Source organism: Orcinus orca, chromosome 18 (genome assembly GCF_937001465.1).
Source record: "Orcinus orca chromosome 18, mOrcOrc1.1, whole genome shotgun sequence".
In the NCBI taxonomy this organism is placed as follows: domain Eukaryota; kingdom Metazoa; phylum Chordata; class Mammalia; order Artiodactyla; family Delphinidae; genus Orcinus; species Orcinus orca.
Genome location: NC_064576.1, coordinates 50,530,085 through 50,602,173, shown reverse-complemented (window position 1 = coordinate 50,602,173; position 72,089 = coordinate 50,530,085).

Genomic DNA, 72,089 nt, shown 5'->3' with positions numbered 1-72,089 from the left:
AAGCTCCCACCGATTTAAAATATATATATATATATATATATATATATATATATATATATATATATGAGCCAATTAGAGCAGAGGGAAAACAAGTAAGACTATAGTTGTGATAACTTTAATCTTCATATACTTAAATCACTCAATTTTAATATTTCATTAATGTGGGTCTCTTTTGCTTTATACTTCAAAAGAGAAAAGATTCTCAATGTAGTTTGTATCTGAAACATTATACAAAAGATACACAGACTTCTTGTATAAATTTAGCGGATGATAAGGAACTCCACACTATGTTCACTCAGTATTCCACACACGTATTATGAAATTATCGATTCACTTGAACTAATGACTAATCCTAGTAGTCATGAGCAAATATTAGTGTCTCTTATTCTTATACATTTTGATTTGTAGATAACAGCGTGTATCATGGCAATATTGACTAATGGTGCTTTCCACATACTTTTCACCACAACTATTCTTCCTAAAAAATCAAGGTACAAGATATACTTTTTTGTGTAAAAAAAATAAAAATATAGAAGTTTATTTATAATCCACTGATTTTCAGTTGGTTTCATAATCTCCTAAGCAAGATCCTGGGCTTTCTCTCCCTTGTATGCTCATGAGGGTAGAGTAAGGGGGATGGACTATCCACAGTTATTGCCTCTTACTGATGTTACTCTAAAACGGCCCACATCTACAAGCATATTGTACTTCTGGATGCATAGAAGCACTAGGAGGATAATAATCAGCAAAGGAAAAAAAATAATAATAGCAGAAAAATCTTTCTTAATGTGCTATTTTACTGCCACTTGGACATCAATTTGCCCACACAAAGTTTAGCTTCAAATTTTAATGTCCTCTATTCAAATTCAAAGTCAGCAGCAATGTTTTTTTTTTTTCTTTTTTAGTCCTGAGGCTTGTAGTGAAGGTTAAAGAACTATTATTAATAGGAAATAGAGTTGAATGTTTATTAATGCTGGACTTTGAAATCACTACTGATAACATAGTACACAGTAGGTCTCAAGCAAAACTCCACTAACTCACAGCTCCCATTTACACTCCTGCATGGGTCAGGGGAAAAAGAGAAAAACACATTCAGAGCTTTTGTTAAGTCAGCAGGCAGAAAAACAAATATTTTAAAGCTGTCAGCTTTACCAGTGCCCTTTAAGGTATACATTATGAAAATTCTATTCTACTGCACTTGTAGGAAAGTTCAAAATTTTTCCAGCAATAACTAGCCTGGGTAATTCCTGTGGAGTTCTGCTCATTCTTCTGAAAAAACACAGAATGCTGACTTTAAAAAAAAAATTTTGCAGCTTTCAATTGGAACATATTTGACAAATAAGAACAGATGTAATGGAATTCTACTGTTTACACTAATGACAGAGTTTATGATGAGTTCTAATCTCTTCTAAGAGGTCATTCACTGGGAAAGCTGTGAGGTAGTTAAGATTATCCATCAATCCACACTTAATAGTGGATTCTTTTTGTTCAAAGTATGTACTGATATACTGTTGCTAAATGAGAATGATGGTAATGATAATGGCTACTTGATTTTTGTTCTGTGGGCTATTCACCTATATTAAATGCCAAGGATGCAATAAATGATAAGCATTTTTAAACTTTCTTCTGAGAAAAAATGAAGCCTTCTCCCTGGAAAAACACTTTTTATCTCCAGCTCACCCACAGTGTAAATCCATTACTTTTACTGGTTTTTTTTTTGGTTTTTGTTTGGTCCACCTTTATGTATATATATACATACAGTATACAGAGTTCATGGGAAATTATATTACAGCCTGTATTTTCCACCAGGATATGATATTTTAGACCCTAGATTATCTAAATTTTCTAGTCTTTTTATCACACAGCTCTAGGGCAAGTGGCTCACATTTCTGTTTTCTGAAACTTTCCTCTAGCCATAATTTCACTATCTTTTCACTATTCACTAGGAAATAGGGAGTTATTGAAAGAAATGAATAAAGAGTAAAGATCTTCTATGTCTTTAAACTATGGGTATGTGTTATTTTCATTCATGCTTTATCATTACTCTCTCAAACCTTTAGCTATAAACTGTGTCCCCAGTTATGCAGATGGAGATTTTGCTGGCAGAAAACCAGGTAAACTATGATAATTTATATTGCTACCCCACAAAAAATATTTCAATCAAATCATTCCATATAGAATTTACTTTTATCAGCTGTATTCCTGCCCACTGGCCAGACACAATTAGTGATCAATTACTATTAAAAATACACACAGAATACATACCTGTGAAGTTTTACCTATGTTGAAATATAAATATTTGATTTGCCACTCTTTATAAGTAGCCAGGAATCACCTGGTAAAGTGAAAATTTAATTTATTTTATTCTCCTTATCCTTAACATTAAAAATACATCATTGATACAATTGTTGACAAAAATTAACTTGTACTTCAATATATTTTGAAAAAATGGTGTTGTGTTTGATTGTACTTTATTTTATTGCATAACTGGCCATTCCTATAGTAAGTTTCTCCTCATGAGTTCTGGAATTCCTCAGTTTCTTGGTATTTTTTTGAACCACTTCATGTTATTAGATGCTAAAGATTTTAGTTTCCAAATATGACCATGTTAATTTATATTGTGCAACCTCACACACACTTATATTATTATATAGACACAACTCTACTGAAAGGTGAGGTTGCGCTCCTTATCCTACTTGAAACTGGACAAAGCATCATAACTGTCTCAGCCAGTATTATGTGACAGAAGTAATACTGCATGACTTCTGAAGCTATAAGGTTATAAAAGGTAATATTACTTCTGCCTATCTCTCTCTCTTTCTTTCTCTCTGTACACTTTTTGTGGACCCAGCCATTATGTTGCAGGAAGCAGAAGCTACATGAACTGTCCATGTGTTTTACTTCAGCTAAACTAACAATGCCTTCAGCTACCAAATATCTAAATAATAAGCCTTCAGATAATTTCAGTCTGCAGTGTTCAAGTCTCCCAGATGAGATATTAGGCACTGTGGAGCAGAAAAAAGCAACGTGCCCAGTGCTCTGTCTGAAATCCATAGAAATTATTAGATTATTGCTGTTAAATCACTACATTTAAGGTTAATGTGTTATACAGTGATAAATAAATAACATAGATTATTTTTTGCTATGCAACTATGAGTGTAGTTCTTCCACAAAAATAAACAATCAAACCCTAAAACTTGGGTCAGTGACTTTGAGACCAAGTGGTAGTTGGAAATTGAAATGACCTTGAAGAGAATATTAGCAGAAGTCTCATGACCCTTTAAGATGCTGTGTTATTATGTAAAAAATTAAAACAGCAGTAGCAACAACAACATATCACCTGCAGTATTAAAAAAAAGAAGAAATTGTATCAAATGAAGTAGATAGTGAAGTTAAGGAGATTTCTGTTGAAGCTATTCATTTGTTTCTTCTAAGTGCATGTAGTAAAATGAGACCACAGATAAGCTAAAGAATGAGTGAATAAACATAAAGCAGCTATGGCTTTCTGGGTCTGAAGATGAATTTTTTTTTCTGATTCCTGGTATCTCCAGATGATAAATGATGCTAAAATTATTAAATGGATACTGAGCTAATCTTACATCAAAGGCATTGTTAAGATCCATAATATAATGATGAAGCTGATGTTGTGACTATAAAACTTTGATTACGAACTCAAAGTTTTAACTTGGTGTCTCAAACAGAAAATAAATGTCTCTAAGAATCTTACTGGTATTATCCTACAGCATCCTTATAAGAAATCCCCGGTAGAGAAGAGTATGTTCCACCCAAATTTTTATGTGTAGTTTTTTTCTAGCAGAAAAATATCCCTGTAAGTTCCATAGAAAATACACAAAGTTTTTAAGAGAATTATATTGACAGAAATACAACCAGATAGGAATCAAAAGGTAGAGATAGAACAACATACAAATGTGCCTTTGGAGTCCAAATAACAAACAGAAACAGGCTGAGAAAAATACTCAGATGCACACACTGGGCATATTTTTGTGGAGATGTAATAATAACTCATAAGGTAGCTAAAAGCCTAGAATGTGTATCAAACAGCTGTGTCAAACCATTTCCAGGAAATAGAACTGAATCTTATTCAAGTAGTCAGCAAGCATCATGTGCTCAGCTAAATTTCATAATTTCTACCAACTGGTGACATCTGTGTGTGCCTTCAGTTTTCTCCCTTATTGAATAGGGGTATCCGTGGAAATTATACCATATCGGCATAACCACTGCATATTGGATATGAGGGGCATATGCACTTTCCCCTTAATTTTGTGGGTCTTTAGAATGCAAAGAACTGTACTTGAAGAGCTGTGCCCAGGAACGACAGCACAGGAGATTCAGCTGCCTTTGAACCTCATGTATATAAGATCCTGGACAGTTAGTGGATATCATAATGGGAAGAAATCTTGGGGTTTTGTGGGAGGGAATGAGTTGGAATTATTTATATTTTGTTGGCCTGGAAAGCAAACCATGGTAACACGATATATCCCATCTTAGAGTGTAAAGTTGACAGGCTTCTCTACAGAGGTGAGGAGTCTTTGTTTCTTCCCACGGTGCCTAGACAGATCTGTGCAACTGCCTATGGAATAGAATGTGGTGGAAGTGATGCTGTTCAGCTTCAAAACATTGAAGAGAAAATAAAATATTGTTTCTACCCTGCCGTTTCTCACCAGGGACACTCCTACTTGGAACCTGGTCAACATGCTGTTAGGAAGTCCAGGCTAAATAGAGAGACGTGTAATTATTTCTGACCAGCTAGGGTCCCAGCCTACATCCAATATCAACCCCTGGATGTGTGAGTGAATGAACCTCCATTTGAGGCCTCATATATTGAGAATATCTCTGCTCTTCTCTGATTGAGTTTTTTACCCACAAAAAGAATAAGTGCTAATAAATTAATATTTCTATTTTAGGCTAATAATTTTAGGTATGATTTGTTACACAGAAATATATGACTAATCTAGTGCAGCAGATTTTATCACTAATGGAACTTGAGGAATGCACAGGTATCAAGTGATTTCCTTTTACACATTTTTAGACATTGTGTTTAGATTATATTGCAAAATAAAAATTAGAATGATTTTAGAAGGAATAGTAGATTTCTAACAAAATATATGACTGAAATATATGATTTTTTTTTTCCCTCAGAAAAGTTTCACATTTTCTATAAGAGTAGTGCTTTAGGTGATTTTTAAGATCATTTTTATTTAAATATGCTCTTTTTTTTTACAAGTATAGCTTAATTTTTTCTTATTTTAATTGAAGTAGAGTTGCTGTATAATATTATATGTTACAGGTGTACAAATTTTATGATTCACAAATTTTAAAGGTTATACTCAATTTATAGTCGCTGTGAAGTATTGGTTATACTCCCCATGTTGTAACAGTATATCCTCGTATCTAATTTTATACCTATCTGTACCTCTTACTCCCCTACAATTATATGGATATTTCCCCTTCCCTCTCCCTACTAGTAACCACTAGTTTGTTCTCTCCATCTGTGAGCCTGCTTATCTTTTTTGTTATGGTAATTAGTTTCCTATATTTTTTTAGGTTCCACATATAAGTGATATTATACAGTATTTGTCTTTCTCTGAATTATTTCACTTAGCATAATGCCCTCCAAGTCCATCCATATTGCTGCAAATGGTAAAATATCATTATTTTTTATGGCTGAGTAGTATTCCATTATATATACATTTATATACACACAATGGAATTATATAAATATGTATGTAATTTATTCTTTATCCATTCATCTGTTGATAGATACTTAGGATGTTTCTGTATCATGGCAATTTCAAATAATGCTGCTATGAACATTGGAGTACATGTATCTTTTTGAATTAGTGCTTCTTTTTTTTTGTTTTATTGTGTTTTGTTTGTTTGTTTGTTTGTTTGTTTTCTGATATATACCCAGGAATGGAATTGCTGGATTGTGTGGTAGTTCTATTTTTAGTTTTTTGAGAAATCTCAATACTGTCTTTTAGAGTGGCTGCCCCAATTTAGATTCCTCACAACAATGTTGGGAGGTTCCAATTTCTCCACATCCTTGCCAACATTGTTATTTGTGTTCTTTTTGATGATAGCCTTTCTGACAAGTGTGAGGTGATATCTCATTGTGGTTTTGATTTCATTTCCCTGATTATTAGCAATGTGGAGCATCTTTTCATGTGCCGATTGGCCATCTGCCTGTCCTCTATGAAAAAAGGTGTAATCAGTCCTTCTGCCCATTTTTTAATCTGTTTTTTTTTTTTTTGATGTTGAGTTGTATGAGCTGTTTGCATATGTTGGATATTAACCCCTTATTAGTAATATCATTTGAAAATATTTTCTGCCATTTTGTAGGTTGTCTTTTTCTTTTGTCAATGATTTCCTTTGTTGTGCAAAAGCTTTTAACCTTAATTAGGTTCATTTGTTTATTTTTGTTTTTTTTTTCCTTTTTTTCCTGTCCAGTTTTCACAGCACAACTTATTGAAAACACTTGTCATAGATTAATTAACCATAAGTGCATGGGTTTATTTCTGGACTTTCTATACCATTCCATTGATCTATATGTCTATTTTTGCACCATAGTGTTTTGATGACTGTAGCTTTGTAGTGTAGTCTGAAGTCAGGGAGCATGATTCCCCCAGCTCTGTTCTTCTTTCCCAAGATTGTTTTGGCTGTTCAGGGCCTTTTGTGTTTCCACAAAAATTTTAAAATTATTTGTTCTAGTTCTGTGAAAAATGTCATTTGTATTTTGATAGGGATTGCATTGAATCTGTAGATTGCCTTGTGTAGTATGGTCATTTTAACAATATTTATTCTTTCAATCCAAGAACATGGTACATCTCCATCTGTTCATGTCAATTAAACTTTCTTTCATCAGTGTCTTTTAGTTTTCCAAGGTTCTTTTGCCTCCTCAGGTAGGTTTATTCCTAAGTATTTTATTCTTTTTGATGCAATGGTAAATGGGATTGTTCCCTTAATTTCTCTTTCTGACAGTTAATTGTTAGTTTATAGAAATGCAACAGATTTCTGTATATTAATTTTGTATCCTGCAACTTTACCAAATTCACTGATGAGCTCTAATAGTTTTCGGGTGACATGTCAAGGATTTTCTATGCATAATATCATGTCTTCTACGAACAATAGCAGTTTTAATCCTTTCTTTCTAAGTTGGATTCATTTTATTTATTTTTCTTCTCTGATTTCTGTGGCTAGGACTTCCAAAACTATGTTGAATAAAAATGGTGAGAGTGGATATATTTGTTTTGTTCTTGATCTTAAAGGAAATGCTTTCAACTTTTCACTGTTGAATATGATGTTAGCTGTGGGTTTGTAATATATGGCCTTTATTATTTTCAGGTATGTTCCCTCTATGCCTGCTTTCTGGAGAGTTTTTATCATACATGGATGTTGAATTTTATCAAACATTTTTTCTGTATGTATTGAGATGATCATATAATCAAAAACATTAAATTTATGATAGCAAATTGATCCCAAAAATATACAATGGTGTAAAAATTGTAGAGAAGGAATTTTTCAAAGATAAGATATAGAGGGAGAAGTTAAAAAATAACTAAATAAATAAGTTCAAAACTCTTCTCCCAAAATATTTACTGTTGACATGAAATGTACAGTCTTATAAATTTGTATTTTATAGCAAAGTCTATACTGTAATATCAATGCCTTCTTATATTAAAGACCAACTAGAAGGCCATAAAAATAAGATGATTTAGTCATTGTCTCTCCCAAAATATTGGCTACTATTTTTCAGTATAGCGTTTGTGTCTCAAGATATTTTTTAAAGAAAATATGGTAATTTGTTAACAAAAATTTCTCTCTATGATTTAGATATGCAATATGATAATTTTTTGTGCATATACATCTAGTTTCTCCAAAAGGAGAAAACCACAAGATTAGTTTGATTATAGAACAATGAGAATCATGGTTTAAGAATGGACAGACAATGCACTTTCAACACTGTTTCAAATAATTGCTTTGTATTTATTATTAATAAGACTTTAGAATAATTATGTAACATGTTTAAGCCTCAATTTCTTTATCTGCATAAGAAAATCATTGCAAAATAATACCAGATTCCTAATTTTTGATAATTAAATGCATGCATGTGTAATGCATCTCATATTAAACATGCAATCATTTATGGCTATTACTTTTGATAGGAGCCCATTGGCTTCTTCAGAACGGTAGTGCTCAGGGATGAAGAAGCCTAGGATTCTGTAGCTGCTGACTGGTCAATATCAACCCTAATAATTTAGGCTTCTAAGACCTAAAAAATTATGTCAAACATCTTCAATTAAGCACATTAGCTCAAGAACTACTTGCTAATTGGATTTTTGCTATGTGAGGATAAAATGTGTAATGATTAAGAATTTTCTAAGAAAGAGGAATCCATCTTCCAGGAATAGTAAGACAGTTCAATCCATTTGTTTGATTAGTGTGATAATTCGATATATCTCACTGGATTACTTTCTAAGCTATTCTCTATTTATCCACCCTTCCCTGCAACTCACTCTACTAAGTTTATTTATGAAAAACGGTCACCAAATTCCAGAGTCCTACAATGCATGCTCTTTTTAGCTACTTTTACTCAAGCAACTCAATGCATACATTGTAGTCTAAAGAATGCTCAGTCTACTACTTAAAATTAAAGACAATGCTGTCATGAAGATGATTTGTATTTTCAAATTCACAGTTCTGTTTTACAAGGCATTTTGGAGTTTCAGACTCATTCAGAAGAAAGGTAAATTCAGTACAAGTCCTCATCAGGGATTCCTAAACACATAACTGGGTTGTTCTGACCTTGGGCAAATGAAGTTACCATAAGCAATTGGGACATTTGCTTCTATTTATCATTTTGGGGTCACTGGCTGCTATTGTAAGGGTGATGTGCTCTGGGAACTCAAACTACAAAATTTAGAGGGGCTATTGGGCAATCCGGGGATGAGCATGAGCTTCTGCCTCAGAGGAGTCATTCTTGTGTGCTGCTTTTGCCAGCGGCTGAAATCTGTAATAGAAGTTGAATAAGAGAGATAATTGGAATGGGAAAAGGGGAAGCAGAAATAGGGTAAAATAAATTACACAAAGTGTTTTATTCTGAAAGTCAGAGTTATATCCTGTGTGTAGTCCCTTTCCTCCTACCTTACCATGCTCACTTTTCCTTATTACAAACGATATCTCATCTCCCATTCTCTCAAACAGATCAAGTGCCTTAGATCTCAGGGGCCTGCTAGATTCCATTGTTAATAGACAAAAAATCAGAGAACAAGCTTTAAAAGAAAAAATGTTGTCATTTAACTACAGCAAGAACACATATAACATGAACACATGTGAAAGGCATTTTAAATTATTTATTGCATGTAGGACATGGTTAATGTGATTTTATTGAATTTTACAATTAAAGAAAATTATGTATATTTTTAAACAATAGAAAGATAGCAGGTTTAGTTTTAGAATTATAAATTTTCTGTAAAGATATACGTATATGTGCATAGATATGATATGTGATGATAAACTGGTATAAATAATGTCAAGGTACTTAAACTTTGACTATTACAGTACTTACTGTATTCTATTTAAATTTTATGTTTATAATTGTCCATAAAATATTATTTTAATTTAATATGGCAACACTTTAATATTCTACAGTAGTAGAACATAGTAGTAACTTTCAAAAATGGTTGTTGAATGAACAATATAAACTAGCATTTATCTTTCCCACTCCTGAAAGGAAATTTGCATATAAAAATGTTTTAAAATGTAACAGTGGTAATCTCTTAATAGACTGAAGTTTTCTAAAACTATACAGATCTCACTCTCTCTCCCTCTCCCTGTCTCTCTCTCTCTCTCACACATATACACACCACATGCAAACATGCATGACAAGGCTTCCCATGTTAACTTAGTCTTCACATAATGCAAATATAAGACTTGTAATGCAATTTCATTAAAAATAAAGCTACCTACTAGTTACTGAGATAAAAGTTAACTTTATTTTAGAGTTTCCAAATTTCTATATTTATTAGAGTTCTTAATAATTCTAATTAGATATTGTAACTTTTACTATGTGATTCTACACAAGTACCTAATCTATTTTTCTATGATGTTGTAGGTGGGGATAAAAATGATTTTCCCTCCTTAGTTTGTTGAATGTTTTTGGTATTCTCTTTTTCCATTTTTTTTCTTTTTTTTTAACTCATTCCTTTACAAAACACTATCAAAGTAAACATTGATAGTATTTCAAATATTAGCTTCATAAAAATATAAGAAAAATATCTCACCATCATTTATAGTTTTGCATTTGTAATTTTAATTCACTTTTTAAAGTCTTGCTCTTGTCTATTTTTGTTGAATGATAATTAAGCATGCTTAAATGATAATTAAGCATGCAGCATGCTGTGCTGCAGCATGTGGGATCTTAGTTTCCCAGCCAGGGATCAAACCCATGCCCCCTGCAGTGGAAGCTTGGAGTTTTAACCACTGGATGGCCAGAGAAGTACCATCAGTTTGAATTTAAACACAAAATTATCATTATGACCAATACTATAAATCTGACCATTCAGAACTATAATATTCATAATTTTAGCAATGTTAATTTTATGAAGTGATTTACCCTACTTCCATTACGATACAGCTGTTCTATATAAGGCAATCATTATATATTTTAGTACAACCAATAAGTGATTCTGTTAAAATAATCAAAAACACATAGGAGAAATTTTGTTTGTTTGTTTTATTTGTTATCAGTAGTTCCTAATAATGAGAGTAAATGTTGCTTACCCAATATTAGTTTTTGAGCTAAGAATTATCTTTCATTTTCACTTAAATCCTTAAAATGTGTATTACTTTACAGATAAAGAAATTTAGAGAGAGTTAATAATCTGACAAAATCTAAGTAACCAAGTCAGGATTCAAATGTAGGTTTGTCACCTGAATTGTGTGTGAAAATTTAATGTTTATTTCTAGGGGGGATAAAAATAGTGGACAATCCATTAGCCAATATAATCAGGAAAAAATACAGAAAACCAAAAACATGACAAAGGGGAAATAATCATCAAACCTGAGTAAGTTAAAAGAACACTCAGAGATTTTTGTACAACTCTGTATAAATACATTTGAAAAGCTTCGGTAAATGGATACTTTTCTACGAAAAGACAACTTACAGACAATGGTTCTAGTCTATAAATCTAAAAGTATCAATAAACATAGGGGAAATAAAAAAGCAGCTAAAGAGATCACTCACAAAAGCCATCAGGCCCAGATAATTTCAAAGAGGTATTTTGTCACAGCTTTAAAAATTACATAATAATATGCTACTCTAACTTCTTTAAAGCATAGATACAAAATTCCAAATTTCCAAATTATTTTAAACAAATAAATACAGCATTAATCCTCAAACATAAAAATACTGGGAATTCCCTGGCAGTCCAGTGGTTAGGACTCAGTGCTTTCACTGCCAGGACCTGGGTTTGATCCCTGATGGGGGAACTAAGATCCCACAAGCCACGCAGTGCAGCCAAAGGAAAATAAATAAAATAAATAAATTAATTAATTAAACTACTCTACCACAAAAGACCAATTTTACTTAAGAAAATAGAGGTAAAATATTAAACAAAATGTTAGCAAATAGCATCCAGTAACATATTTAAAAATACACACATGCACACACAAGGATGGCTCTTGGGCATTATGTGTATTTAACATTACAACCATATACCTATTTTACATATCAATATAAGAAAATTTTCTTTAAAAATCCTTCATAATCTTTGAAATCCAAATTACACAAGTGACTTTAATTGTATATCCAGTGGTTAGGATAACTAATAGAAAAATTATTTCAAGTGTCTTCAAACACTCAAAGTTACCAAAAGGACAACACAAACAAACAAATAAAGCAAAATAAAAATCTTTGTCTGATATTAGTCATGAAGTTGGAAATAGTGTTAGTATTGTTATTTTAAGATTGTTGTAAGTTTGGAGGTAGTGTTAGCATTATAATTGTAATACAGTTGCATTTGTATTGTCTAATAAAGGAAATTAATAATTATGTTGATTTGTTGAGAACCAGATTTTTAGAATGGGACAAATGAGAAGTAGCTATAAATGTTTAAGTAAAGTCTTTGTTGCTCTGATTTGAATTGGAAGTTTTAGTATAATTCATGATGACTTTATCTTATAAGAAATATTAATTTATTGATTTTTCCTTTCTAATGGAAAGGACTAGATACCAGGGTCAATCTAGTAAATATGAACATCACTAGTGCATAGATTGTAATCTCTGAGAAACATTTCCCCAAGCAGGACTTCAGGGCTGCTTGTATCAAGTGCTGGTTACAGATCCCGGGCAGGACATATGAAAGATCTGTCGTGCCAGAAATTATGGTAGTTTCAATAAAATAACAAACAGTATTCCAAAAGGATGTGGGGACCAACTTGAAGAGGCTGTCACTGACCAAAGAAAAAAATGTGAACCTTGTAAGAATAACAATTGTTAAGTATTAAAACATATCAAATGTATTTATATCATAGGTTCATAAAGATAAAAAGCAACAGTGACAACAATTTATTGGACAAAGTTGTAGAACATTAAGTAAATAATTTATTAATTTGTAAGTTGTCAAGTAAAGGGACAACTCAAGCATTTATCCTGCCTTTCCATGTGAACTCCTATTTGATGAGGGACATACACTCTGATGGTGACTGAATATGCTACCCCCAAATATGCCACTTTGGCATGAATATTATTTTGAGCTAAAAGCACTTGAAAAATAGCAGGTGCAAGACAGGACTCAGACCTCCCTTTTTCTCCCTGAAAGCAAGAGTTAAAACTTCCATGTGAAAACTGACCTCCTTAAAATGAGAAGATATAGATATACATCAATATATTTTTGGATTAAGATTATAAAATGTGTGGAATTTGCTTTAAAATAATAAATGGAAAATAGTAGTTGTATAGATAAAACAAAACTGCACATAAGTTGATAATTAAGCTGAGAGAAGAGTACATAGGGGTTCATTAATGTATTCTCTCTACTTCTTTAGACTTAGAATATTCCATAATAAAAAATAAAATATCCAGTATGAACAAGTTTTAATCCTCACAATTTTTGATGTGCACATTATTATCTCAAATATATAATTATTCTAATTCAAAGTTACTATAGAAGTCATCTAATGCAGTCCTCTTTTTACAGATAAGAAAACAGGCTTAGAACTTATAAACCTTCCTTACATGATATGTGTGTACTTAGAGAAGGTTAAATAAGAATCCAGTTTTTCTGGCTCCTAGGATATAATATTTTTTATATACTAGGGTACTTAGTATTTAGTTGTGCTGATATAAAAATATGTATTACTATAAAAGTAAATTAAAAAAATGATATGCATTTTGCTATATAACCAGTTTGTTATTTTATAGAGGATGCTCTAAATGTAGATTCTTTTAGTTGATATCCTTTTAGTTTCTAGAGCAAAATAAATGGAATGGAATAAAGCAATCTGGACTAAACACAGTGTAAAGTAAATTTTTGTTTATCAAGACAGCATGCATTAGGACTAGCAGGTGCCATCTTGAGACAAAAGACTCATTAAGACTTATACAGCTATTATTTGCCCACAAACTATTTATCAACATAGAATTTAATGTGTCTCAATTAAAATATATACATAAGAAGAGTCTTTTAAACTTATATAGATTTCAGTGCTTAATAAATCTTCCCTATAAATCATTTTAACCCTCACAATCTCTATAGTTTCTTCAGTTGAATCATTGAACATGCAGCTTAAGGAAAATAATCTAGATTCACCAATACAGACTTTATCTGCCCATGTCAGAACTGGACCAATGAGACTAATAAAAATCTTGTACTCATCCTTGGTGGTCAATGTTGTGCACTCAAAAACTGTCTTTTATTCACAGGTGGAACAACTACCAACTTGCAGAAGTAGTAAACATGGGCATTAAAGCAGATAATTATCATTGTGACATGAAATATATATGTTAAAAAACCATAGTCAAACTTCTAGAGATGAAAATTATGATACTTACAATGGAAAATACTTTGAATAGAATTAGTGGCATATTATCACAGAAAAATAGATTAGTGAGTTTGAAGACAGCGTTAAAAACTATTGGAACTTAAACCCAGAGAGAAAAAAATTAAAAATGAAAACAGATTCAGTGGGCTGAAGGAAAGTTATGTGACCTAATATATGTGCAAATAGAATCCTCAGATGAGAGGACAGACAGGGAGAAACAGAAAAGAGTACAAAGAAATAATGTCTAAAATGTCTCAAACCTGAATAAAACTATAAATCCACAGATCCAAGAAGCTCAATGAACCTGCAGCACAGGATACATGAAAGAAATTCAGCCAAGTTACATCATATCAAACTGCTCAAAGCAAGTGGTAAAGAGAAAATACTTAAACATAGTTAAAGAAAAATGACATGTTACATGCAGAGGAAAAAAATAAAATTGAAAGCAGATTATCTGATAGAAAACACATGGGGGGGAGGTATTGGAGCAACATCTTTACAGTACTGAAAGATATAGTGCATCTGGCATTCTATACCCAGCATAAATAACTTCTTTAACAAAGACAAAAGAAAGACACTTTTATACATAGAAAATTTAATAAACTCATCACCAGCAAACAGACATGCATGATCAAACAAATTAAAAGACGTACTTTGGGCAGAAGGAAAAAACAAACAAAAACAGAAAAAAATGGAAGGAAAAATGAATCCACAAAAATCAGTGAAGAGTATCAGAAATGCTAAATATAGGGGCATATTATTTGATAAATTATCTTGTGTTTCAAAGTTCCTTAAAGACAACTATTTAAACAAAACTATAACAATGTAGTATGTGTTTGACAGACCAATGTGATTTATCTGCCAAGAAGATTCTGACTAATTAGGCTGGGAATCTGTCCCTGGGCAGAGTTTTTAGCCTTGACCAAGGTATAGCAGGTAGGACAAATTTTTCATGCTGTTTTGGCATCTTCTGTAGGCAGTGGTCCAGTTTAGCATGGTGCCTTTTATGTTCTGCTCTTTCATCATTTTAAACATATCATTGCTACTCCCTCTGGACTGCAGAGTTTCTGCTGATATCCTTATAGGTGCTCCCTTGTGCATAACTAGTTGCTTTTATCTAACTGCTTTTAACATTCTCTCTTTATCTTTAATTTTGCCATTTTAATTAAAAGTGTCTTGGTGTGGTCCTTTGTGATTTGGTCTTGTTTGTGATTCTTTGTGAATTCTGGACCTAGGTAGCTCTTTCCTTTCCCAGGTAAGGAAACTTCTCACCTATTGTCTTGTCGAATATGGCTTCTGCCCTTTTCTTTCTTCTTCTCCTAGGATCCCTGTAATATGAAATGTTAATGTGCTTAATGTTGTCTCGGTGGTCTCTTAAACTGTCCTCATGTTTTTTAATCATTTTTTTTCTTTTTTCTTTTCAGCAAGGGTGATTTCCACTACTTTGTCTTCCAGTTTACTGATCTATTCTTCTGTATCTATAATCCTTTTATTTCTTCTAGTGCATATTTTATTTCAATTATTGTATTCTTCATCTCTGTTTGATTATTCTTTATATTTTCTCTTTGTGAAACTTCTTATTGGATTCATCCATTCTTCTCCCAAGTTCATTGAACATCTTTGAGATCATTAACTAAAATCTTTTATTGGATAAATTGCCTATCTCCACTATGTTTAGTTCTTCTGGGGTTTTATTTTGTTATTTAGTTTGGAACATACTCCTTTGTCACCTGGTTTTGTCTTATTCTCTGTGTTTATTTGCATGTATTTCATATGTTGGTTATGTTTATGATCTTGGGGAAGTGACCCTATGTTGGAGATGTCATATGGGGCCCACCCTCCTCTGGTCATCAAAGCTATCTGATCTAGGGACACCTTCTGTGAGGGCTACGTTGGCACTTCTATTGTGACTGAGCCTAGTACTGTAGATGTGCCTGTAGGCAGGGTTGGTCTCCAACCAGATTGGCTCCCAGGGCCTGCCTTAGGCAGAGACCACTGGTTACTTGTGGGCAAGGACAGGTTCTGGCATGGCTGGTTGCATGACCTGGGTAGTCCCAAAGGAAGGGCCATCCCACTGGTGGGCAGTGCTGTGTCCCAAGCTGGCTGTCTACGAGTGTCTGGAGGTCTCAGTGCTGGAGCCAACCCACTAGCAAGCGGGGCTGGAGACATGAAAATTCAAGGGTTGGTGCTGACCTGCTGGTGGGTTAGGCTGGGTCCTAGAATGGCTGATTGCTTTGTTCTGGAGTCTTGGAAATGATGTTAACAGGCTACTGTGAGTCTATAGGGAGGACTCCAAAATGGTTCTTGTCAGAATTATTGTCCTCCTTGTAGTACAAGTTCCCTTAAATGGTTACCACTAGTGTCTATGTCCCCATGGGGAGTCCCAGTAGCCTCTTGCCTCTCTAGGAGGCTTCTCCAAAATCAGCAAGTGAGTCTGTCACTGGCTCCTTTCAAACTGCTGCTTCTGAGCTGGGTCTGGATCAAGTGAGATTTTGCATGTGCCCTTTAAGAGGGGAGTCTCAGTTTCTTACTGCGGTCCAACACCCCTGTATGCAAGCCCTACTGACTTTCAAAGACAGACATTCTGGGGCCTCATTTTCCTGATGCAGGACCCCAAGGTTGGGGACCATGTTGTAGGGCTCAGAGCTCTTGCTCCTTGTGGAGAACCTTTGCAATTGTGGCCATCCTTTCATTTGTGGGTTGCCTACCTGAAGTTGTGGGTTGGATCTTGACTGTACCCAGTCTCTACTCCTCCTACCCATCTTATTGTGGTTCCTTCTTTATATCTTTAGTTGTGGACATTTTTTCTGCTGGTCTTCAGGTTGTTCTCATTGATAGTTGCTCTGTAAATAGTTGCAATTTTGGTATGCCTGTGGAAGGAGGTAAGGTCAGAGTCTTCCTACTCCACCATCTTGCTAACTTCTCTCAGTATGGTTATTAAATTAAATTCGATACTGTATTTCATATTTACCAAATAATTTTCTGAAATTATATATTTTTCTTAAGACACCACTCTGTTTTCATAAATTTGAAGATTACATAATTTAGTTTATTTTAAAAACTACTGGTAATTAAGAATTAACTTTATTACCTTTTTAATGTTTCTATCTAAAAACCTCTTTAGAGCTTTATCAGTTATCTTCATCTCCATTCTAAGACAATGTTTAGATGCCTAGCTGTCCTGCAGTGTAAAGCAAATTGGTTTTAAGTTAATAAATCTGAGTGTAACTTCAAATTTACCAATTAATAATGGTGAAGATTATTTCAGTTTGTGTCTCCCAAACTTGTTTTTTAATCTTTACATAGTTATTGAAAATTAGACATAATAAATATTTTTTCCAAATATGAGTAGATTGCTACAAATGTGCCTTACCTTAAGTGAAAATGACCACAACACAATGATTTTGACCAGATCTAAATGCACTTTTGAAAGCAAGTGTATTTCACTTTTTCAAATTTCCTAAATAAAAACCAGTGTTTATGATAAAACATCAGAATAAAGGCAAAATGATTTGGAATTGGAGCAATAGAAATGTTTTGTGCTTTTATCTTTCTTGTCTTTTTTTTTAACATCTTTATTGGAGTATAATTCCTTTACAATGGTGTGTTAATTTCTGCTGTATAACAAAGTGAATCAACTATACATATACATACATCCCTATATCTCCTCCCTCTTGCGTCTCCCTCCCACCCTCCCTATCCCACCCCTCTAGGTGGTCACAAAGCACCGAGCTGATCTCCCTGTGCTATGCGGCTGCGTCCCACTAGCTATCTATTTTACATTTGGTAGTGTATATAAATCCATGCCACTCTCTCATTTCATCCCAGCTTGTCCTTCCCCCTCCCTGTGTCCTCAAGTCTTTCTTGTCTTCTTGCTTTAAGAATATAGGAATCAGAAATTAAATCACAATACCTCCTTGTGCTAAAGATAAGCTTATTCCAGATTCCATACACACTCCTTATGTTGAAGTCCTTATTTGACAGATGTCTGGTGTCTTTATATAAAAATGACATGTTTCAGAGAATTAATGAATGTTCTGCAAAACCATTGGAGGCCAGTATGTCCCTATTTGCTTTCATGGTCTACTACGGACTGGTTATGAGTCCTGAGATGTACCTTTAAACATTCTGAGCCCATTTTCATGCCTGTACAATAGGAATAAAACTCCCTAACCAGAGGAGCTACTGTGAAAATACAAGGCTAGTGATATATTTTTATAAGACATATTTTTTAAGTTTTTACATTTACTATAAATATATCTTGACTCTATCCCTTTCTCAGAACCAGTTTTAATTTGTGAGTGGAATTTCTGACTGTGTGGCCTGGATTGTTAGTTCTTATAAGGGTACTTGCAGTAACTCCCACATGTTTCACAAACTACAGTGTAGTCAGTGACAAAAAGGTCTCTGGGACGCTGCTCAGTTAGCCTCACAACACCCCTGACCTCTGATTGTCAAGATACCATGTTCCACAATAAAATTTCTAAGATCATTCAGTTTTAAGCTTTTTCTTCATATGGAGAGAATAGGGTAATACCTGGTATTGTTGTCCATTCTTTATGCGTAGATAATGGGAAGAGATGATCCCAAGACCACATACTTAAATTCTCCCAAGTATTGCTTTCTGAAGCCTCCTGTGTGCCTTGGATGTAAGTCAATACATATTTCTTTTTTTTTAAGTATATATACACTTCCTTCTAATATATAAGTCAATTGATACTTCCTTTCCCATAGAAATTCCTTACTATTTCCTCATGTTTACCCTGTTTAGGTTCCAAATTGGAAGATTCTAAACTCTAACTTTATTAAACTTTGAGTGTTCTCACATTTCTGTTGGCTACTGTTTCCTAATAAGGAATGAAAAAATGTGTGCTTTGCTTTTCCTTTGGCAAGAAGGTCATCTCTACTTATACATGTCAGCAAGAGCTAGCCAACTGGGTCCCATTGCCTGGATATGGTTGCTGGACACAGATCTTTAGAGCCAGGATGCAATATCACAGAGCAGAGAAGTCCAGAGCTTTGAGATTGAGGAGAAGCCTGAATGACCCTGGATCTTAAAAGCATGTAGGTTCTATCACTTGTTCCACTGAGTTTGTCTCTTAATGGCTGTTTATGGTTAAATAATAGCAAAAAAATATGTTTGAGGCTTTCCTACAACTTGATTATCTGTCTTCTGAGATAAGGTATTCAAGGGTGAGACTGACTGTGAAACATATTGTAGAAATTAACTCCGTTAAGAAAGAAATTCATCTCAACTGATCTGGGCTGAGTTTCTATGTTTGTCTTATTTGTTTTAAGCTCCAAATGTGTGTCTGTCATGTAAAAGGGAAGGTGGAGGGAGAACTGACCTAGATTCAGGATTAAAGCAGAAGTGAGTGTCTGAACAGAGCTGGTATTCTGTGGTTTAACGTTTCCTTCTTCATTTAAACTTTGCTTTCTGTAATACTAAAGACGTTGTTTTCTCTCCCGTTGCGGAGCACAGGCCCCGGACGCACAGGCTCAGCGGCCATGGTTCACTAGCCCAGTCGCTCCGCGGCATGTGGGATCCTCGCGGACCGGGCTACGAACCCACATCCCCTGCATTAGCAGGCAGACTCTCAACCACTGCGCCACCAGGGAAGCCCTAAATGCGGTCTTTATCTAATGCCCTTGATCGTTCATTAGGATGCATACCAAATGCAAAAAAAAAATTTGTCTTTTTAAAAATATTAAATTTGGTTTAAAACAATCCTTATTTTATTAAAATATATGAATAAATAGGGGCAGTTTAACAAAACAATTTAAACCAAGAAGGTAATTTTTAAGTGATTATAATACTGCAGTCTTTAAAATATTCATAAAATAGTGTTTTAAAATGGATTTAATTGGGCTTCCCTGGTGGTGCAGTGGTTGAGAGTCGGCCTGCCAATGCAGAGGACATGGGTTCATGCTGTGGAGCGGCTGGGCCCGTGAGCCATGGCCACTGAGCCTGCGCGTCCAGAGCCTGTGCTCCACAATGGGAGAGGCCACAACAGTGAGAGGCCCACGTACCGCAAAAAAAAAAAAAAAGGATTTCATTATTTTAAAATATTTGATTAAATTTATATCTGGCTTGTATAAATATCAGCTTGAGAATATGCAGGTATATTTGACTTCTTATAATGGGTAGATAGTGCATATAATCTTAAGACAGAATGGAAATAATTTATTTTGTTTTTCTTGTTACAATTATGAGTAATAAAGAAAACTTTTATATTATTATGGAATTAAACCCCTTTGTCTTTGGACAAGACACCAAACCTTTTAGATGTTAGGGTGCCATGAAACAGGTGAGTGCTCCAGAGCACTAAATAATGCAAGACAAATTGCACAAATCATTTTCTTTTTTCTTTTTTAATTTTAAATAATTCCAATGAAAGTTCTTTAAAAAAATCTTCCAGTGGAATACACCATACATATTTTGTGTTGTTAAAAATGTGTATCTGCATATGAAATTCTTATAAGTAAAATTTCTGTAAATAAAATCCCTATGAGTGAAACACTTTGTATATATGATTAGTTTTATCTTTGTCTATTTTGATCCTTGATTGCTAATGACCATTCATCCTTTATCCACTGGACAAGTAGTTAATATTACATAAAACAATTAAGTGTAATCATGTATGCCTCTATTTATATGCACTCAGTGGTAAATCATTTGGTGATGTGTGAAGATAAGAATATCTTTTAAATTCTGTAGAAGTAATCACTTAAACTAGTTTGCAATTTCATCTTTTCATGTATATTGAGCTACATTTACATAGCTATAAATATAGATACACATCTTTTAGAAAGACACATCTGTATATTAAGCAAAGTCATTATGATCATACGAATATTTCTTTGTGTGTATGTGTGTGTGCATGTGTGTAATTTCAGTAAGTCAAAATCTACCATAGGGTGATCAACTCCATTTTCTGAAATTATATAGATATAACTAAATTTTAGCCATCATTATTATAATCAGATGATATAATCTCCATAATTGTATTTAGTGTGGACCTGCACCTGTTTTCTACTCCAATGATTTTCCTCATCCGTGAGTTGACTGTTATCAGAATTTCCCTACCATGCAAAACATTTATTAAATGTCTGCTTATTTCAGCATTCCTTTCAAGGTGTGATGATGGATAAGGAGGAATTTAAGTCATGTTCCCTGTTTTCAAGGAGCTTTAGATATAATAGGTAATGTTTAACTATTATAATCTGCAGAGTACTCTGGAGGCAGCCACTACAATTTATCAATAAAATATTTACAGAGACAGAAAAATCATAAAATATTGTTCCATTCTCTTCAATCTATATCCATTGTATATAAAAGGAATTTCAGTTGGACTCGATGAAATCTACATATGTTTTTAATTCATGGTCTTCTAGGCTTAGCCTCATAATGTCAAAGAGAAATTGCATTGGATGGAGTTAAATAACATGGAAAACTTTATTCAAGACCATTGCAAAAGGGAAAATATACTGAACTCCCTTCAAAGGCAGGAAAGTTTAAAAGCACTGGGGAGAAAAGGGAACCCTCCTGCACTGTTGGTGGGAATGAAAATTGATACAGCCCACTATAGAGAACAGTATGATGGTTTCTTAAAAAACTAAAAATAGAATTACTATATGACCCGCAATCACACTACTGGGCATATACCCTGAGAAAACCATAATTCTAAAAGATACATGTAACAAAATGTTCATTGCAGCGCTATTTACAATTGCCAGGACATGGAAGTAACCTAAATGTCCATTGACAGAGGAATGGATAAATGTTGTACAACAGAAACCAACACAACATTGTAAAGCAATTATACTCCAATAAAGATATTTAAAAAATAAAAAATAAATAAATAAATGAAATAAAAGCACTGGGGTGAACTAATAGAAAGTATGAAGGACTTTAAGCGGGAGGCCGGTCCATTTGTTAAGGTGATCTGTGTTTACCATTTGGCACTTATTGAAGTAAGGCCTCTATCCTTCCACAGAGAAAGGGAGATAGACACCTTATCTTTCCTGATGATTATATTTCAAAGGAGTGGCTCCCAGGTTTTCATGAAAGACTATCCTGGGTTGTAGAAAACTTTTATCTCAATGGAGCAGAGAAAGAATTTACAATTGCAAGGTCTCTAAGGTTGATGCTCTAAGAAGAGTAGAGAGTGGCCTAAGTCAGGAAGAAAACTGTCTATACTTTAATCTAGCTGTGTGAATGATTAGGCTGTCTTGGGTAATGATGTACAGAAGGAGTCTATCAATCTGTCTATCTATCTATGCATCTCCCTATCTATCTATCTGTCTAACGATCTATCATCTATCTATATCTATCTATCTACTTCCCCACCTACCTATAGGAGTCAAAGGATACAACTTTAAAAAATCAAGCAAAGAATTTATAAAAAGTATATAGACTATAATGGACATTCAAAATAATCTTCATGTAGTATCTTTAATTCATTCAGAAAACCAATCTTTTCTCCAAAGATTACAGAAAATTGGAAGCAAAACAAACTACTCAAAAGTCTGATTATTTTCCCACCCTTATGGCTCAGAACCCCAGAAGTGATTGCTAGATATAAGAAACTGTCAACTGCTTCAAGAATAAACTTCAGCTTATTAGCATGGTACATATGTTCTTGGGAAATAGCACCACTCCTCCCACAGTAGGACAATGCAGTCTGCAATTCCTTGCAACTTTGTGGATCCCCCATGTCTTAGAATGTGTTGGTCCATTTTTTTTTTTACCTCTTTTTGGCATATATGGTAAAAGTTTACCCCTATTTCATAACCTCACTTTAATATCAATTATTTCTCAAAAATATTGCTGAGATATACTGCTATCTATACAGACTATCATTATTTTTTCTGTGTTAACACTGTACCCTTTGTATATAATTCTCTTATTACACTGATTATCTTATGCATTTAGAGAGCTTCCTCTTTGAGGGTAATGGTGATCTATTATTTATCTTCCAATCCACAGCAATGAGTAGAGTTGCAAACATATAACATTTAATAAATACTTGTGGAATGGATGAATGAACATATAAATCATTAATGGTTAATATGAAGAACAAATAGAATAAAATATATGAAAATATTTGAAAATTAAATTTATACCTTCATGTGGTAATGAATTTATAAAAACATAAGCAGTGGTACAATTTCAGCCACTATTGTGATTTGTCTGTATATATTTCCTTATAGATTGGATCTGGAAACATAATTATAGAAAGCAAGTAGTACAGGGCTCTTTCTGATGAATGAGGGAATGAAAGTCAAAATAGGAATCTCTCTAAAGAAACATTACTTTGAACAAAGCACCAGGAATAAAAATCCTGGGAGATTTCTATTTGGGAAGAAAACTGTTAGGACATTACTCAGTGTAACATTTTATAAATAAATCTGGTCAATTCCACAAAATATATAATTCATATATACCAAGGCAGTATCATTGCAATGCAGAGGAGAAAGAAATCAAGACCTGAGACTGTCCTGCAATGACTATGAAGTTATCAAGTAGAGTACTTCCTACCACCGCAGAGGATACTGAGATAAAATCTTGTCATTACTGAAGGAATGAACCAGACATGCATATTTTTGGGCTCTACCAACACTGGCATCAGCCCCCAAACTCAGTATGAAGGATGATATGACTCATCCTTGCTTTCTTACTGCTTTCTGACAATGCTATCCTTATCACACATGCCAACACTAGCAGAACATGAAGAAAATTAATGCCAACCCCAAAAGTCTGTATCATGTTTACTAGATTTCATTTCAAAGTCACAGCTACAGCCTGCAAAATGCCCATGCAGCACCTTCTAAAAGACTTTTAAGGTTAATTTCATCATGCCTAACATTATTTGCTGCTGTTTGTTGTTTTCCAGTTAGCATGAAAGTTGCTTTTTTAATCCATCATGTACTCGATTGTGACATACTTGCTCATTTCAACTTTTCTCCTTTTACTCTACATTTCATGACTTCTTTCCTTCTCCAACCTTCCACTAATCTCTTGAAATGCCCATTCTATGATCAATCAGCACTATATCCACAACCCCATTCTCTGAACACTTCCTTTTCCTTGTTGCTTTAAATAAACTCTGACCAGGGAGTTTCCTGGTTGTCTAGTTGTTAGGATTCTGTGCTTTCACTGCCATGGTCTGGGTTCATCCCTGGTTGGGGAACTGAGATTCCTCAAGCTGCAAGGCATGGCCAAAAAAAAAAAAAAAAAGCAAAAGACTTACCATTTCCAAATGACACTGCTTCTTCCATAATAATCACCAAGTGAAAATATTAACTTATTCACATCCTTCATAATTCAGAGCAAGAGTAAAGATGGTGTCTTTTACACTCACTACTGCTTCCATATCACTTCTCCTCTACCCAGAATATAAAGAAAAAAGTATTTTTTAGCACCTTATCATCAATACTGGATTATCAACTTCCCATCCTATAAATCATTGATGACTTGGGTATGGATGACACATTAGATCCTGACAATATTGCTGTTGTATGTGATGTTCATTGATAATCCTTGAATACCCTGGCCTGTGGATTCGGCAGCTAGGATTTTTCACATCATATTTTCCAGTGACTTTCTCCTCACCATCCTCACTAACTGATTACAGTAATGATAATTTATATTTTTCTTAAAAAATAGAGTCACCAATCTATAATTTAAACACCACACTATGCAGTACAACTCTTTTTCTGCATTCCCATTGGCTTACTCAAGTACTCCAAATCAGTTTTTCTTCTTCCTTATTACACTGGAAAACATTGACTTCTCCCATCTAATCTTTCTATAGTGTTTATTCCCAACCCCATTTAGCAAACATTGCATGATTTATCTTGTCAATTGCTCCTGTGGATGATTTCATTTTATTGTATCTCTGATGTCACATCACATGCAACTGCCAAAATTCTGACCCTATAAAAAACAGTGAAGGGTGTAAGAGTCTTGATTATGAGGAAGTTAGACTACATGTATTTCTACCTTAGACTAATTATAATTTGAGAACTATGAATAGTTCTGAAGACCTTTGTAAGCCTCAGTTTGCTCAGCCACCAAATGAGAATAATAACAGTAGATACTTCGTAGAACTACTATAAAAAGAAATAATTCAGTAAAAGGTTTTATCAAGTGCCTACAAAGTATTTCATAGTTTCCACTATCATCATCATTGCAGTTATTGTTTTTATTTTTGTCCCCTTACTCTGTCATTTCATATGATAGAATAGAGTCAGAGTTTAAATATATGATCATTTTTAATTTATGGTCATCAACTTAACTGTTTTTTCAGTGATGAATCACAATGTTACTATATTTCTTTTTTTATCCTTGCCCTCTCAAGGAAACTAATTTTCCAATTCTCTCTACTGTCCTCCAAGCCCTTATTACTTCTAACTCTGCCCATTTTCATCCTCATAACCTTACATTTTATTTAAAAATACAAATATAAACTAATATGTGAGAACATCCTTTTCTCTCACCCTGAAATCTCCAAACCTATAAGAATAAACATGGATCTAATGGTATCACTAGATTTGGTCAAAAATCTTTCCTACTAGGCTATTAGCTGCGAGATGTCAGTGAATGTTTCTGTTCTGCTCTTTACTCCATCCTGACAGAGTAGCATAGTATCTAACAAATAGGATTATGACATTTTAAATCAATAAGTAGGAATTTTACTTATCTTATTTTATGAATTATCACAATCTTAGGAAACAGCAAAATTTTATATAGCTCTTGTGGACTGAATTATGTCCCTCTAAAATGCGTATGTTGAAGCTCTAATTCCCAATTTGACTATATTTAGAAATAGGGCCTATAAAGGGATAATCAAGGTTAAATGAAGTCATAAGGGTGGGTTCATAATCTGTTAGCAATGGTGTCCTTAATAAGAAGAGAAAGAGGCACCAAAGAGCTCTCTCTACTTACATGTGTATAGAAAAAAAGGTGATATGAGGACATACCAATAAGGTGGCCATCTACAAACCAGGAAAAGACATTTCATCAGACACCAACACTGCTGGCACACTGATCTTGGTTTTCCAGCATCCAGAACTATTTAAAAAATATCCAGCTTGTGGTATTTGATTTTGGCAGACCTAGCAGACTAATACAGTAGCTTTTTAAAAAAAAATAAAAAACTATTCTAACTTCCTTTGGAAATTTAAAGTTTATTTAAACATTTACAGTTTTCATCACTTTATTTGATGTTTGATGGCAACTAAAAGTATTATTGAAAACCATGGGAAATTTGTGTCACATTATATTTGTTCTGAATTAGTTTCCTGGTAAAGACATTATATGGAGAATGTGTGGATTGTATGGTGTCCAAATGATACTCAGTTTTAAAAACAACTGATTCCTGATTTGTATGGGAAAGAAAGAACATGGACACAGAAAAGTAACTCTTTTTCCCTTATCATTACATAAGAAAATCTGTATGAGTGTTGAGTTAGGAAATAAGATTTTTTTTTAAATGATTGCAGTATGTATGTGTTTAAAGAAGGCTGACAACTAAAAAAGTAAACCAGAACCTCCCCAAACAACCAAAACTTAAAGAGACCATTTGAGTACTAGAATGCTCCAGGGACATTTGTGAATCTGCCTACTGGCAAGCTGATACATTATTACAGCATTACCATTACAAGTAGTGGAAGGAAAAGAAGACTATCAGCTGAATGGCTAATGGCAAATGCTCATTAACGATTTCCTAGACTGTTTATATTTGTGGAAATATATGCCTTCTTAGATAAAGTACACCCTGCCATCCTCTCCCCACTGTGAAAAACTCATTTCTACTAACTTTGTCCTCTGTTATATGTTCATGTGTACTACAAGTATAGTGCTCCCAAAATTTTACATTGTCTATACTTTAGCAGTGTTCAATTCCTCTGTTCCATGCTTACTTTAAATTCTTTCAATATTAACCAAAGATTCTTTTAAAAAATACAAACCAAACTTGCTAGCAAACAGTATGATCTTTTTTATATGTTAAGTCAGGGATTTGCAACCTCAGAGTCCCTGAAATTTGGGGCAGGATTATTCTTTATTGTGCACGATGTTCCTGTGCTTTGTAGGATGCTTAGCAGCATCCCTGGCCTCTACCCACTAATTTCCAGTAAAACATTTCCCCACATTTTGTTGAAAACTAAAAATGTCTCCAGGCATTTCCTGATACCTGCTAGAAGACCGACTTATTCTTGTGTGAGCACGACTGTGTTTACTCCTTACTTGCTTTTAATATAAATTAATAATGAGTAAACTTCACTTACACAAGAGGTGTCTATTCAACTTCAGGTACTGTTCATTTTATTATCAAAATATAACTAGGTAAAATAGTCAAGTTTTTTTCTTTACGGGCACATGGTAAAATAACACAAGTTAATGACAGACTGGTGAGATCCAAGCACATAAACTTTAATTTTCTCCAAAGGTCAACTTCCATTCTTGATAAATGCTAGTCTTTATTTTAAACACTGTGTTTTATGATGCTAGTTCACATCATTTGAAGTTATATCCCATGTGTAGTAGGCTATATCCAAATGTCAAGATTAAATTTTCCAATTTGTTGCGTATTTAGGTATTTCTGTTGCATATGTAGCAATAGCAAATAGACAGGTAAAAAAACACATTGGTTTATTGTCAAACCTATCTGATCAGTTGGACAGCAGAAATCACTGGTCCAGGACATGATTGATATATTATTTTTCAGTTGCATCCGACCAACGTTTCAGGGATTCAATTGATTGAGGGGGAGCTGTAAAGAAAGCTGAATGAATCAGAGAACACTTTATTCAGTCTCAGAATGAAGAAACCTTAAAATTGAAAGAGATCTTAGTAATTATTCAACCCAAATTTGGCAGTTGTTTTTCCTCACATATATTTACTCAGGAATAACTTGAGTATACCCAGACATGCTTAAAGAATCCAAAGTCTTAGTGAAACCAATTTCATAAAATTAGAAATATTACTATGTTTTCCATAGGTTGCAAATTCAGGAAACTTCTTTTCTTTTTTCTTGTAGTATAGTTGATTCACAAAGTTATGTTAGTTTCAAGTGTACAGTAAAGTGATTCAGTTATACATATATATATATATATATTTGTGTATGTATTCTTTTTCAGATTATTTTCCATTATACATTATTACAAGGTACTGAATATAGTTTCCAGTTCTATACAGTAGGTCCTTGTTGTTCATCTATTTTGTATATGGTAGTGTGTATATGTTAATACCAAACTCCCAGTTCATCTTTCCCCCCCTTCCCCTTTGGTAACTATATGTTTGTTTTCTGTGTCTATAAGTCTATTTATGTTTTGTAAATCAGTTCATTTATATCAGTTTTTTAGATTCCGTAGATGTGATATCATATGATATTTGTCTTTCTCTGTCTGACTTATTTCACTTAGTATGATATAATCTCTAAGTCCATCTATGTTGTGGCAAATGGCACTATTTAATTATTTTTTATGGTTAGTATTCCATTGTTTGTATATATGCCACATCTTCTTTATCCATTCATCTGTCCATGGACATTTAGGTTACTCCCATGTCTTGGCTATTGTAACTAATGCTGCAATGAATATTGGGATGAATGTATCCTTTGGAACCATGGCTTTCTCCAGATATATGCCTAGGAGTAAGATTGCTGGATCATATGGTTACTCTGTTTTTAGTTTTTTAAAGGAATCTTCTTAATCACCTTTAACACTAAAGCATTATCAATCATTCTAAATATTTTTGCTTGAAGACAGCAATGTTTAAGAAGTGACTTAGCAATGTTTAAGAAGTGACTTATTATCTTTCCATTGTAAAAATGTACCAGAATATTTTAAATAAAATATTTGAAAAGACTAGTATATAATCCATGGATTTGTTTTACCCTGAACATTCTCTGCAAAACAAACCTAAACAAGACAAATAAATATCTCCTCTTGAAGCATTTTTTTTTAACATCTTTATTGGAGTATAAGTGCTTTACAATGGTGTGTTAGTTTCTGCTTTATAACAAAGTGAATCAGTTATACATATACATATGTTCCCATATCTCTTCCCTCTTGCATCTCCCTCCCTCCCACCCTCCCTATCCCAACCCTCTAGGTGGTCACAAAGCACTGAACTGATCTCCCTGTGCCATGCGGTTGCTTCCCACTAGCTAGCTATTTTACGTTTGGTAGTGTATATATGTCTATGCCACTCTCTCACTTTGTCACAGCTTACCCTTCCTCCTCACCATATCCTCAAGTCCATTCTCTAGTAGGTCTGTGTCTTTATTCCCATCTTACCCCTAAGCTCTTCATGACATTTTTTTTTCCCTTAGATTCCACATATATGTGTTAGCATACGGTATTTGTTTTTCTCTTTCTCACTTCACTCTGTATGACAGACTCTAGGTCCATCCACCTCATTACAAATAACTCAATTTCGTTTCTTTTTATGGCTGAGTAATATTCCATTGTATATATGTGCCACATCTTCTTTGTCCACTCATCTGATGATGGACACTTAAGTTGCTTCCATCTCCTGGCTATTGTAAATAGAGCTGCAATTTTTAAGTCTGCCTGTAGTATTGTCAAGTTAAAAGAAAAAGTTTATAAATATATCCTGAGAATGTTCAAACATTTTTATATCTTGTAAAAGAAGTACACATTTGAAGTTAAAGTCTTGTCATTGAAAACATCTACTAATCAACTACTGATATTTTTTACAGTTTATTTTAAATACACTTACTTTCAAAAAAATCATTCAAAATATTTCAGTAAAGAGTTCCTACTTGTAGATATGTTTAGTGAATAAAATGAGGTTTAAACATTATTAATATCTGTGGATATCATGGTGAAATTACCATGATTTGCTCCCAAAACAAAGAATGACTTTGGAGAAGTGTGCCCATGAATGTCTATGTAAGACCTCAAATGCTAAAAAATATTTTTAGAAAAATCAGGACAAAATTGTTTCATACTTTTTTTAATCCTTTATGACTTTCACCTCTTATTTTCTTGCTTTACTGCAATTTCTAGGATCTCTGTCATCATATATTCTTTCAATAGAAGTGTTAATAGTGACCATCCTTGGTCTCAGAGAGAAAGTTAACAATACCTCATTGTTACATATGTTTTTCCATGTACTTTCCCTTTTATGGCTAAGTTTTTTCTCCCAGTGGTAATAGGAGCTGGCTTATTTGTGAAGTTTTTCTGTCTTGTTGATCACATGAGTTTCCATTTTTCTGTTAATGTTACAAATTATAACATATTTTAAAAGAATATATTTCTCTTTTACTTATGAAATAAGCTTTTCTTTATCATCATATTTTATTCTTGTTATATACTATTGAATTTGATTTGTTAATATTTTGTTAAAAGTTTTTGCATCCATGTTTATAAGAGCTACTGATCAGATGTTTTCTTCCTGAGTTTTGTAAAGGGCTTGTCACCTTTTGGTATGAAGGTTGTGTTGGCTACATAAAATTAGTTTTTCTTAGCTAAAATTTGGAAAACATTTACAAAAGTAATTCTTAATTCTTTCTTAAAAATGTAGAAAAATCTATGGGAAATCATCAGGACTTTAGATTTTCTTTTTAATTTTTTAAATAATGGATTCATTTTTATAAGATATATAACAATTTAGACTTTCTATTCTTTTTGAGTGAGTTTTAAGGTTTTTGAGTAATTTGTCTATATGGACAAGTTTATTGGCAAAACACTATAAGTAATTTTATTATTTTCATGTCTAGGATCTCTGGTGATGATCATTTGGGTTCTTTCTTTTTTTAATCATATTTTAAAAGAGTTTATCAATTTGATTAATATGTTAACATTGTCATTTTTCTTAATTGCATTTTACTTTTCAATTTAATTGATTTCTTCTTTCACCATTATTGTTTATTTTCTTTATGTTTTTTGGTTTGGTTGATGTTCTTTTTAGAGTTTTTTTGAGATGGAAGCTTAAAGAGTGTACATTTATTCAAAATCATAATAATTAAAGACAGTAGTGTGTTGATTACTCCAATTTTCCAGTCCACTAAGGGATAGGTAATTCATGCAAAATGCACATTTTACTTCACAGAAGTTCTACAAACTACAATTAGCCTAGCTGCTACAAGAAGTAATATAAAAATATTACATTTTTTTACATTTCATTTAAGCAAACATGAAATGAAAGCTTTTTCTCATTCCATATGAAAAATATTAAGAGATCACTGCAGATATAACTTATCCAAGTGTCCCATGGATTGTATACTACAGATCCAAAGTATAAAACAGATGCCATGCTGAAGAACCTGTATGAAAAAATATCAGACATCTGGATTTGAGTTTGATAAATCAAGGCCTACATTACAAAAGTGTGAGTCATGGTTCAATTTAGAAAAAAAGAATGCAACATGTAAAAAAGGAACTATAGCTCTGTAGAGAATTATTTATTGACTGGTTGATGAGATAGTGTGAAAATGACAAGAAAGCTCTGAGTGACAATAACTAAGTATCTTTAAATAGAAAGAAACCATCATACAAGTGGAAACTTCCATTTCCTTGAAGTTTGAACACTTTCCTATTTGAAGGAAAAAAAGGAAGAACGAGATGTCCAAGAGTACAGCTCTCTTAAAGCAAGGTTAACCTCTTAATTCTTACCTTTAGTTCTTTTCAAAAGATATATATACATATATATCTTATACGTATTATACACAACACATATGTACTTTTTAAAAGTTACATAACACAACATAGCACACACTTTAAGTAGAATAGAGATTGGGAGTAATTTCTCTGAATATTACTATAGGAAAAATTATAATTCTCATATGATGAGAGTTAATGTAATATATTGTGAACTATAAAACTGATTAAAGCACAATGAGAAATTTACATAGGTTAGAACTAGTGTAAATTATTTGTGATGTACTTTTAAAATATGTTGTATAATACTATATGAGATATACTGAAAGACTCACATTTATTTAGAGTAAACCATATCATGAGAGTAATATTTGAGGAAGTGTTTGATTAGGAGCAACATCATGCCTTTGAAAGAAATTTGCAGATTTTTAAAGGAAGTCAAAGCAACCAGCTGCTAGTCCTGTATTATCCAGTAATATTTTCATTTGCTCACTGGTTCTGACAAAGCAAACATTTTCCCCTTACCTTAGTGTTTTGCCTTATTTCAATGGGTACAACCATTAAAATACAGATAAGAATCTGCATTGTTTATCAATTCATTAATATTAGTTTGAAATAATATATTTATTGTTCATACCACATACAGTCTTCAGCTTGTTTCCGTAGAACAATATCCATATTGCTGCCTTACATGGTTATTGAGTTACAATGTGTCACTCTGCTATGGCAACTCTCTTGGTTATACATTACAGTAACAAGCCATAGGAACATGTTTTCCAAAGTTCCAGTTATAAAATAAATAAGACACAACATGGTGACTATAGCTAAGAATACTGCATTGCATATTTGAAAATGGATAAGAGAGTAGATTTTAAAGATGTTTATCACGGGCTTCCCTGGTGGCGCAGTGGTTGAGAGTCTGCCTACTGATGCAGGGGACACGGGTTCGTGCCCCGGTCTGGGAAGATCCCACATGCCGCGGAGCGGCTGGACCCGTGAGCCATGGCCACTGAGCCTGCGCGTCCGGATCCTGTGCTCTGCAACGGGAGAAGCCACAACAGTGAGAGGCCCACGTATTGCAAAAAAAAAAAAAAAAAAAAAAAAAATGGTTATCACATGAAGAAGATTTTTTTTTTTATGTATGGTGACGATGTTAATTAGATTATACACCTGAAACAACAACACCTGACCCAGATAACACAGTGTCAGAAATCATAGAAAGAATGAATGTTAGAGTTGGATAGGTGCTAGAAATCATTTATTCAAACTCATTATTTTCTATGAGGAATGCTTTCTTTGTGCAGTAACTGACAAAGATAAAGTTTCAAAGTCTGTGATATGCCTGAAGGTTTATTGTATGTGATGGAAAAACAGATAACTTCCAACCAACCTGCCCCCCCCACACCCCCAGTGGGAATAAAATAGGGTTCCTAAGGTTGTAAAAAAAAAATGTGTTTTAGAGTCCAAGGCCAAGTTTGTCTTTTACTAGCTTTTTGATCTTGGGCAAGTTCCTAACACTCTGGGAAAGTTATTTACTGTCTCTATCTTTTGTTTTACTTATCTGTAAAGATGAAACTAATTATGGAATCTGTTTTATAGGGCTGTTATAAGGATCAAACTACAGAGTGCAAGACAATTATTTTAAGAACTCAACAAACTGTTAAATTTTCTTTATGGTCTACCTTAAAAGACTGTATATTAAAAAAAAGCCTATATCATGTAACTCATAATAATTACAGATTATTTAATAGAATTTAGTGATTAAAACCGGAAGTTATTGAATAAATCTGTCTGACTTGAAATCCTGTTTCTTTCAGTTTCTAGCTGGTTTCCTTGGTGAAATTACATAACTTCTTATGTTATTGTGATGACTACATTACTTGATTATGTATAAAAACCTTTACAATGCCTTGAATACATATATCAGTACACAACAAATATTAATATTTATTAATAATATTGTAATATCAGAATATTGATATTGATAATAATTATAATAGATTCAGCTTGGATACTAATTCACTGCTTAAACTTGGGAAGACATTTTTCTGGATTTTAATTCTCCATCCTTGTGCTAAATGAGAGATGGGGGAAAAAAATTCCTGGTACATTAATGCTCAAAAATTCTATGGTATACTGTATCAGCTTTATTGCACAACAATGTCTATTAAGGCAACTTGACAGTGAAGCCATGGCCCATTAACATATCTCAACAAATTATGACTTATGCTATATCAAATATCTTACTAAAACAAGTTAAAATAGAATCTCGTGAATATTTATGTATAAAAATAAATCAAAGGAAAGGATTTCCTCATCATAAAGTCAGTCTTACTCATTTGACTTCACATATGCTTCCTTGAGTGAGAGATAGAAATATAGTTAAAAACAGTAAGATTAAAGCAGTATCTATCCCCGTTATTAACACAAGCCCAAGGAAAAAAGTATATTTCTTAGTGACTAAAATAGAAAAAAAAAATACATAAGTTGCTCCTGTAGACTTTTATCCTATCCAAATGCATGGAAATGTCCATGAGCCTGTTCAGGGTACCGGAGGACTGTTATTTGACTTTCAGCAATCTGGTGCACGCTAATTGGAAGCCAAAACTTGAGGCAGCAATTGGGAAAGTCAGGACATTGCATATGCAGTCCACCCACAATGAAGGAGAAATCAAAAGTTAAGTGTTTTTGCTCACCCACTCCATGCTGAGCCAAAGGGAATAGTTGCTAGGAGTATTTTGCATCCAAATAGAACCACCTCTTTGTTTTTGTGTGGTCGGGGTGGGGTGGGGGGGCGACGATGGCAGGATTCATGAAAGCTGAACTCTGGCAGTTCCCAGAGCTAGATGACTCAGGAGCCAGTCCTACAAGTGGTAACCATAACAGTTGGGGTACCAGATGTGTGGACACACTTTCCAGGGAGAAGCTAGAGACATGGTTTTGCTTTTGGTGCCACCTGCGGGGAGACAGCAGGGATCCAGCTCACCAGCTCTATAAGGCTACTGGGAGGATCCTAGTCAGCTCCCATATGCAGGCTGATTAGAGGTCAGAAGCTTATGTAGCAGCTAAGAAAGCATGTAGTCAAATCTCTTCCAGGGAGAAACTGGGAGATTGGTGTTTTTGCCTGTTGCCCTTGCACTGAGCCCAGGCGTATAGCCTTGAAGTGTGCTCTCATGCCCATTTAAACTTGCTTCTTTTTTTGCTATAGCAGTGCTGTAAGTCTCCTGAATGCAAACTCTGTTAGCTGTCAGTGCTAGGTGATTTGGGAGGCCTATCCTTCAGTTAGTTTTCCGTAGCTAGTAAAACATGAGCAGGTCCACCACATCCTGGAGGTGGTCATCTTTCCCTCCCCCGCTTGGACACTGTTAATCAGAGCACATCCAGATATCCTCCTTCTTCTAGTCAAGGACCACCAATAATTTTCCAACCTTATATCAGGACCAAGCAACATAAAACCACCAGCACAACTTGGTGCAGGCACACCAAGACCTAAAAGGTGACTCAAAGTAACCTGGGGTTCATTAGGTCATAATTATAATAAATTAGCATTGCAGTTTTTGCCCCCCGCCCCCACCATGGATGATTACAGGTAAATGCCTGCACAGTAAGGGAAAAGTTATACAACCTAAAACTGTCAATCAACTTGTCAGTCAAATAACCTAGGATGTGGGGAGGGACTGCAACCACTCCAAAAAACTCAACCCTACCCTCACTGCAGGACTGCTTCTGGTTTCCAGACAGCCCACTCTCTTCCTTTCTTGAGAGTGTACTCTTGCTTTGCTTGATAAAACTCCTGCTGCTTGAAACTGCTCTATGTCTCTCATCTGAATTCTTTCCCTTAAGAGGACAAGAACCAAGGAAATCACCATTCTGTCGGTAACAGTAGCAGCCATAAGGGTTGGGGCACTAGATGTGTGGACAAGCTCCTTTAAAGGAGAAGCTAGCAACTTGGTTTTAAATATTATTGTAGTGAGTGGGATGGAGAGGGTGGAGAAATGTCTCCCTAGCTCTTTTGTGCTCTGGAAATAATTCCAGTCAACCCCTAGATGCAGGCTAATTAGAAGCCAGAAAACTTCTAGTCATTCAGAACCTGGGAAAGAATGCCATCAAACTCCATCAAACTCCTTCTGGGGCAGAACTGGGAGACTGGTATTTTTGTCTGTTCCCTTGGCACTGAGCCAGGAGCAGTAGCTATGCTGAGCACTCATACACCTGTTTAAGAAATTGTCTTTTTTGACTATAGCCCGTTGGGACTCGTGAATGTAAGCCCTGTTGGCTATCAGAGCTGGGTGATTTGGGGGTCTGTCCCTTGGGTGGAAGTCTTAAAAGATGGGATGCTAGTTTACCCAAAATCTTTCCTCTTCAGAGAGAAGCTGGAAGTTGAGGATTCCCTTCCAACTGTAAGTGAAACGGAGTCCCACTAAAACTGAATTCCCTTGTCAAGTTTATGATTAATCTCTGTATCTAAAGCTTTATTTCCTTTCTTGTTCTGCCCCTGTTCCCTTCAGGACTGAGGAGTATCAAAGAAAAGGGGGGATTGAAACCAAGCAGGACTTTACAAGACCTTCCTAGGTACAAGAGCCCCTCCATGCCCCCTCTTTCTTATTTGTAGAAAAAAGCAGTTTAGTCTCAGGGCTTCCTAGAGTTCAAAAGAGAAGATTCAAGCAGTTAATGATTATAACAATAGAGTCACAAGACTCCTAGTTTCTACTGAAGGCACATAGATAACAATCTGATGCATATCTTTGAGTTGTTCAGCAGAAACTAAAACCATCCACTATGGAGGATGGTGACTACATCCTGACCACAAGCATGTAGATCCCAGACTGACTAGAACCAGGAGATGAATGATTGAGGTTCCTGAAATATGACCCTGTTACCTCACTACCAACCAATCAGAAGAATGTCCACAAGCTGATCAGGTATCCTATGACCCTCTTCCCTAACAGTGTACTTAAAAACCTTTGCCTAAAAACCACTAGGGAGTTTGTGTCTTTTGCGAATGAGCTTCCTGTTCTCTTTGCTTGGTTCATTGCAAATAAATGCTGTACTTTCCTTCACCTAGTGTCAGTAGATTGGCTTTGATGCACATCAGGAAGCAGACTCAAGTTCAGTTCAGTACATAAGTCTCTGAGATGGGATTGGGGTTTATGGCAAGAGTGTGTCTCAGCCTTTCATCTCCATTTTAATGTATTTTCTCAGTTGCCCAATGAGTAGGAGTCATTCAACTAGTTTCTGGATTTCTCGCAGAGGAAATTTACCCATTGTAGCTGTATATTTGGTACAACTGTAGGAGGAGGAAGATTCAGGGGCCTCCTATTGGGCCATGTTGGTGACATCTATCCTTAATTCTTGTAAGATATTCAGTTTGATGATGATTGTTTTTGCCAGTAGAAATAGAAATGAGATCACCATTCATACATAAATGTGTATTTTACAACTCTTATAAGAATTATTCAAGATCGGTATGAAAATAATTTTTAAACTAGAGAACATGTCTCTAAACAGACATACCTTCTTCCTTGCCTTTCATTTCAAAATGAAGTTAGATGAAAAAAAAAATCTCATGTCCATAATTTCAATTGTTGTGAAAAAGGATATAATGTACATTTAAATTGGGCAAAAGAAAATTGAAAACTTAAAACATCAAAAGACAATTATAAACCTTTATTGAAGTTTAATTATATAAGAGATTCATGTTAGATGTTTTTTATCAACTCATTAAATATGTTTTAATTCTGTACTTACAAATTTAAGGAATAGATTTCCTTTCTAACATAGGGTGCTTGGGAAATAACAAAGTAATAAGACAGTGTTTGAAGGAAAGTTCATTTAAGAAATTAAATTACCCAATATAATAAATTTCACACTGAGTGACATTTGAGCAATACACCATAATACTTAAGGTGGCATGTAGTTATTGTAAATTAATTTCCACTCTGGTTATTTTGCTAATTTATCTTGTTTAGCAAAATAACAGCAATATACCAGAGAACTGCTAAAAATTTGTCATTGATTGATTGATATTTTAGCTAAGTTGCAGTTGTAACACCATCATATACCTGTTGTAAGTATTTTTATTAGATTTTGTATGTGTGAGGGTGTTTCATAATAATTTGGTAAATAAACAGTAGCTTCAAATCTAAAAAGAGTTTATCACTATGCCCAGGATATATTCATTTCCATTCATATCTCTTCTTTCTTTTTATCCCAGACAAGTTGCTGGAGAAACTCACAGTTCCTTGTTTCATATATATGATTCTGTGTATCAGCATGCAGTAGTATCTTAAATCAATGCATTTTCTAAATCAATGTAAACCTAGGAAACTAAATAAAGTAATATTAAACCTTGCAAAATGACGGATCTTGGTGAAAATAATAAAATCACATTTTTACTGTTTATGAACAAATTTTTTACCTCTAACATATCAATTTTACCCCCTGTATATTCAGGTTTGCTTTTCTCTGTCACTTACAATTATTATTTAAATAAATAAACATTTAGAGAAAAGTGTGTGAAATCATGATATTTCACATATAAAGAGAAGAAGTAGGAATAAGATGGTGGCATAAGTTTGAATATTCCATTTTCCTCCTGGATATCATACAGTAAAAGAAAAACTCCTCAAACTACATCTTCAGAAAAACTAGGAGACTTGGATGATTAAAAAATTTAAATTACTTGAGACTAGAGTCAAATTTACTGATAGCAGCAAAACTGATGGATGGTAAGCCACAAAGGTATAAAGGAACAGAGAATGCAGAGGCATCTAGCTGTGTTAGATCCGGAAGTCAATATCAGGCAAATGTTCCTACCAAGAAAAGATACCCCACCCTACACAGTGAACAGCTCTGAACAGGCTGAGTCTTAAGAGGACATCATGGCTGGTGGAGTTGGAAAATCAAGGTTTGGTGAGGGACTGGGGGTAGGGTGGGGGGGCGAGAATTGAAGTGGCAGACCTTAGAAATGGAGTGGTCATTTTGGAAGTCTTAGGTAGAACCAGCCAATAAATGAATGCGGGAATTCAGCACTGAATCTAGAGTATTCCTGAAACAAGTATGTTTTGGGAACAGAAGAGGTGTAACTACATAAAGAAGCTATATTTCAGTGAAACAATCCATGTCTGTGGGTACAGAAAAAGAAGCCCTTAAGCTGATTAAACTAACAAACAAGACTTCATTTCACCCTCTGTCATGGGAATCTCCTGCTAACAACTGATATAGCAAAATACAACTCATTTAAATAACAGTAAAACAAATATAAACATAGTATGCATACAAAGATACCACAAAAAAAAAGCAATATGAAAGAATGCAACAAATTCTTGAACATATCCTTGTGATTCTGAAAAAATGTTATAAAACAGGGAAAACTTATAACCTCATATTTAAACTTGAATTTAAAACCATCAGAAAATGTCAACAATGAAAGACAACTGGAAACAATAAAAATAAAAAATCAATGATATATCTAGACAATAAGATGTATTGACCAGATATCATGAAGGAAAGACATAGAAGAAAAATATACATCTTTAACAGAAAGGCCACAGGTACCCCAGTGAACATAAGGTGAAAATATACCATAAAACTTTTAATATGACATATTTTTCACTGGTCAAAAGGAAAAAAAAAATGTAAGAGACAAAAATGATTGAAAAAGTAGTAGAAACTATAGAAGACAGGCAAAGGGAAACCAACAGATGGATAAGTATAATTCCTGGAAAGAAAAGCTAAAACAATGGAACAAAACTTTAGAAACATTCCTGGCTTTAAAAAAAAAAAAAAAGAGAGAAAAACCTCTGAATTCAGATTGTCAAGGATATATAATTTCATGTAATAGTTACCTAAATGTGTCAATAGTTTGATATATCTTTCTAAATTTATTGGCATTTCAGACAATAAATTATTTGGGCAAACTACAACAAAAAACAACTCTCTTATAAAGGAAAGAAAATCAAGTAAGCATTAGAATTCTCCAAGTAATAGTCAGTGAAAAAAAATTACAAAATTCTCAAAGAGAGAAAGGATGAAAAAAACATTCTCTATCCAACAAATTTCTCCTTCAAATACAAAATTTCCAAAGAATTTAGGACATTGAAGAACTCAGGAAATATTGATTTTAGCCTTACTAATGAAGTTAGGACAATAGTACAAAATCCAGCCAATCAAGGGGTTACAGGAAATATTAGGGAAAATCTAAAAAAAGCAAAAAAAAATGTGTAAACATAATATACTTAATCACTGTATTGGTCAAAGTTCTCCAGAGAAATGGAAGAATAGGAGATAGATAGATAGATAGATAGATAGATAGATAGATAGATAGATAGATAGATAGATTTATTACAAGAATTGGCTTATCTAATTATGGCAGCCCAGAAGTCATCTGCAAGCTAGAGAACCAAGAAAGCTGCTGGTGAAATTCAGTTCAAGTCCAAAGGCCTGAGACCCAGGACTGCTCATGTCTCATGGCAGGAGAAGATGGATATCTTAGCTCAAGCAAGAGAGTAAATTTATCCTTCCTCCATTTTGTTCTATTCAGAACCTCAGTGGGTTGGGTGATGCCCATCCACATTAGTTAGGGTGATCTTCTTTACTCATTCTGCCAATTCAACTACTAATGTCTTTCCAAAACACTTTCACAGACACACCCAGAAATAATATTTTACCAGATAATTTAGGTCTGTCAAGTTGAGACATAAATTTAACCATTACAATCACAGAGCTACACAGAAATTATTCAACTGGCAAAAGGAAAATGAGTAAAGAGAAAAATGCAGAAAGTTGGATAAAATCTATATAAGTTGTAATGGGTTGATAAGACAGGAAAGTTACCTTAGTGGTGAGAATCAGAATTCTCATTAAATACTATACACAAACACACACACATGTGTCTTGGTGAAAGAGTATGTCAAATTAGGAAAAGCAGTTAAGGGATTAACTTTGCAGAGGCTTTAGAAGTAGAAAAAACAAGAAAAAGAGAGAGAAAGGAAAAGAAGAGGCAAGGGAGAGAAAGGAAGGAAGGGAGGGAGGGAGGAAGGGAGGGAGGGAGGGAGGGAGGAAGAAAAGAAGGAAGGATAAAGAAATCACTTCAGTCCATGAAACTAATTTCTATATGAAAAGAATATCCAAATATATGGGGTCTACAAATAGTGAAATATGTTAATTTTGCTATGTTGAAATGTATTTTAATTCAAATAATAGATTAATTAAAAGAAAACACTAGGGCTTCCCTGGTGGCGCAGTGGTTGAGAGTCCACCTGCCGATGCAGGGGATGCGGGTTTGTGCCCCAGTCCAAGAAGATCCCACATGCCTCGGAGCGGCGGGGCCCGTGAGCCATGGCCGCTGAGCCTGCGCGTCCGGAGCCTGTGTTCCGCAACGGGAGAGTCCACAACAGTGAGAGGTCCGCGTACCGCAAAAAAAAAATATATAATAATAAATAAATAAATAAAAAAGATAACACTAACTCAAACTTTGCTATCTTGTCATAAAGCAGACTACTAATCTCTGAGAATTGCAACATATATGTAGGAAATAGCTTTACATACTTAATGTAGTTCAATACACATTTCTTGATAACAACTACATGCCAAGCAATGTTTTAAACATTGGAGATACAAAACTTAATGAACCATATTCTTCCCACTGTTGAAAGCCAACATCTATTAAAAGGAAAAAAAAAAAAAAAAGCATTTAAAAAGAGAATTTTAACATAGCATATACTAAGACAGAGTTTTCCAGAATAATTCAAAGTACTCAGATGGTGAACAGTGAGAGCTGTTAAGCCTGAAATTAGAGGTTAGAAATATTATGAGTGCAGAGTATGGTGAATACTAGAGTCAGAAGATAAACAAAGCAGAGTAGGTAAGTTGGTTGATGGAAGATATTTTTCAGGTGATGAAAACTTCTGAAAAGTAGATGATGGTACTATTAACATATCAGCTTTACATGAGAAATCATACTGTAGGTGAATACAGAGACTTCTACTTTAGAAAAGTTATTTCATTAATATATCTGTGGAATAACCAAGTAGTAAAATTCAACTGGAATTTGACTCTAGGCAATTGATGCTACGGAGATTAATTTGGCCTAAAGAAATAGAGATGGGGCCATCAACATATAGAGCAGTTTCATACTTTTTTCTACTTAATTCTCAAGATATGCCTATAAATTAGGCACTAGCATCTTTGACAGATGAGAGCCAGTCTTTGAAATATGAAGTGATACATGTAAAGTCACACAGCTAATAAGTAGAGCACTGGGATTTTTCCCTCCAGGTTCCTGATTCCAATCTCATATTCTTCTCCTTACCAAGACGTCCTCTCCAGATAGATAGGACAAGACATTGTTTCGTAAAGTTAATGTGGGAATTAAACTATATTTATTCATCATCAGAAAAACATTCTATGATTCTGTTTTAGTTAAATAGATTTAGAGAGAGACTCAGTTCTATTGCATCTCCACTTTCTGGTTGAAAGGATGCTGAAAGATTACTACACACCCAACTGATAATAGGTTATGGCATTATATTATCTACAAAACTGAGTAAAATGTTTTCTTACTTTTGAGCACAAAATTATTGGTGATGTATGTCAACACTTAGGTATAAAAGTAGGCTTATTTTCCCCTCAGTTTAAGCCCTGTATATAATCAAGCATTTTGAAAACAAAGTAAAATCAATCCACCTGGACCTATACACAATCTGTTTTTCCCTAGGGCCACACAGTTTCAGTGTCCTTTACACCTGCTTTCATTTGTGTTTCCAGTCTATGGTGGGTTGTAAAAATACAGGGCCTGGAGAATATGTAACCTGATAGATGTAGAAAGGTTGAATTGGGAATAGGAAATAAGTGGTCACCATTTAATAACATAGTCATTCAAATGAATTACCACTGTAATCTGAATGGCATTTCTTATATAAATGCTATGCTACAAGTATTATTTATTATCTCAGTATCATGCCTTTATTAGCACATAGAGTTGACTTTCTAATGGTACAAGTTTATTGGCAGTGAGGAGCTTCAGAATGTAAAATCTTACTGTGTGTGTTTTGTTCTTCTCATGTAATTTATTTATATATTTTTGTAAATTTAAAGTATTAAGAATGAATTTAAACAACTACAAAAAAGAAAGATTCTAATAAATCAGTTGTTTTCATGAAAAGATGAGCTTCATTCTTTGTTTCTTCCTTCCCTCATTCCTTCCTTCCTATTTGTATTATTATTTTTTTATTTGTAACATCTCTACAAAATTAATTCTTAACTACTTCTGCTGACTTGGCCTATGATACTTCTGGACACACTGCTTTTTTTGTGTCTGAGTATGCCTTCTGAGTATATTTTGTCTTAATATAACTTAGATTCTGTAGTTAAAGTGAATTTTCTCTTTAATCTGTTTCTGATAGTGATGCATCATTAGTATATCAACACAGAGATGGTATACTACTGTAAGCCATTATCTAATATGACAGAGTGCTGATGGTTTTTTGAAACACTGGAGGGAATCCATTTCTGAGTAGTTCTGAGTTAATTATTGACATAGAGAGAGTGGGGGTTTGCAAGGACAAAAAGACAACAGTGAAACTTTTTCTACTTAATTCTCAAGGACTAATATCTTTTGTCAATCAGTTCAGAAGTAAAAAGTCAAACAAATTTTACAATAAAAATTTAGCTTGGAAACTAAAGAGTAAAACAGACTTGACATTGAGAGTGACCTATATTGTGTTTAAACTTCTTTACTTCCTAGGAGAGTGAACTTCCTGACAAACAGTCAGACCTTAAGCACACAATGATCTTATCTTTCAAATTATAATTTTTTTACTAATATTATCATTGATTTGACATGTTCTTGGTGACAATGCCTAATTTATTTTGAAACTCAAATGACATTAATGGAAAACTTAAGAGTTTGATATTTACCAAAATGGATTATAGGTTAAAATAAAGTTGAGATAGGCTCATTTGAACATACATTGGAACTTTAATTATAGAATGATTATCAAAACTGGAATGCAGTAATATCTTTCTCACCTACTTACTGAGAAAGATGCATATATGCTGTGCAATTGATTAGTTTATGACATTGAATGTATATGAATGCAAAAGAGAGGTGAAGAAGTGTTGAGATGCTGTCCAAAATTCTCAATATATCATTGTGTTTTCTTATATTCATATTTTCAAAAGTGAGTGGTTAATTTTTTCTCATCTCTTTTTGTTTTTTTCATTTACAAATGACAGTATATAATAATTTTGTAATTTGTCTTTTAAAATTCCAGAATGATACTCCATTGATTTGGTATGCTTTCAATCACATTCATGGAATATTAACTTATCAACTGAAATGGACACATTGACTCATATTTTCAAATGAAGGATATTTTACATGTATAAGTGTTTTATTCTGAGGCATTGTACTTCAAGGTTAAAACAACTACCTGGGTTCACGTTGTTGAAGAACAGGCATAGCCAGATACAACGCAACTCCGTTTTAACACCTATAATTATTTATTCCTTTCAACAAGCTGAGTGGCAACTGTGAACAATCAAAAGAGAAGAAAGGGTGGAATTTTCTTTCTCCCTGCCTAGGCCAGCATCTGCTCCCAGCTGGTACATCTAGTGGTGACATGAGCCTTTAGAAGGACAAAGTCTCTCCATCTACACAAAGGATTGGTGCTGCCTTATCATTAATGTGTTACAGTTCCCAAACAAGTCCAGTGCACTAGAAGAGATTCAGAGAGTTAAATCATTTTTTTCTGTTCTGACCTTTTTTTTTTAATTGAAGTGTAGTTAATTTACAATGTTGTGTTAGCTTCAAGTGTACAGTAAAGTGATTCAGTCATATATAACTGTATCTGAAAAAGAATATATATATATATAACACATTAAGATATTGAATATATCTCCCTGTACTATACAGTAGGTCCTTGTTGTTTATCTATTTTATACATGGTACTGTGTATATGTTAATCCCAAAGTCCTAATTCATCTCCCCCCTCCCCCCTCCTTTCCCCTCTGGTAACCATAAGTTTATTTTCTATGTCTGTGAGTTTATTTCTGTTTTGCAGATAAGTTCATTTATATCATTATTTTAGATTCCACGTATAAGTGATATCATATGATCCTATATATTATCATGAAGCCTGAGTGTCTTGAGTGAACTTCACTCTTGGATTCACTGTTGACAAAATTACATACAATAGTATATGTTTAATAAGCTGTTAACTACCTTTTACTATTTTTTATCAATACTTTTCTGGTCTTTTTAGAATTTTCCAAAACATTTACAATTCTAGAGTGCAGAAAGTGCTTACCTCTTGGGCCACTTGCTTATATTGGCGCCAACAGTTCTTAAAATTGGCTTTTTGCATCTATCTAGGAGGCTGTTGATCTTTTTGGCTTTACCATCTTCACACCAAGGCCTCCTCCAGTTTCACTGGGATAGGAAGAAAGAGGCGACTGGAAGGTCTTGTACAAAGGTTAATTCATGTTGTGGCCCTGAATTGAAATACATCACTTCTACCAAAGTCTTTGAGCTGAACTAGGTGGAGAAAGTGAACTAGGTGCCTGAAAGTAACAGGGTTGAGAAATTCAGTGTTCCCTGACTGGAAGGAAAGGAAAGTTGATATTGAAGAACACTACTAATGTCTGTCACATCAAAATGATATTTGCAATCATGACTTCCTGAAATTTCAATACTTTAAAACACAGAGCTATTCGCATTAAAAAAAATATATATGATTACAAGGAAAACCCTTTTAAAATTACATTTGGGTCTGGTAGGCAAAACAAGAAATGTAATGCTATTATTTAGACACTGATCTTATCTAAGTTTGAGAATTTTAAGCACAGAACATCAAATATATTTAGCCATATTGATGAGCATAAAAATAATTTAAGCATATTATTTCAAATGGATTTAATTTTGATATATTTAGTTATTCTTTAAAAAAGGTATGATTATTTGAATCCATGTTTTAAAAAGTCACAATAATACAGGTCCCTTAGTTACAAACTGAAGTCATGTATTACATATATCTATGATTAATGGTGACTGTTTGATTGTAATTCTTATTAGTTTCTATGAACATTGAGAAATAGCACAAATAGATAAAAAGAATTATAGTGCACAGTCTAATAATGCTTTGAATTATGACTATATTAAGGTTTTTTCTAAAAAAAACCTTTAATATCCAATTTACTTATTTCAAATGATTTCAGAACTCAGTTGTGCAGAATTTTCCCTGTATAACTCCAGATTTATATTCCCCTATCTCTGTTAATTTACTGTTTATAGAAGTTAAATTCTCAGAAAATAAACTAATAAATTAATCCTTTCATATCAGTTTTTCTTTCTATGTGAATATAATTTGTTAATAAAATAAATGTACTTTATGTATGTGTTTTAAAAGCTACTGAAATTAATTTCAACATGAGCTTTACAAACTCTGTAATAAAGATTGACAAACTAAAGATTAAAAAGGATTTCTATAACAGCTTTGAACTTTCTCGAATACCTTACTCAAAATGGTTTTATGTGTTCTGCATCTTCCATTGCTCATTTCTCATATGGCCATTGTGAAAAGTTAAAGGGTTACTGCTTGGATTTTTTTTTTTCTATAAACAGCTAACTATGTTGCTGTTTATGTATAGGAAGCTTTATGTTGTGGATAATTTTTCTCTGATTTTATCCTGCCACTATCAGTAATTCTTATGTGATTCTAATTAGTTTTGTCAATTTCATAACCTTTCATATGAACTAAAATTAACCATAGAGATTAGAAAATATGAATAAATATGTTTGAGTATGGATATTAACCATAGTAACAAAAATAACCTAGTACAAAGTTGTGAGTAAAATAAATAAAAGATTTCTGGTGTTTATTGAGTTATCAGTGAAACTAATATTTACTTATTTCATTCACTGGGTAAGCCATGTATAGTAAATTTCTGAATATTCATATATTTAAAGGAAAATTAAAAGACAATAAAACAAAGGGCAATTTCTAAAATTTTGCTGATATGCTCAACTGAGGATAAAAAATTGAGCTACATTTTTAGTATATTTGTGATTTACTTATCATCAGTATGTCACAAGATGATTTAATCTATTGATTTAGTTTAAAAAGATACTCCATATATTTGGTATGAGAAAACAAGGATTCTCTTTGGAGAAGAAATTTCAGGATGATAAAGAGAATATAGTCAACTAAAGCCCAACACATAAAGAAACAAGTTAGCACAGGATGACCCCCAATGATATGGATTTTGGGATTAACAAAAATAATTTATTTTTAGAATTTTTTGAGAAAATAACTCTTGATGAAATCTATTTGAAAACATGGATGACTTTTTCACACATAAACCTACAACAAATATGATTGATAAAACACTGAAAGTTATCGCTTCGATACCAGGAACTAGGCAAGGACATTTAATAGTTATCATTTCTTTTCAACTTCAATTTGATTTCGGTTACTAATCACCCCAGCCAGTGAGGATAGGCAATACGATATATATTAATTATAAACTTTTAAAAAATATATATATTTACAAATAATTAAAAAAACAAAATCTATTAAGAAATGATATAATTTTATACTTAACAAAATTTCAAAAGTTAACTAGAAAAGTTTACTAGAATGAAGACTTTGACAAGTAGATGGAGGATACAAAGATGTTGTTTAAAAAAAGTCATATTTTGGGACTTCCCTGGTGGTGCAGTGGTTGAGAGTCCGCCTGCTGAGGTGGGGGACATGGGTTCTTGCCCCGGTCCGGGAAGATCCCACATGCCACGGAGCGGCTAGACCTGTGAGCCATGGCCGCTGAGCCTGCGCGTCCGGATCCTGTGCTCTGCAACGGGAGAGGCCACAGCAGTGAGAGGCCTGTGTACCGCAAAAAAAAAAACAAAAAAAAACAAAACAAAAAGTCATATTTTTATGTGCAAGCAACAAAAATTAGCAAGCGGAAGTTTTTAAATGTCATTAATGAAAACAGTCCAAAATATGAATTCTGAAAATGAGAGATATAGCATATTTACAGATTAAAATAGTCAATAGTATAAAGATACCATTTCTTCCCCAAATGATTTTACAAGTTCAAAAAATTCTAAAATAGTCAAGAAATTTAAAAAGAAAATCAAACATAACAAGTTGATTTTTAAATACATTTGAAAATGAAAAAGACCAAGAACAGACAATATATTATTGGGAAAAAATGCATTTGAAGAATTTTCTCCACAAATGACAAGATCTTCTATAAAGTTGTAGTATTTAAGATTATCAGGTACTGGTACAAGGCTAAAGAGAGTAAAGGAACAAAATGAACTCAGAAACAGACCCATGCATTTCTAGAGACAATATTTGAATGAGGCAGGGAAAGGGCAGACTTTCTAATAAAAAATGCTAGGATATTTGGGGCAGTAAATAAATTTTAAAAGTTGGATTCCTACTTCATACCATATGTGAAATTCAATCCCAAAGAGAATCAATACCTATTTATAAAAGAAAATCTAAAAAATATTTTGAAAGAGTGCTATCTCTATGATTTCAAGGTAAAAATTATAGTAAAACAAAATACAGAAAGTATTAATCACTAAGAAAATAATTAATACTTTGTCTTAGAATTAAAATTTTTATCAAATTAACATTAATGAAGTGACAGAAAATATTTTCCACTCTTAAACTCAACAAAGGACAAGTATCAAGTGTATATTAACCATTTGTATAAATAATAAGGAAGAAAGCAGACAAACCAAGAAAAACATCAGCAAAATACTTTCACACCTCAAAAGAGAAATACAAATGGACACTATGTTAAAAGGTACCCAATATTATTAAACATAAACTAAAAATTAGAACCATAAAGATATTCTCATAGATTTACTTTGGAATGATAGGAAAATAAAAATTGGATAATACTAAATATTGGTGATCAGGAGGAACATAAATAAATTTCATATACTTTTAGGAGTGTTAATGCTACAAGTAATGTGGAAAATAAGTTGGCATTATCTAGAAAAGCTGAAATATCTCCCAGAACTTTGACTACTAAATATATACCTAGAGAAACTCACGTATATAGACACCAAAACCCATGCACAATAATATTTATGAAAACTTTACATGTAAAAGCTCCAAATTGGAACCTAGAAGCTCATCAAATATCAACTACAAAATAAACTAATAGAGTGAGATACATTCTCTATTGATTTACTCTAGAGCAATGTTAAGGATTCCATAAACACTATAGTTTGATCTCACAAACACAGTGAGTGAAAGAAGCAAACTAAGGAGAATATCTACCCTACTATTCCACTCATAGAAAACACAAAGACAAGCAATATAAAACTATATTACTTAGGGATATAGACTTATGTAATAGAATGAAAAAGAAAAGCAAAGATGAACTTTTAAAAAAGTCAATGTAGTCTCTCTCTAGAGGGAAGTTAGAAGTGTAGACCATTAGCGACCTTTGGGAGGCTTCTAGAATACAGGTACGGCTCTATTTCTAGATTTGACAGTAAACTACTTATACTTATCTGTTAGTACACGGATGGTTTATGCACTTTTGTAGTCTACATATTATTTCACAATAAAGAAGGAACAAAAAAACACAAGCCTCATAAGGTTGTTGTGATAATGAGAATTACATGTGCTGACACTCATGATAATTTCCTTAGTTTAGTGACTGCCACATTTTCAGAAACAAATTGAAACCACTACTTTGCCATTTTTATCAGTAACAGTATTGGTGGCCGTAGTTACTTACATTTTGAGAAACTGAGTTTTGTGCAAGCATTCAAACACACAGAAGATAAAATGTGATTCAGAAGTTGTGGATTGTGTTTAATAAGTATATAGTTTTTCTATTGATCTATGCTTTAAACAATTATTATTATCTCCTACGTGCAAGGCATCTTCCTTAGTGAGGTAGGTACTAGCAGGTAGCAGTGCCATATTCAGCCAGGATCCCTGTTTTTATGAAGCTTAGATTTCACTGGAAGAAATGTGATTTTAAACAAGTAAATCAACATTTAGAAAAGAATATGATTACTATGAGGTAAATAAAACTGAAATATGAGATTGAAAGCAACTGAAGTACTGCTATAAATCAATGTATAAGGAACAACCTAACAGATATATGAAATGGTAATATTTAAACTGATTCTTAATATGACGGTTATTTTAACAGACTGACATAGGATTAGTTCCACCACATGTCAAAATATTTTATAAACTATGGTATTTAATACTGGTCAAAGGCTAGATAAAGGAATCAATGAAAAACTGTAAAGAACTTAGAAAAAATCACTTAATAAATAAATGAGGTTGTTTGTAGATTGCAGTGGAAAAGACACACTTTCCAATAAACTATACTATGATATTTTGATAACAACTACATAAAAATAACGTAGGGCTCCCATTTCATAAAATACATAAAATCTAATTTGTCTGCTTGAAAATTTGCTCTTCAAAGGCAAGTGTATTTCTTGTTTCTTCCAGCGATAGACTTCAAGTGCTCAAAACAGTACCAGGCTTAAGGTAAGCACTCAATAAATATTTGTTAAGTAAATGAGAGAAACTAAGAAATATCGCAAAATTTGAAATATGTATCCCTTTTTATGACAATTATATTTTTTAATGTTTCAGAAATGGATTTGCCTCAGAGGGATTCAATATATTTACAAAATAAATGTAATGCTAAAATTGTAAACACCATATTTGTTCATCACTGAGTAGAGCTTAGATAAATTCTGACAAATAAATATTATAAAATATTTTTTAACTATTAAAAGCCAGTTAAATCTATATGCACTTACCTGAAACATCATTTATGTTATTCTCTGTTAAGAGAAAACTGACATTGTATAGCATTATATTTCATAAAAACCTTTCTTAAAATCAAGTTTTTCTTTCTCTCATTCTCTCTAGTAATCACATATTAATGCATATGAAAATATCTGAAAAAATACACCAAAATATTCATGATGATAACATGATTTTCAACATAGACTGGGGTTTCTAAATGTTTAAATTAATTACTTGGTTAACTAGAATACTTTGAAAAAACAAGGTACTAGTTTCATACTTAGAGCCCTAAAGACATTTTAAAGGTCAGCAGTATATGGATATTTTTTTTTTTTTTTTTTTTTTTCGGTACGCGGGCTTCTCACTGTTTGGCCTCTGCCGTTGGGGAGCACAGGCTCTGGACGCGCAGGCTCAGTGGCCATGGCTCACGGGCCCAGCCCCTCCGCGGCATGTGGGATCTTCCCAGACAGGGGCACGAACCTGTGTCCGCTGCATCGGCAGGCGGACTCTCAACCACTGCACCACCAGGGAAGCCCATGGATATCTTTTTTTTTTTAGAAAAAAATAAATAAATAATAGAATTGAATTTCTTATTTGGGATTTAATATTCTTAAAACAATTTAAAACAAGCACAAAATTCTCATTAGACTATATACTTTAAAAAAAAATCTTGTTTTGGGCTTCCCTGGTTGCGCAGTGGTTGAGAGTCTGCCTGCCGATGCAGGGGATGTGGGTTCGTGCCCCAGTCCGGGAAGATCCCACATGACGCGGAGTGGCTGGACCCGTGAGCCATGGCCACTGAGCCTGTGCGTCCGGAGCCTGTGCTTCACAACGGGAGAGGCCACAACAGTGAGAGGCCCGAGTACTGGAGAAAAAAAAAAAAAAGGTTTTAATTCCCTTTTCTCTTTGGTCAAATTAAACGTAAACAAAACCAAAAGACAGAATAGGATAAAATATTTGCAAATGAATAGGATAAAATATTTGCACATGAAGTGACCAAGGGATTAATCTCCAAAATATACAAACAGCTCATGCAGCTCTATGTCAAAAAAAACAAAAGCCCAATCAGAAAATGGGCCAAAGGTCTATATAGACATTTCTCTAAAGAAGACATACAGATGGCCAAAAAGCATATGAAAAGATGCTCAACGTCACTAATTATCAGAGAAATGCAAATCAAAACTACAATGAGCTATCACCTCACACCAATCAGAATGGTCATCATCAAAAAGTCTACAAACAATAAATGCTGGAGATAGTGTGGATAAAAGGGAACCCTTCTGCACTGTTGGCACGAATGTAAATTGGTGCAGCTGCTATGGAGAACAGTATGGAAGTTCCTTATAAAACTGAAAATAGAGCTACCATATGATCCAGCAATCCCATTCCTGGGCATACAACTGGAGAAAACCACAAGCCAAAAAGATACATGCACCCCAATGTTCATTGCGGCACTCTTTACAATAGCCAAGACATGGAAGCAACCTAAATATCAATCGACAGAGGAAAAAAGATGTAGTACATATATACAATGGAATATTAACCATAAAAAAGAATGAAATAATGCCATTTGCAGCAATATGAATGGACCTAAAGATTATCATATTAAGTGAAGTATGTCAAACAGAGAAAGACAAATATTATATGATATTGCTTATATGTGGAATCTAAAAAAATGGTACAAATGAACTTATTTACAAAACAGAAATAGAGTCACAGATGTAGAAAACAATCAAGGTTACTGGAGGGAAGGAGGGGGAGGAATAAATTGGGAGATTGGGATTGACATATACACACTATTGTATATAAAATAGATAACTAATAAGGACCTACTGTATAGCACAGGGAACTCTACTCAATACTCTGTAATGACCTATATGGGAAAGGAATCTAAAAAAGAGTGGATATATGTATATGTACAACTGATTCATTTTGCTGTACAGCAGAAACTAACACAACATTGTAAATCAACTATACCCAAATGAAAATTTTTTAAAAGTACAAAATTCTCATTAGTATATATATTTTTAAAAAATCTTGTTTTAATTTTTCTCTATTTTCAAATTAAACATGATCTTTCAAATTAAGAAATAGCAGGACTTGAAACAAATATAGTTATTTATATAAAAATTCTGACAGCTTACTATTAGCTCTTTTATAGAGTTATTTTTGTATAAAATTACATTTCACTGTAGCACTAGTCATAAGATAGAATTTAGACATAGGAATTAATAAATAGGTTCTTAGTATAGATTTGGAGCTGAAGATATCTAATAGAAGTTGTATTGTTCAACAGAAGATTATTCACAATCCTGAACTAATTTTACTTTTAAAATATTTCCTTTGGGTCATTCTACATGACCCACTTGCATAAGAATAATTCTGCCTGATATTATAGGATTCCACATAGCACTAATTTGTCTTTGTTGGAGGTCTTTGGCATCCAAAATGAAATTAATTCTTAAATTTACTTCTCATAGCTTTCATACATTTTTCTCAAGTTTGTTGAGTGTCCTTTTTATTATTAACTTGAATTCTGTAGTGGGTAAGTTGCTCACCTCCACTTTGTTTAGTTCTTCTGGTGTTTTATCCTGCTCCTTCTTTTAGAAACTGTTTCTGTCACCTCATTTTGCCTAATTCTCTGTTCTTATTTATATATATTAGTTAGGTTGGTTATGTTTCCTGATCTTGGAGAAGTGACCTTATGTAGAAGACATTCTATGGAGCTCAGGAACACACTCCCTTTGGTCACCAGAGCCGAATGATCTAGGGGTGCTCCCTGTGTGGGCTCTTTTATTGTGGTGGGTCTGGACCCTGGTCTGCTTAGCTGCCAGTCCTTGCCTCATGTGGAGGCTTCTCACCCTCTGGTGAGTGGAGGCAGGTCCTGTAGCAGCTGCCTGTGGGGGCTGAGATGTTGTGGGGCTCGAGCCAGTCTGCTGGCTGGTAGTCAGGGTCCCATGGAGCTGGCTTGGCCCAGGAGTTCCAGAGATTGATGTCAAATGGCTGGTGGGTGGGCAAGCCCCAGGTACTAATAGGTTAGAGGGAGGTCTCCAAAGTAGTGCTTGCTAGTACCATTGTCCTTGTAGTACTAAGAGCTTCCCAAAATGACCGCCACCAGTGTCTATGTTCCTGGGGAGTACTAGTTGCCTTCTGCCTTTCCAGGAGGCTCTCCAAGATCAGCAAGTGGGTCTGTTCCAGGCTCCTTTCAAATTTCTGCCTCTGCGCTGGGCCCCAGAGCATATAATATTTTGTATGCACACTTTAAGAGAGAAGTCTCTCTTTTATACAGCACTTTAGGTCTCCCATACACAAGCCCCAGTAGCATTCAAAACCAGATATTCTGGGAGTTCAACTTCCCCATGCAGGACCATCAGTCTGAGGAGCCCAATGTGGGGTGCATACCCCTTGCTTCTTGGGGACAACCTCTGAAATTGTGATTATTCTCCTATTTGTGGGTCACCTACCCAGAGGTTTGAGTCTTGACTATACCACTTCTGCCTCTCCTACCCATCTCCATGTGGTTCCTTCTATACACCTTCAATTGTGAAAAATCTTTTCTGCTAGACTTCAGGTCATTTTCATTGATTAAATCTCTGTAAATAGTTGTAATTTTGATGTGCCTATTGGAGGAGCTGTGCTCAGGATCTTCCTACTCCACCATCTTGACCACACCCTATATTGTATATTTTAAACAAGCTAATGAAAAAATTACAAATTATACAGTGATAATATATGATATTGGTAAATGAAATTACAAAATACAGTTACACTTTGAGTTGAGCCCTGAGGGTGGAGGTGGGGTGAGGAGGGAATGATTATCTTTTATTTTTAATGAAGGTTGTTAGCATTTAATAAAAACTGAGACTCTAAAACATTTTCTTGTTTAATTTCCAATTGAAAATATATTTCAATCATTTCATGTAGCTTTAATTCCTATTTTTAACATAAATTTTCTAAATCCCTGAGAGCACTCTCAGTAATACCTTGGAGCCATCTGTCAGGAGTGCAGATGATATAAAAGAGGTAAGATTAATGCAATGATTCACATAGCTATTGAGGCTAAGTCTTGCCAACTGGAAGACTTGAACAAAAACATGGAGCCCGGCAACAGCTATAGCAAGCAGGCAAACTGTTTTTCCATACATTCAAAAGTCTCCTTAGTATGGATCCAGAATTTCACATACATAAAAGAATGCATTTGCCCTCTCCCAGTTTGTGTGATAAACAAACACAAGCAACAACCAGTTACCAGAGGCAAAAGCATGAGGAAATATTATTTGGATTAAATCCCCTGAACAATGCCCATTTATATTTTTTGTTCTTGAAAAGATATAACCTCACAAATATTATAGTTATTCAATATCAGTAGCCCTATACAGTCAATATGGCATGGGGGTGAGATATTGATTTAAAAATATAATATAAAACTTCCAAAGGATAAAAATAGAATTTTAAATGAAATTAAGAAAATAAAATCTTCATAAAGGTAGAAAGAATACATAAAAACATTAGTAAAAATCTTGAGAAACATAAAGAATAAAATAACATGATAAAAATCTAAATATAACAATGAAATAACAAATGTAAATAAAAAAATAACAAGTAAAATGATAGGAATTGACTGTCAAATTGATTTGGGAGTATGAAAAGAAACAGGAAAAGGCAGATAAAGTTTGAAGAACAGAAACCTTTTCTGATTATGCCTTCAATTCTTGTCTAGTTCTGATTTCTTAGTACTCTCTTGGCTTCGCTAAAATTTTCTTAACTACTCTGTGCCCACTCCAGCATCTGAATATGTTTAAATAAACATATGCAATGATGAAGACTTGTATAACTTTAAATTATTAATCACTAGACCCAGGTGGACACTTTATGTCACTTGGAATTCATGATAAGGTCTTCTAGTCCTTTCGCTCACCTGTTTCATAGAGAAGTATCAAAAAAATGAGTTTCTTACAAGGTAGCTTTTTCTTGCTGTCCGAAGTAACAGTGTACCTAAATACCAAAAATATGTTCAAGGTCATGTAAATTGTTACATTTGCCATCAAGTTTGGTGTAGCAACATTCAGTTCCAGCTCTCTCTCCTCTCTTGTTCTCTGCACTGTAATCTCTAGCTACATCCCTCCCCTGAATAACAGCTCTACTCCTCACCTCATGGCATCTGCCTGGCTCTGCAGAGGTCCTCAACTCCCTGCACTGCATGCTGGAAACTCAGAGTAGTAAACTGACACAAGTAGGGCTCAGCTTCTTTGTTTTCCATATTTCAGGGGTCACTGTCTTTCATTCCCTCATGTCCAGTGTCTTGCAAACTGTTGTTTCATATGTTTTCTCTGCTTTGTGATTGCTTCCAGTGGGAGAGTAAATCAAGCTTCTGTTACTCCATCTTGTCCAAAAATGTAAATGGAAGGTACATAGGTTTCTGAGCACAGAAGTTTTCTGCCTATGAGAACAATATTGGTGAAATCACTACTGCATATTTAGAAATGAAGGAAAACTCATAGTTCCATATGATAGACTATAATTCCTTATGAGGTAAAAACAAACACACAAACGGAATATTAATTCACTGGCCAGTCCTTCGAAGCTTTCTAATTTCTGGGAAGTTCCTATGTAATAGATCAGTATCAGAGGACAGGACCATTACAAGCACCTTCAGGCAATGTGAAATTTATCTTGTGCTAACTGTACTCTATATTTAAACAAAGTTTCCCAAATCATGAAGTTCATAATTCTTCCCTCTTTATATATGTGTCATTATATATGTCACACTTTATTCTATTCCATCATTTTGTTGTTATTGTTGTTCATATTTTTATTTATACAGTTGATTGTAAGATTGCTCTTGGGTTGGATTCTGCCTTCTGTATCTATTTCCAAAGGTTTGAGGAATATTCAAAATATTCCTTTTACTGAATTACATATGATATGTAATTGAACTGAAGCCTGTAGGGATATGTTTTGAAGATTATAAGACAACACATGCTGCAAGGTATGTCGGATACCTTTGAAATTTTCTTATCTTGGAGTCAATCCCTTTGAACAATTCTGAAAGTATTCAATATTAGTGTTTTTTTGTTGATAGTTTGAGAGCAACTATTGTGTTTTTGTTGATGTTAATAGAGTCTAATATTAAGTAATATGCATTAAATGTTAAGAAAAAATGCAAAATGAACAGAATCTTTAAGTAATAAGTAACCAAAATGGAAAATTATATAAGTAGCTCTGTGTATGTATGCATGTGTGTGTGTGCATATACATGAATATATGCAATAAATCCTAAGAAAATCAGTTGTAGATGAATTTTAAATTAAATCCAGCTTTTTGATTGTACTATAAATATGTCAATGCCAGATATATTTTATATACAATGTACTTTACAAAGATAAGATTCTTTTTATATTGTGTAGAATGACAGCTTTGAATTTTACAGTATTCACTACTCTTAGAAATGTGGAAATTATCTTTAATGTATATTAAAAATTAGAACAAAATGAATATTTTTAAAACAATGGTTAAGGCACAGAAGTGTGTTTTGAATAACTTAATTTTTCTTGTATTTAAAGGAGAATTCAAATAAATTGAGCCAACATATATGGGTATAAAATAGGATGCAGGTGATGATGTTACTGAAGTGATAAACAATTTGAAAGTTATTCAGAATGGTAAGACTATATAAACTGAAATTATGAAGTGGGTCTTATATTTGGCCATGAACACTGAATGAGCAATTTAGCATTTTGTGATTTTGTTTGTCTACCTTCCTTTCTTCTTTCCTTCCTTCCTTCTTCTCTTCTCTTTTTCTTTCTTTTCTTCCCTCCTACACTTTCTTTTGTTTTTTTTTCTTCCTTCCTTCCTCCCTCTCTCTCTCCCTCCTTTCCTTCCTTCCTTCTTTTTGAAATATTCTTTTAACATGCTGAGATGATATTTAACCACTAGAAATTTATCTCTAGTGGAAACATAAAGAAATATTAATTCTCTTTTGCAATCCCTTTATTGTTTCTGGACAATCATCAGTTTATAACCAAAATGTATACTATTTATTTTGAAGTAGGACAGAGTTGATTTCCAACCTGAAAGAAATGAATAAATATGCACTGTTTTAGAATTTTGCTCTAATGAAGCTTTTGCTCATGGTTTAGCCTTTTTATTTTCCTTTCTGATGAGCAGCTTTTCATGTGTCAGTGATTCTATATTTTCTCATCATTTACAACTATTTTCAGTACTGAATTAATTTTTAATGATATTTTATTTTGTTCAGTATATTGAAAGGATTACCATACCTTAAGTGCTTTTTAGCACTTTAGGTACAATTTTTTTTCTAAAAAGCATCTTCTGAGGAGTTTTAATTTTTTAAAATTTTCTGGTAAGGTAAATAATACTTTTCAATCAGCTTAGCATAAAGTGCATTTACTGCTAAAATTATTGATGTATATCAACATTATACATAAAACACTACAAATTCCCCAAGGCAATATTCTGCATTCTAGAAATTAAAAAAACAAAACAAAATAATGCATCTTTCTATTAAAGCAATACTCCTAACTGACACAAATACCTTCCTTCTACACTATGTAAATAAAATATATATCAGTATATGTTCTAATGTCTTAACACTGTTATTTTAACATGTGTAAATTTATTTTAACCAAGTAAATACTCAAGCTATTTTAGATATTTTTTTATTAGAAGTAATGGTAATGCTATCATCATTGTTATTTATTTTTAGTCATATTTATGTTCTGGTAAATAAAATATTTTAAAGATATTGACATTAAGGTATTATGTCAAAAGCTAATTTATACCAAAATGGAGTTGTAATTCATATAATCTCTTTAATATCTTTTATCAGAACACAACATTACTGCCTCTTGCAATTCTTTATGATACTGTAGGTGTTAGAATAAGACTATGTATCTTATTCCTAATGAGTAATATTATTAAACATTTTTAGCATTATATTATTTTTCAAAAATATGTATTCATCAATATGCTCAGTGAAACACTTAATCTAAATGAATTCTATTGTAGTTGGTTTCTTAAAATATTATTACACTTATCTAAGTCATTTCTGACAATTAGATAAAAAATGCATGTTAAGTTAGGTGTAGGTTTTTTGGATGATTAATATTTGAATTAGTAGGATTACATATTTTAAAAGATTTCAAATGCATATGAGTGTGCACATGCAATAGTATATGAGCTAATATAATTGAATCAAATATGTTCACTTGGAACACTTGGAAAATAAGTAAACTTTAGCAGTTTTCAATTATGGCATGTTATACTATTTAGAGATTTTCAGTACAAGGGAATGTTTCAAGAGATTTGCATCTTATAAATAGTGTAACCCTCACCTCATGAGTTGGCACGGTTTTTTTCTTTTTAAAATAAGATAATTAGGGCATGGAGGTTTTGCCCAAGGAAACTGTTTTCATTGGGTCTCATGTGCTATTTAATGCCAGTGTTTCTTTATTGATTTTTTGTTTGGATGATTCTTACATTGACGTAAGTGGGTTATTAAAGTCCCCTACTATTACTGTGTTTTTATCAATTTCCCCTTTTTGTTTATATTCACTTTATGTATTTAGGTGCTCCTATGTTGGGTGCCTATATACTTACAATTGTTATATGTTCTTATTGGATTGACCCCTTTATCATTAGGTAATGTCATTTTTTTGTCTCTGGTCACCAACTTCTGTCTAAGTTTTGCCACCCCGGCTTTCTTTACATTTCCATTTACATGGAATACCTTTTCTCATCCCCTAACTTTCAGCCTGCATGTGTCTTTAAACATGAATTTAGTCTGTTGTAGGCAGCATAGATATGGGTCTATGGATGTTGTTGTTTTATCCATTCTGCCATTCTAAGTCTTTTGATTAGAGCACTTATTCCATTTACATAGTTATTGATAGGTATGTACTTACTGCCATTTTGTTAATTGTTTTTATATTGTTTTTGTAGTTCTTTCTTGTTCCTTTCTTCTTCTTTTGCTGTCTTCTCTTGTGATTTTATGACTATCTTTAGGGTTATGTGTGGATTCCTTTCTTTATTCCTGTGTGTATCTATTAAGCATTTTGGGTTTGAAGTTACCATGTGGTTCATATATGACAACATATTAATATATGATATTTTTACATTGATAATATCTTAAGTTTGAATACATTCTAACATCCCTGCTTTTTTACTTCCCCTTTCCATGTTTAATGATTTAACATCATATTTTACATCTTTTTATTTTGTGTATCCCTTAACTACATATTGTGGATATATAATTTTACTAGTTTTGTCTTTTAACTTTCCAACTACCTTTATAAGTAGTTTATCTATTACCTTTACTGTGTGTTTGCCTTTATCAGTGACAGTTTTTCTTTCATAGATTTCATATTTCTAGTTGTGTTTATTTTATTTTTTTTCTTTTTCAATTAGAGAAGTTCCTTTAACATTTTTTGTAAAGTCAGTTTAGTGGTGCTGAACTCTTAGCTTTTGCTTGTCTGCAAAACTCTTTATCTCTCCTTCAAGTCTGAATGCTAATCTTGCTGGGTAATATATTCTGGGTAATATATTGGTTGCAGTTTTTTTTTTCTTTGCATCATTTTGAATATATTATGCCACTCCTTCTGGCCTGCAAAGTTTTTTCTGAGAAGTCAGCATATAACCTTATGGGAGTTCCCTTGTGTGTAACTCTTTGTTTTTCTGTTGCTTCTTCTCTCTTAATCTTATTTTTCCATTTTAATTTTGTGTCTTGGTGTTTGACCTCTATGAGTTTATCATGTTTGGGACTCCTTAGGCTTCCTGAAACTAGATGTCTGTTTCCATTTCTAAGTTAAGGAAGTGTTCAGCTGTCTCCTCAAATACATCTTCTCCCTTTTTCTTTCTTCTCCTTCTGGGATGCCTATAATGTGAATGATAGTATGGTGATGTTTCCTGGAGATCTCTTAAAATGTCCTCATTTTTTAAAAGTCATTTTCTTTTCTCTCTTCTGTTGTGGTAATTTCCACAACTCTGTCTTCCAATTCACTCATTCATTCTTTTGTATCATCTAATCTACTGTGGACTCTTTCTAGTCTTTTTTTTTTTCTTTCAGTTATTGTATTCTTCAGCTCTCTTCATTCTTCTTTATATGTTCTAACAATTTTGTTAATCTCCTCATATTCTTCATCCAATCTTCTCTCGAGTTTGTTGAGCATCTTTATGATCATTAACTTGAAATTTTTTTTAGATAGGTTGCTTCTCTCTCCTTCATTTAGTTCTTCTGGGTTTTGTTTGTTTGTTTTGTTTTTTCTTCTTCTTCCTTCATTTGAAACATATTTCTCTGAGTCCTTATTTTGCCTAATTGTCCAGTTAATTTCTATGTTATTAGGTATGTCAGTTGCATTTACCAATTTTGGAGATGTGGCTTTATGTAGGAGATGTCCTATGGGGCCCAGAAGGAGACTCCTCTCTGGTCACCAAAGCTATATGCTCTAGTGGTGCCTTTCTTTTGTTGTGTGGGCATGCAGGTAAGTATCACTGGCCCCAGCCTGCTTACTGCCAGGTCCTTCCTTATATCATGGCTGCCAGCAAGCTGGTGGGCCAGGCTGGGTCTTTGCAAAGCTGGGAGTCCTAGGGAAGGTGTCAGTCCACTAGTGAGTGGGACCATGTCCTGGGGCATCTGGCTGAGAGGCCCAGAGGGTCCAGATTTATTGCTGCCTTGCTAGTGCAAGTGGCCAGGTAGGGCCACTGGCTGCAGGGCCTGGGAATTGTGGGCCTCATTCTGGCTCACTGGTGTGTCAGTAAGCCCTTAGAGCTAATAGGTTAGGACCATTCCAAAATGGTCCTTGCCAGCATCAGTCTCTTTGTGGTAGAATGACCTCCCAAAAATGGCTGCTGCCAGTGTCTATGTTCCCTAGAAGAGTCCCATTTGCCTGCTACCCCTCAGGAAGGCTCTCTAAGATCAGCAAATTGGCTGACTCACTCTTCCTTCAAATTATTGGTGCTGACTTTGGACTTGGAGCACATGAGGATTTTTGCACGTACTTTAAGAAGGGAGTCTCTGTTTCCCACAGCCTCTGTCTCTCCCATTTGCTAGTCCCACTGGCCTTCAAAGCCAGGTGTTTCTGGAGCTCATCTTCCTGCTGCAGGACTCCTGGGCTGGTGAGCCCAGTGTGGCCTCAGACCCCTCACTTCTTAGGAAGAACCTCTGTGATTGTGATTATCCTCCTGTTTTAGGGTTGCCTACCCAGAGTTTTGGGTCTTGACTGGACCACATCTCTACCTCTGCTACTTATCTCATTCTGGTTAATTTTTTATATCTTTAGTTGTGGAAAATCTTTTCTGCTAGTCTTCAGGCTGTTCTATAAATACTTGCTCTGTAAATAGCTATAATTTTGGTGCTCTCATAGGAGGAGGTGAGCTCCAGATCTTCCTACTCTGCCATCTTGGCCAGCCCCTTCAAGTTATCCAAATTCTTATTCTTTATTAACTCATATATTTTAAGGGTATGATAATGTATGTAGTTTTCAAGATGCTTTGAAGATAAATAAATTTTTAAAAATTTCCCCAGCTTTGAGATAAAATTGACATAGGCATATGTAATTATAAGATGTACAATGTGATGATTTGATACATATATATACTACAAAATAACTAAAGTAAGATTAGTTAACATATCCTTCACTTCACACATATAACTTACTGGTGTGTGTTGGTAACAATGTTTCAGACCTATTCTTATCTCCTTTCAAGTACATAATACATTATTAATAACCATACTCACTTGCTGTGCATTAGATTCCCAGGATTTATTTATCTTAGAACTGGAAGTTTGTATCCTTTGATCAACATCTCACCCCCTGTCCTTTACCCCCTGGCAACCATCATTCTACTCATTGTTTTTATTTGGCTTTTTAAAAGATTCTACATACAAATTAAACCATATAGTATTTGTCTTTCTCTCTGACTTGTTTCATTCAGCACAATACCCTCAAGATCCATCCACGTTATTGAAAATGGCAGGATGTCCTTCTTTCTGGTGGCTGAATAATATTCCATTGCACATATACTATATATATCACATTTTCTTTATCCATTCATCTATCAGGACATGCTTAGGTTATTTCCATGTCTTGGTCGTTGTGAATAAAGTTGTAGTGAGCACATGTATACAGATATCTCCTTGAGATAGTGATTTCATATCCATCAGAATATACCCAGGAGTGGATCATATGGTAGTTTTATTTTTTAATTTTTTGTGAAACCTCCATGCTATTTTCCATATTGCTTGTACCATGTACATTCCCACAAAGAGTGCACAAGTGTTTCTTTTCTCTGCATCCTCACCAATACTTGATATCACTTGTCCTTTTGATACTAGCATTCAAACAGTTGTGAAGTAATAGCTTGTTGTTATTTTAATTTGCATTTCCATGAAGATTAGTGAAGATGTGCAACTTTTCATATACCTGTTGGCCATTTGTATGTTTTCTTTCAAAAAATGTCTATTCAGTTACTCTGACCATTTATTAATTGGATTATTTGATTTTTGTTATTGAGTTCTATGTTTATATTTCAGATATTAACCTCCTATCAGATACGGTTGCAAATATTTTCCCCCATTCCAGAGGTTTCTTCTTCATTTTGTTGAGTGTTTCTTTTGCTAGTTCAATGTAGTTCCACTTGTTTATTTTTGCTTTTTTTGCTTGTGCTTTGGTGTTTAGCCAAAAAATCATTGCTGAAACTGATGTCAAGGAGGTTTTCCCCTATGTTTTCTCCTAGGAGTTTTATGCTTTCAGGTGATACATTTAAGTCTAAAGACAAATGAATTCTTAAAATACTGGACAGAGTAAATGCTTAAGAAATGTTATTATCATCATTTATTTCTTTGTCATTTTTCTTCACATTCATTAATCTTTTGTCCATAGTCAAGATTAGTAGGGATTAAAAGATATCTGTCATCTTTATTCAGAATGTCCATATAGTTTTTTACAAGACAGAAGATTTTCTGTTTGTTTGTCAGTTCTTTTTCTAAGTTCATATGTAATTGGTATATCTAGGAAGGAGAATTCTACTGAATATTTCTTCCTAATTTTTTTAAAAATTCATAGTCAATCTTATTAAATCTCTATAATCAGAATTCAAGGATAATATTAAATTCATGGAGGCTGTTATCTTTACAATTTTTCTTACATATGTTTCATTTTGCTCATGTGCTTTAAAATATATTTGCTTCAATAACTATTGTGTTCATTATATAACAAAAATTGTACTGGTCATTGGGAATCTTAAAGTTCTAATTGCATCCTCACCATGAAAATATTGCATAGTCTTAATTTTGTCTTGAAATTGAGAAGCCTGACTACAATAGCCTGGAAAGACTGTGAAATTTCTTTTTCAGTGCAAACATCCTTAAATGCATTAATTGGAACAGTTTCTAAAAGTCAGTATCAAAAAGCTCCTAGTGGATTCAACAAGAAATTCCTTAATCCACCTCAATAAATGTTGCAGAGTTGAAAATTTGACTGTTTTTCTCTATCTGGTATTGTTTTCATCACTTCTGGAAGGAGGAATGTTTGTATTTTTACTAGAATGATAATGGCAATAAAAATCATTTGTGTCACAAAGAGAAAAAGTTACAAAGAAATCCTACCAATGGGTAAAGAATCAACCTGGCACAAATTTAAGCCAAAAGAGTAATTGGGAGTGGCAGGGGGCTTTCAGCATACAATCACATTATGTTTTGCTTACAAGCAGCAGGCACAGAAAAGACTCTCTCTTTTGCAGCAGGCACCGTTAGTTACCTTGTCAGCATCTCTTCTAACTTGATCCTTGTAATATAGCCTCAGATTGCTCAACAGATAACATGCAGAGATGTCTGGGATGAATCTGAATATTTATAACTAATTGTCATAATCATATCTCCCTTCGCAAGTTACTCAGTTGTTCACCTAAGTATGAGCCTATGAGTCTTGATCCAATGTTCTACGAAGTCTGCTGTGGGGGAGGGAAGGTGAGGTAAGACATTTTTTTTTCCTAAAGAAAGACACGCAATGAAGATATTCTCTGAGGATGAATCACTAACTTCTGTCACATGTGACTTCTCAGAAACAACCTGTGACCTTGAGGACAGGAGCTAATTATACAGTGAAGGTGCCAGAATGGAAGGTTTGGTTAGTGAGGCCTGGGCCTTTTGAGAATATTATTATGAATAATCAAACCCTGAAGGTTCTTACCTTTGGATTTATCATTAAATACCAATAGATTTCCTTCCAGTTTAACTGCTGGCTTCTCCAACTGGGGTATTAGTATCCCTAGGGCAGGGAAGGGGGTTTGTTGGAAGACAGTCCAAACTACTCCAGCATAAATATTGCTAGGGAATCAGTTTTCAAATGTACTCTATTTAAAAAAAATGATAAGTCTAAATATTTACTTCATTTGGCATTATTCTAGCTCTAGATCTCATTTTACAATTCTTCTTCCACTCTAAAATAGAAAAATAGCAACAGCATCCAGGGGGCATACAATTTATAAAGAATACAATGACAATTCAACTTGTGACAATGGTTGACTAAGTTATTTCATACCAGTTGAACAATCTGGAATGTGTGTGTGTGTGTGTGTGTGTGTGTGTGTTGTTTGAACTTTTGTTTCAATGGAATATAGAAAGTCACATGACAATAATAATTACAAACTAGATAACTTACAACACAGTAATTTTTTAACCCATTGTAGAATTGAGGACTCAAAGAAACACTTGTACTCAAAGCTAGAAGAGCCTGCTGACTGTCTCATCCTTTCTGGAGCAGTAGGAGAAGGAGAAGCTGCAAGAATCACAGGGTAAGAACAGAATAGCTGAATTTCTAATGAATTTTTTAAAGTTTGAGCATATGCCAGCATGATAGTTTAGAGTCACTAGGAGACCCAGATGTAAGGAGAGTCTGTACTCACTTATCAAGTTTTCTATGCAGGCGTTTACCGAGTGCTCATAAGAAAGATTAGGGGCAGGGTAAGAGCTGAGAGCTATTCCTCACTTGGAGCCTACAGAAGTCTTAGTGTTGGTCCTGAGTGCCTCCAGGAACTCCAGGTCTTCTACTGTCTCTGATTGTGGGAGACGCAGGTTATTTGAGGGAGAAATGCCCCAAAGCACAGGTACAAACAGGAGGGCCCTGGAAGCTGAGCATACCATCCAGGCACTGGAGATGTTACGTGAAGTATGAGACAAATGCTTCCTGCAGATGAATGAGGTGGAGAAATGCAGAGAAGGGCCCACATGCCAGGGTGCCAGTGCCAGAGTGCTAAGGGTGAGGGCAGTACTGAAGAACTGAGGCAGACATGCTGGATTCTCACATCAACGATGAATTGTTAGCCCCAAATTCTATATGAAGCAGAATCTTCATCCGAAAATCAATGCTACATCAAGATTTTTTCAGAAAGATTCAATGCTGAAAGATTCATTGCTGGTTAACCAGTACTGTATTCAAGAAATTTTTAAAGATGATTTTTGAAATGAAAGGAAATTATACTGAGAGAAGACCATAAGGATGAGGAACACCAGAAAGTGTAATATGTCAGTAAATATAAAGCACTTTTTAATATCCAGATGTGAAATCCCTGTAAAAGATTATCCATGTTGCAGAGTAAAAATAATAGCAATGCAGTATGGTTTCACAGCATATGCGAATGTAAAATAGTTGACAACAAGAGCACAATGTATGTCAGGATCAATTGGAAACATATATATATATTTTTTTTTTTTCGGCACGTGGGCCTGTCACTGTTGTGGCCTCTCCCGTTGCGGAGCACAGGCTCCGGACGCGCAGGCTCAACGGGCATGGCTCACGGGCCCAGCCGCTCCACGGCATGTGGGATCTTCACCGACCGGGGCACGAACCCGTGTGCCCTGCATCGGCAGGCGGACTCTCAACCACTGCACCATCAGGGAAGCCCGGAAACATATTTTTTTAAATTCTCACATTATGTGAGAGGTAGTAGAATATTTTAGAAGATAACTGTACTAAGTTTAAATGTATATTGTGATATAGAGAAAGCACTAAAAACAACACAATTAGGCATAACTAAATCAGCAGAGGAAAAAGTGGAACAAATGCTTGACTCATCAAAATGAAGGAAGGAGATGAGAAAATAAAAAGCAGATGGGAAAAATAGAAAACAAACACCAAATTCAGATATTTCAACAGATATATTAAATTAAATTACAGTCAGCTCTCTGTATTTTTGAGTTTCACATCCACTGATTCAATGAACCATGGATGGAATTTCAATCTATTGTTGGTTTAATCCATGAATGCAAGACCCAAGGATACAGAGGGCTGACTTTATTCTTTTCACTACACCATTTTATATAAGGGACTTGAGCATCTTCAGGTTTGTTATCCACTGGTGTTCCTGGAAGCAATCCCCCATAGATAACCTAGGAATTGTAACTGAGCAGGACCTGTGGGTCCTTACCAGAATAGCACTCCCCTCTATGTCCTCCACCTGCCTTTTGTCTGTAGAAAAACTTTAGTCAAGGAATAAATGTAATCAGAGAAGTGAGAAAATGCAGAAAGAAAGAAAAACAGTCAAGCAAGACAAAATAATAATAGTATAGCCATTTGGCAAAGTCAGGACTTTTGGTTGCTTCTCGAGGACTACAGATAATATTCTGAGCCAAGTCCTTTGAACCATTTTGCAGATACCAAACCCTCACCAGGGGGAAGAAGTTAACTGTATGATGCCCACAAGCAAGTAGACCCTAGACTGATTGGAACCAGAAGGTTAATGATGTTGACGCTCAATTACCTCGCCACCAACCAATCAGAAGAATGTCCACAAGTTGATCACATACCCCACAACACCCCTCCCTCACACTGTCTTTAAAAACCTTTCCCTGAAAACCTTCAGGGAGTTTGGGTCTTTTAAGCACTAGCTGCCCTGGACTCCTTCCTTAACAGCCTGCAATAAATGCTTCACTTTCCTTCACCACAATCAGGTGTCAATAGATTGGCTTGGGTCTGTGTGATGGCAAGCAGACCCAAGTTTGTTCAGTAACAGAAAGATTGTATTTTAAATATCTAATGGAAAGACAGAGATTGTTAAAACTCAATGGTCTTCAGAAGAAGCAATCTTTACACCTAAATACAAAAATATGTTGAAAGTAAAAAGATAACAAAAATATGTATCACTCAATCATGAATGATTAGAAAACTGGTATGATTATATTAATATTATTTCAACACAAATAACAAAGAGATAAAGAAGGATGCATCAGTGATATTAAAATGGTAAATTCCAATGTAGTACACATACCATCTCCCTTCTGGTTAATGGAGTTTTCACAATTTACTGAGAAAACTCACATTTTGAGCTATATTTGGCTATCAATGCCATTTTGGCATTTTCCCAAACTGGAAAGTTTTAAACAAACTTTAAAAATAACACCTATTCTCAAAGGTTAATGAAATCTACATCTTTAAACCTCTATAGGTAGTTTATATAAAAATCACCTTCCCTTCCTGCTTCTTTTTTATTTTTTTCATAAATTTTAAGTTCTAACCACGAAGAAGATACGCTGTTACAGATTTTTTTCTTATTCATCATCTGTACCTTAATTTGAAATCCTCATTTTAATGTTTCTCACACTTTAGTGTGTATTGTAATCTGATAAACTTGTTAATAAATAGTCTGAGAACCACCCCCCTAAATTTCAGATTAATTATGGTTGTGATGGAATCCAAAAGTGGTGTTTTTTATAAAGTTTCCCCTTTTGATTTTGATGCAAGCGAGCCAAGAGCTAATATTCAAAGAAATACTGTTTTAGTCTTTTCCATTCTGTTGTTTGCCAGACTGAGTGTCCTTGAGAATTTGAGCTCTACTTCTTTAGTTATTACTCCACTAGATAGTAGCTCTGGATATCTGAATAATAATTGTCGTTCTTTTTCACTGGTGGAAGGGGTCATTCTATTCCCCAAGTGTGAACCACATGGAAGTTATCAGAAGAGAACTCTATACAATTCTGGTAAGGAAAGATAGGATGTAATGATTATATAAATACATGTTAATATAGGTCATATAAAGATGTAATTGTTACAGTTGGGCATGATGGAGAATACTTGAATGTGATGTTAGAAAAAAGCATGAGCTGCTAAATTATGTGTAAGCGGTATATGAGAGAAATATACAAAAAGGATGAGGAGAAGAAGCCAGATACTGTGACTTTATAGAAGAGACTTCTAAAGGAACTTTGGACTTGGAGATAGCAAGATAGATAGTTTTCTCGGTAATTTTGTGAGAAGGTTTGTTTTCTTGGTAATATTTGTGATTGTCTTCCTTTGATAAAAACTGAGGTTGCTTGTTGTGATGATTGATTATCTGATTCATTTTAGATCAGGGTCAAACCTGTCTGAATGAGTAAAAGAGTCAGAACAGGAATCCAATAGATTGTTCTATTAGATTTTTGAAACACCTTGGTAATGCACCTTCACCACGTTCTCTGGACTAGCTTCAGAGCACCGAAATCTTCAAATTGTGTACCTTCCCTGAAACAAAATACTACATACTCATTTTATCTAGATATTTTATTAACAAGATAAAGCTGATTTTATTCCTTTTTAAGAATATTATTACCTTAAATATACAACAGTAGTTTCAATAATTACTTTATTCTTCTTTTCCACACATAGGGGGGAACACTGTAAGCAAGTGATTTGTCCAAGCCAGGAAAGTGGAATGATATCATTCATAATTCACCCAGAACTTTACTAGATGCCACACTCCTTCCTATTTTGAGGTGTTTGGAAGCAGTTTTGCTAATGGTGGAGATAGGAGATGCACTCCAGGAAATTATCCAGGCTTGAGGCAGATATAGTCTTTCTAATCCAAGGAGGACCTGCTTTATGTCTAACCTATCATCTAAGAAAACTGAATTTCTTCTGATTAACCTCCTAATTCCATGTCCCTCATACTTGTTTATATTTACAGTGTGTGGTTCTTTTACTGTTCACATCTCTACTAACCTATCGAGAGATATCCTAACACTTACCTATAGTTTGATATCCCTCATGCATTTTTGAAGTAGTTCTATGAAGTCATTTCAGAAAATAGATATAGATAAAAAGAGAAATGCTATTTTTAATTGACAAAATAATTGTTGAAGGGCAGTCACCTTGGAATGGAACTCTTAAAGATGTATTGGAGTGATCAAGAAAAAAATGAGTAGTAGAGAAACAGTAGAGAAAATAAATGTCCATATGAAGTAATAACAAAATATCATTTAGAAAGTGCATTTTTTAAATGAACCACTGGTTATCAGAGAAAGCAAAAAGAACACTGATATTAAAATGAAAATTAACAGCATAAAATATTGATATTTCTCCAAATTTTCTCCAAGGTGATTTTTGCCCATTCTAAGAGTTACAAATATTTGATGAAACTTTAAAAATTACTTATTGAAAGTAATTTTAATATTTAAAAGTAATTTTGCCAGTAAGGCAAATATTAAAAATATAAAATACAGTGATGATAATCCAGTTTATTATTTTGTTATTTGCGAATAAGACTATATTTACCTATTATATGCTATTTGCAGGGAAATGCTAATAAATACAAGTCTGAATTATTTTCACTTATTGTGAGTTTTACTATAAAACATAGAAATTATAAAATAATACAGTGGATTTGCTAAAAATCCACTGTATTATTTTTATCTGATGCTGCAGTTTTCATATAAATGGTCACTCCCAAATGTAATATGTTATATTGTATCTTCAAATCATATATATTCTCACATAATTAAATTAGCCAGTGTGAATCACTTGTTAAATGGGTTCAAATCAAAATAGAACTTCATGTGTGATTAAAATAATTGAGTAGAATGTTTAAATTAATTTATAATAGCAGTTAATAATACGCTGTTAATTTTTTTCTTTATTATGTTTTTTTAATTATATCCCCCAAATGATTAAATTTCCCCACATGGTTTATAAAATACACATTTCTGTCAAAAGTATTTATAGGTCAAAAATGGTGTGGAAAAGTTAATCTGGATATAACAATTATATCATTGTAACAAAGTATTACCTGGGTATTATCAATGTAAAGTATAATGCTTTCATTTCCATTGTTGAGGATTACTATTAAGTCACACAATATGTTTCCACTGTTAGGAAGTCAGACATTGCAACAAATGGAAAAATTGCCATTTGCTAGAATTATCACTGATTTGATCTAAATAGTTCATTTCTTGGAAGTACAGATTCAGAAGAGGATGATGAAACTGTTACATGGAAGTTGTAATAAAAATCGATTAATTTGTACCAGTTATTAGTTTAATAATTCTATTTAACACATAATAATATATTCTATTTCAGTATTTTTCCTCTGTAACATTCTTACTATACAAAAATATTATATTCTTGCTTTTTCATATTTTATATTAAAACAATACGTTATTCTGCTGTTTCGACCCTTCCAAGATTTCTCATAGATAACTGAGAAGATTGAGAGCCAGCTAGATTCTCAGTAAAAATGTTTCAATGAATGTTGCAGAAGGGTAATTTGTATGGAAATGACATTTTCTGGAAGCCTGAGAAATGTAACAAAAAGAGAAAAGGAAACAACCTATCTTTGTACTGATGACAATGTTTATAATGAGTCTGGAAATAGTAAAAATTTAACCAGCTCCTGCAATATTATAACTTGCTTTTGATTTCTGTAGAGGCTTTTCAAGTAGAAAAGTGGGTGTGACTAAAAAAATATATATTTGAAACTCTTCAATTAAACCTGGGATTGATACAAAAGAGTTAATTTATGTTAACTGTGTATTTGACCATCATTAACAATGCAAATATGCTGACACCTTCATATTTCATTCTCAAATTGAGACCAGCAAATTTAATATTAGTTTGGATGATTCTCTCACATACTCTCACTCTGTATGTTTATGTACATGCACATGTATATGTATATGTGTGTTTTTTCACCAATGTGCATGTAGGTAGATATAATGATTTGCTTTAAAGAGAGACAGTGGTGTTGACAGACTGGAGAAGCAAGTTCATGAAAATACTTCCTGGAGAAAACATATGGAATATTACAAAATTTTTTCAAACCTTAAAATCTTCTATTGGTATACATCCCAGCATATTATTAATAAGTATTAGTTAGAATAAAGAAACCTGTGATGTGTTGAATTTTTAAATAAATGTTTTTGCTCAACTAGAGATTTTCCTAAATTTCCAAAATTTCAAACTTATGTTTCTGTCTCATTGATTTATTTTTCAGCCACATGTAATATAATGGATAAACAGAATATATTAATTTGTGCTGTAAATTAAAAGGTCTCAGTTGATATAACTGCATTCTTTGAATCACCTTTGGCTACTACATTATTTATAGACAGTCATAGAGATACATCCTTATATTTATAAATTATACATATACATACCTGTTTTTATAGGTATTCAAAGAAGGAAATATATCTTAAACCAAAGAAAAGACATAAAAACTGAAAACAGAAAGGAATTTTTGTCATAAAAGTCTATATCTCAGTGTTTAATGTACTCACCTGTTGTGCTAAACACCTGTTATGAACTTTAACTTATTGAAAGGCTTCAT